At 37.0% G+C, this 72,089-nt stretch overlaps 5 protein-coding genes and 1 pseudogene across 10 annotated transcripts in view; 3 read left to right on the plus strand and 3 right to left on the minus strand.

The window, feature by feature from the left end:
* LOC131438472 (uncharacterized) overlaps positions 1-3,751 on the plus strand; it is a 378,932-nt gene extending 375,181 nt beyond the window's left edge. For all 5 annotated transcript variants that reach the window (XM_058608527.1, XM_058608528.1, XM_058608530.1 and 2 more), the window contains 5 exons: positions 556-700; positions 768-881; positions 949-1,400; positions 1,460-1,632; positions 1,696-3,751. In XM_058608527.1, coding sequence (XP_058464510.1) covers positions 556-700; positions 768-881; positions 949-1,400; positions 1,460-1,632; positions 1,696-3,327 — 2,516 coding nt within the window. In that variant the 3' untranslated portion in view covers positions 3,328-3,751. The remainder of the gene's footprint in view (positions 1-555; positions 701-767; positions 882-948; positions 1,401-1,459; positions 1,633-1,695) is intronic.
* A 5,557-nt stretch (positions 3,752-9,308) lies between these two features.
* Positions 9,309-15,057, minus strand: LOC131439370 (dosage compensation regulator). Of its 2 annotated transcripts, none has more exons than XM_058610294.1 (6): positions 14,543-15,057; positions 13,960-14,479; positions 12,640-12,813; positions 11,033-12,570; positions 10,459-10,955; positions 9,309-10,401 (listed from the first exon to the last, which is right to left on the minus strand). In XM_058610294.1, the coding sequence occupies exons 1-6, from the start codon at positions 14,625-14,627 to the stop codon at positions 9,463-9,465; spliced, it is 3,753 nt and encodes a 1,250-aa protein (XP_058466277.1). In that variant the 5' UTR covers positions 14,628-15,057; the 3' UTR covers positions 9,309-9,462. The 2 variants fall into 2 exon arrangements, with proteins under 2 accessions (XP_058466277.1, XP_058466278.1); XM_058610295.1 differs by lacking the exon at positions 14,543-15,057 and adding an exon at positions 13,443-13,526 and having other exon boundaries at positions 13,960-14,098.
* A 7,251-nt stretch (positions 15,058-22,308) lies between these two features.
* Positions 22,309-23,162, plus strand: LOC131439373 (uncharacterized protein KIAA1143 homolog). Its single transcript, XM_058610297.1, has 3 exons — positions 22,309-22,554; positions 22,633-22,762; positions 22,909-23,162. The coding sequence occupies exons 1-3, from the start codon at positions 22,450-22,452 to the stop codon at positions 23,088-23,090; spliced, it is 417 nt and encodes a 138-aa protein (XP_058466280.1). The 5' UTR covers positions 22,309-22,449; the 3' UTR covers positions 23,091-23,162.
* An 8,820-nt stretch (positions 23,163-31,982) lies between these two features.
* LOC131439372 (uncharacterized) lies at positions 31,983-45,657 on the plus strand. Its single transcript, XM_058610296.1, has 3 exons — positions 31,983-32,302; positions 32,387-33,396; positions 45,252-45,657. Exons 1-3 carry the CDS (start codon positions 32,042-32,044, stop codon positions 45,502-45,504), a joined length of 1,524 nt encoding a protein of 507 aa, XP_058466279.1. The 5' UTR covers positions 31,983-32,041; the 3' UTR covers positions 45,505-45,657.
* A 31-nt stretch (positions 45,658-45,688) lies between these two features.
* On the minus strand, positions 45,689-47,581 carry LOC131439371 (uncharacterized; annotated as a pseudogene).
* Positions 47,582-47,620: 39 nt separating this feature from the next.
* LOC131434152 (AT-rich interactive domain-containing protein 2-like) lies at positions 47,621-49,478 on the minus strand. Its single transcript, XM_058600800.1, has 3 exons — positions 49,472-49,478; positions 49,171-49,258; positions 47,621-49,111 (listed from the first exon to the last, which is right to left on the minus strand). The coding sequence occupies exons 1-3, from the start codon at positions 49,476-49,478 to the stop codon at positions 48,514-48,516; spliced, it is 693 nt and encodes a 230-aa protein (XP_058456783.1). The 3' UTR covers positions 47,621-48,513.
* Between the last annotated feature and the right edge of the window lie 22,611 nt (positions 49,479-72,089).

The following is a 72,089-nucleotide window of genomic DNA, read 5'->3' on the forward strand; positions in this document are numbered from 1 at the left end:
TTAGATTTGTGCACTTTTCGCTATGTGAAATTCACAGTAATCGAGATCAAGTGATGCCTTTTTTTCTTTTTGCGAGAAATGTGGAAAAGGGGAATGCTTGCATAATTCATACAATTGATCAACTAATTGATGTTCGGAAGTGTTAAGGAACATGTCAGTTGTTTTCGTATTCACGACATCCAGTTATGTCTCTGACATTACCCACCCGCCTTTTTTGTATCTCGATTCTGGCGAGATCTTCCCTCAGCTAGAATGCTTTTTACACCAAAAATTGCTTGATAAACTATTTCAGTTAAAAATCATTTAATGAACAATACTATCATTCAGATGGATGTAAACTGGGATTTTTTTGGTTTCGATTATAGAGGTTTTAACCTTGAGGTCATTCGCCTCTTCGGGCCAGAAAATGCGGGGACCTATGTGCGGGGATGGGAATCGAACCCAAGTGGGCTGCGTGATAGGGCATCGACTTACCCATCATCATTTTCTTTATCTTTCAGCCCTAAAGAACTTATTAAACTTAATTGTTCGGTTGTTTCTTCTTACTCTCACCAGGTGACATTGACGATTGCATCGTGACGCCAATAGTGCAAACACAGTTCACACCACTTACCGAGGCACTGTGTGATGTCATTATGGAACTAACGGCTCAAGGTCAATCGGCTACTATCGAAAATATTCGATCGCGACTCCGGACGAGGTGAAGAGAATGAATGACTGCAGTTGCAAATAATCTATCTTACCTAAAAACTTTCTATTGCTCGCAGATTTACGCACATGCAGCAACCTTCGGTGGAGATGATCTACGATACGCTTGTGCAGCTCATGCAAGAGATCAAAATTTATCAAACCTCGAAGGGATATTTTATCGTCACGCCCGAGTAAGTCCCATGAATTTTGAAAACATGTTTCAATTCCTAGACCAACTAAAACCCCGAATCCTTCTAGAAAACGACGTAGCAAATCCAAGCCGATCGATTATGGCTTTACAAGCGAAGACAGTACACCACCCCAGAAGGATTCAAAAACGCTGCTGATGAGCAGCCACGAGGCGTTACGCAGTTTGTACGGCGAGATCTCGACCGAACGCGATGGCGACCAGACGCATCAGTGCATTCAAACCAATCTGGCAGATGTTATCTGCGGTGGAAATCCGAACGATAAAATCCTATATCCACGAAGCAGCATCAGTAAGCAGCGCAGTTCCTCATTGGCTGGCAGTCACAAAACATTGGAAAGACGTCACAGCTTACGAATATTTGGCTCTTCAAAGCGACTACAGCGATCTGCATCTACTCGGAGCCTTTCGAAGAACTACGCCCAAACAATCTCGAAGGACAACAGCAACCCTCCTTTGGCAACCAGTTCCAGCTCAGACAACCAATCCAATTGTGATACAAGTAAGTGTGAAGTGAGTTTTCCTTACATTGAAAAGAGCCAATATCTTCGTTTTTTGCAGAGAAACAAGCATCTTCACAATCTCTTCTGTCCAGGATCTTCAGGCGAAGCACTCGTTCGAAGAGCAAAACCAAACAGATTGAGACGTACTCTGCGCAGTTTCCACCTCCCGAGTGGTTCAATTCTAAAACGACACATCTTCACAGTGTTGGCACGCAGACTGTGGATTACTTAGTATGAATATCTAACAATACGGTGAACATTCTTCAAATGTATAATAATCTTTCCTATACACAGGACATCCCGGTAAAATCTCGAATGATGAACTCAACATTCTACGATAGCTCTGACGTAAGTCAGCGATCGCTGTCGCTACCGAGACGACGTCATCATCGCCGTAACCTGTCCAGCGAGTCGACGTTCTTCATATCATCGCGTGACTGTTCACCGGTTCGTCGAGGAAAGTCACCTTCCTACTACTGCGGAAGTTTACCGCGTTCCATCCACTCTACGCCTGCCAGTTCTGGATATTACAAAGTGTCCCGAGGCAAGCAACTATCGTCGGCAGACAAATTACACTGCAACAGTCAGAATAAGATCGAAAACAAAACTAGTCGAGTCGGTAGTGGTCCGTCCAGTATCGACAGTGGTAAGATGACCTACATAACCTCTGGACCGTCCAGCTTCGACAGCGAAAAGCTATCCTCTACGCGAACAAGCACGCATTCCAGTCTGGAATCTCACGTCTCGGCTGCTACGGTTACCACGACAATACAGCAAACTAGTTCGAGTTTCTTCATAGCTAACGACACAAAACCTTCGTACGTTAACTCCGGTGGATCAAGAGATCCCTCATCTTCGGCTGTTACTACCACAACATCAAATGGAACAAAGAGCAACAGCAACCACCATTACAAGGGGTTTGAAACCACCTTCGGGTACAATAACCAGGCCATCCATACAAGCACAAATCACCATAGCAATAGTAGCACTAACAATAGTAACCTAGTTAAGAACTCACTGAATGCACTTTGTAATGAAGTCATTACGAACAACGGCATTTTAACAAGCACCAATAGCAGTAATCTTTTAAAGATAGAATCGGAAATATCCAATGCAAGTAACGATGGGGACTTTTGTCCTCGGAACGATCAGCTCACAGCTTTAAACGGAACCCTTTTAAACTTCAAACTGAACTCGGAAACACAACCGGACATGCCCGAGTTCAATAAATACAACAAAAACATAAACAAGCCAGACAACACTCCGATGAACAATAGCAAAGCTTTGCCATCAACGCCTCCAGTACAACCGACTAATTTTTTCTACAAAAACGTCCTCAAAAACATCCAGCACGACGCTAAAAACATCTGCGGTGATCTCGCCACCGACAAAGATCTAACCGGATCCATAGGAAGTAACCTACAGCACAACGATCATCTCTCGAACCTGCGACGTTCGAATTCGGAAATTAAGAAACTCAACTCTAATCTAGATCTGAAGAATCAATCCTGCCCGCCGGAAAAGATTAGCGGTTTGATCGTCATGAAGAAGAGTCTCTCCGTGTCTAGCGAACCGAACCTGACCAACCAGATGCAGGAAACGAACAAGATTACAATCTTGGTCAAAGATACCGACAAACCGAACAATGCCGATCGACGATTTTCCTTCCAAAACAAGGACGACCAGATGATCGAGGAAATGTACGACTTTCCCAGTCTTACCGATTTGAGCTTCAACTTTACATCGCTGGCGGCTCAGAAGATTCTGCAAGGGGACGCCAGTCTGAACAGCATCGACACGCTGGTCGAACTGAACATCAACCAGGAGAAACAACAGACAATAATGAAACTGAAGAACGATGCAAGGATTCTGGGTCAGCAGTCGCAGGACACCGGCAAGGTCGTGACTGACTTCGGAATGGTGTAATGAGGACGTGGCAACGTATGACAAATCCTCTTGAATGTACATTAAACCAAGTATAAGTGCCAATATTTTAATAAAAGAAAGAAGTATGTGACTATAAATATTTACTTAGATTTATACATGCTATTATATAGTTAAATCCGTTAATTAATTGTACCATACATATTCCATTATTCAAACATAACCAATTACTTAATATGTACTACGACAAAATTCGACGATATTTTTTGGAGGATTGAGGAATCAACTACGAAACAACGAAATATAATCAACGTAAACCTGCCACTTCGTGGTAGATGCCTGTATTCAGTATACTAGAAGACAAATAGCAGCACACATTCGAGAAATTTCGTATTCAGATTTTTTTCTATCGAAAATGCATGTAAATTGAAATACAGTGAATAAAACTATCATATTTCAAAAATAATCTGTGCCTCATGACACGATATCTTATTTACGATGACAATTGTTCATTACAACACACTTAAAGTCGATTACCGATTTCGGCTGTTCTAACCTCGATAGCTGATTTTGTGAGTAAAAATAACATTTCATCACAGCGGTACCTTAAGGTACTGCTGTCAACAAACGTTCAGTTTTGCTGATATATCAGTAGAATGAGAATGTTCGGTAGTTTGGTTTTTCTAAACTTATCAAAAGATTTAAAAAAACCGAATAAAGTTAAGTGTGCAGTATAAAGAATTTAATTCCTGAACATAGTTTCAAAATTCAGTTTCATATACAGAGGCCCGTTCTCACTTCCACTTTCACATTCACCTCACTTACATGTCACTTCACTTGATTCACCCTATTACCAGTATCACGCACAGTGAAGTAATCAGTGTAGTGATAAAAATCATTTTTCCAACAACATTTTGGTAATGTGATTTTCGTAAAAACCACAAGCTCATTTGAGTAACTACTTTTTTCCGAAGCGACTTCCGTAGTAAGGACCTACATTCACTTCAAATGATTTCTACCGTGAAGTGATACCTATAATAAGGGTCACAATCACTACACTTGGCTTTTACCGTAATAAGGGCCAGAATCAAGCATTCAGTTTAATTTCGAACGGAGAAGGAATATTCTGTTGTTCCTGCGTTGTACATTTCACGCGTTTTTTTTTTATAACGGCCAATAAGCCATCCATCAACATTCACTTTGAAGAGTAATTTCGAATAACTCGGTACTCTCTAAGAGTAAGTCATAATAGTAAACGGCAGAGAAAAGAGAGACAGGTGGCTTATTGGCCGTTATCAAAAATAACGCGTGATTTCAGGGAAATGACATCAATACTGTGAAGCATCGGAATGACTTAATTATTTGGATAGTTTTAGATTTTCCGCAATTTTTCGCAAAGAATAACTTGGTATTAGCAAATCGGCATTTTGAATATTGCCTTAGCACGCCGTTCGCAGTTCACGCTGTAATGTTGGAAATTATGAGAGGGATTTTTTTAACACAGTTCGCATTCATTTGCTGGTCGTTTGCATTGGAGCGAAATACACCAAAAAGTGAACAGCAACAGAGAATTTTTTACAAATCAGCCTATCTAAGGGCTTTAAATGTTTCCAAAAGAGCAGTAAGAATTATTCAACTGTTGAAATATGTAAATCGGAAGTAAAAATACGAGCATGCTGAAAAATTTATTTTAAATTTAAATTAGTTAAACTTTGAATTCAAATATATTTTATTTCGAATCAGCGCTTATTTTCAATTTTCTTTGATTCAAATACATTTGATATTCACTTCACAGCAAATTTTTTTTTTACCCGCAAAGAAATAAATAAAATAAGCATTAAATTAATTGCATTATATTGTGCATTGAATTCAAATATACTTCATTTCCACCTGAATTTAATTTCACTTGGAATCAAATACAATTGTTATTTGATTCAAAGTCAATTAGTTTTGTTTCTGAAATCAGGCTTTCGTGCGACTGTGTGTAGATTAAATGATGGATTTTTTTTTATCAATAAATTGTTATTGAAAAAGAATTTTTCACTAAATATTGTAAATTAATTTTTTATGTATTATTGATTGCATTTTGTGCGCTTAGCTAAGTACGGTTGCGGTATTGACCCCTCTACTTCCTTTCGTTCAATTGTGTTTGTGAAAACTGTACTTATCACGGCACTCCTATTAATCCTTCTATCCAATTATTTACCGATAATCATAACTAAAGCTATCATCTTTTACTCTGCACTGCAGAAATTACCGAAAAAAACAGGAATATTTCGCAATAATCGAAAGAGAAAGTAAACAAAGAGAAACTCTCATTGTTACATTCATCGTTTTGAACATTTTATACAAAGTTAGGGTTTCGCTTCAAACAAGAGCAATTACATCAACATTCAGCCACAGACTAACAGACAGGACACTCAAATTAGATTCTTCAATTATTTTAACGATCATTTCGAATATTCCTTTATTTGGGACAGTACTCACATGTGTCATGATGGCGCCACGTTACCCTATCAAAAACATCCTGTCTGTCATCTAGACTGTGTTCATTTTTTTCATTTACCAACAGAGTTGCCATACATACAGAATTACCTGTAATGTATTGATTTGTATACGTCCACGCGAATTTCATGCAGGATACAGATTTAATACATATTGCCAAAACTATATACATAATTGTGCCTACTTCTCATCCTCCAACGCAATACAAAATCGAACCCGTTTTGTTACAATATTTACTTGGTCTGCCGCCACTTAATTTCGGGTGAAAACTACCAAAACAATAAAAAATAGTCTAGATGAACAACGTTGAGTCAATTAAATCGATAGTCCCACGACAAAAGGGCCTAACTGTAAATGAGAGCCTCTCTTTGTTTACTTTCTCTTTTGATTATTACGGAGCCATTATTGCAAATTCTCTAAAGTTTCCAATATAAATCGAAAGCTTGTAGTTTTACCTTGAATGTTTTGCGAAGAGTAAAACGTCATATATGAAATCAGTTCGGTAAATCATGAAAGAAAAAGTAAACAGCCCTTTTGTCGTGGGACGGTCGAAATGGTTAATCGCGAAAAAGTTAAATATATTATCAACGTAATCCAATAATTTATTGTGACGATTCATTTTCAAATATTTTGATGAAATCAGGCATCCCTGCAAGCAGCTGATCGGTGTTGACAAACGAGGGGAAACCAACTAGTAAAAAAACTTTTACATAACACAAGGGGTGTACAGATAGTAAATAGTTCGCGCAGTACAATATAGGTGGAGCTAGTGCATCACGAAAAATTATTTTATATAAGAATTTATTCATACTGTCATGTCTGTTAGTCTGTGATTCTGCTGCCGTTCGTTTGCATTGAAGAAAAAAATACATCAAAAAGTAAACAGTCCTTTCAAAGGCTATAAATGTTTACAGAAGAGCTATAACAATCATTCAACTGTTGCAATATGCACATCGCAAATAGGAATAATTAATTCAGTGAACCGTTCGCAGTGCAAATTTCGTACCAAACGAGCGCAAAAAATGCATCGTTACTAGCACATACAATGACGAGCAACGCTCACACGCAATGCAGAAATTTATATGGAGTACTAAGTAAAATAAGGCATGTAACACCTAAAAATTACAAAAAGTATCGCATGTAACGTTTCATAACACATATAATCTACGAAAAAAATAACGTATGTAACAGTTCGTAACACCTTTTACTTAGAAAAAACTAACTCACATAACGCACGTAACCCCCTATTAAAAATGAAAATGTAAGGCTTCGTAACGCCTTATGTTTAAAAAAAGTTACGCATGTAACGCCTACAACTTGAAAAAAGTAACGCATGTAACGCCTATAACTTACAAAAAAGTAATGCATGTAACGCTTCGTAACGCCTATAACTTACAAAAAAGCAATGCAGGTAACGCCTATTGATTAAGAAAAATAACTAACAATAAAGAAATTCATATAACGCTTCGTAACACCTAGAACTTACAAAAAAGTAACGCTTTCTATCACCTAAAATTTACGAAAGAATAACGCATGTCACGGTTCATAACACATATAACTTACAAAAAAGTAACGCATTCAACGCCTATTAATTATGGAAAAGTAACGCATGTAACGCTTCGTAATACCTTATGCTAAAAAAATAACGCATGTAACTTCTATAACGTGAAAAAGTAACGCTTCGAAACAACTGTAACTTACTATAAAGTAACGCATGTAATGATTCGCAAAATCTATTACTTACGAAAAAGTAACGCATGTAACGGATCGTAACACCTATAACTTGAAAAAGAGTAACTCATATAACGTTTCGTAACGTCTACGATTTACGAAAAAGTAATGCATGTAACGGTTCGTAACACCTATAACTTACAAAAAAGTAATGCATGTAATGCCCTTCAATTATGAAAAGGTAACGCGTGCAACGGTTCATTACGCTTTTTTTCTTAAAACAATAACGCATGTAACGACTATAAGTAATGCATGTAAAAGTAATCGTGTTTTACTTCGCTTACCATGCAGTGCTCAAAACTTCTAATGCTGAGATCGAGGCAAAAATCACCTATACATAGATATCGATATCTCTGTTTAAAATGAAAAGATTGTAACAATCTATGGAGCTGTAACAATCTTGTTGGATACCTATTACATAACTCGTCTAACTCGAAAAGTAAACATTCGATCTCAGAAACATTCAATATAATTCAGGCCAACGAGGTGACCTTTTATTCGCGACTAATCTGATAAAAATCGGTCGTCATCTCTGTAATCTCTACCTCTTCGTTAACAATACACATACAGACAAATACACGAACATTTGTTCAGTTCGTCGAGCTGAATCGATTGAAATATAACACCCGGTCCTGCGTCTTTCGGAGAATTTTTCTAAAGTTTGAGCGAATTCTATACCTATTTATTATATTTATAAAAAACCTGTTTTAATCCACCTAGTAGTGTAATGATGCCTTTCTCATATCAATCATACTATCATATATAATACTGTAGTATTCTTCAAAATAATTTTCTTCGATTTTTAAAAGAATAACCGAAATCGGTTTGTTTGACCGTCTAGTGATAAAAAATAACAATTGGAAAAGATTTGAGGTCGATTTAGAAATTTTTTAAATGTTGTTTTGCCCATTTTCAGTGATGGTATACAATTTTTAACCCACTTTACCCTATATTTCCGGATCCGGAAGTCGGATCCGCCCGAAATTCAGGAATTACGTATGGGAGCACAGGACCTTTCATTTGAACCTAAGTTTGTGAAAATCGGTCGCGCCATCTATAAGAAAAGTTAGAACACAGATTTACTTTTCTTTTGCACATTTTACCCCATAACTCCCGAACCGGAAGTCGGATCCAAATAATATTCAGGAATTTTGTATGGGAGCTCAAGACCTTTCATTTGAATCTAAGTTTGTGCAAATCGGTTCAGCCATCTCTGAGAAAAGTTAGTGCACTTATTTTCACAATTTTTTGCACATTTTACCCCATCATTCCGGAACCGGAAGTCGGATCCAAATAATATTCAGGAATTTTGTATGGGACCACCAGACCTTTCATTTGAATCTAAGTTTGTGAAAATCGGTTCAGCCATCTCCGTGAACAGTTAGTGCAAAAAAACGTTACATACACACATACGCACATACACACACATACATTTTGCGTACTCGACGAACTGAGTCAAATGGTAAATGACACTCGGCCCTCCGGGCCTCGGTTCAAAAGTCGGTTTTCACAGTGATTGCATAACCTTTCTATATGAGAAAGGCAAAACGGGCATCTCTAGTTGATCCGAAGATTGTTTGCGTTTAGCAGCTCCCGAACATGGCGGTTTCTAGGAAAAAAATTTTAATCGGACAGTTTACAAACTTTCAGAACGGTATGGATAAGTGAATATATATTTTTTTAATTTTTTTTTTTGCTTATCTCACACAACATAGGGATCAAAGGACCAGATTAATGCTATAATTAGAAAGGTGGACTTCGAATATTAAAAAAATACAAACGACATCTCAAGCAAATTAGACATATTTTATTTTGGAATTCATACTGTCAAGTACTACATACAGCAATTGTAGATTAATTATGGTTACAATAAATTATGCGTTTACCGCTATCGTATTGATAATGATAATAAAATTATGTCACTGGTTGAGATTACATAGTTTACCAACGTCGTCCTCCGCGATTGCCACCGAAGCCTCTACCGCCATATCCACCACTATTTCCCCCATATCCACCCCGTCCACCACCACCGCTGTTGTTGAAACCACCGCCGTTGTTAAAACCGCCGCCTCGAGATCCACCTCCGAAGCGGTTGCCGCCAAAACCTCCACCACCACCTCCGCCGTTGCCGCTGCCGCCACTATTATCCGTCCTTGGGAATTTTGAGTTAGCGCGCGCCTGATCCAACGGTGATAATCCTGTTTCACGTTTGATCTCAAAATCTCCAGCATCAAACACACACAAATCCTTAACAACGTCGAGCAAATTCTGGTACTTGTCTTCCAGCTGATTCACATCTTCGGGATTTTCGGAAACTCTTATAAGTAGATCTTGTAACACAGGGCGCAATGTGACAATCAAAGCCGCCTGACGAGGATCCATTTCAAAGTTCAACCAATTGTCAACACGAACCACATTGTCAACCCATTCTACCTTCTTACAACCAAACAGAAGCAAGTGCACTGGGGCAATCATGGACATGGCTTTGCAGGCAACGGTTCTTGTACGAATTTTTTCTCCAAACACGAAGAACGGATGCGAAAATGTAACCTGAAGGTTTGAACAATTCACCGAAGTCTTATGAATGAGTGCAGCCTTCGATTCCGTAGTCAACACCTTACGCTTCTCCTTGTGGACGCATACGTTCGGATAGAGTCCGACGCAGAGCAACGAAAGAACCATATCCAATCGTGGGTCGACGTCATCGGGATTGAAACCCATCTCAATCATTGATTCCTCGGGAAAACCTGACTGGGAAAGCAACTCCAACAGCTGCCGCTTAGCTTCCGAAATAACCCGAAGAGTTGGTAGTTGCAGACCCTTCCATTCGCAAAATTGGATCTCCGCTTCTTCGCTTCGACGACGTTTCTCGTTCCACATCTGGAGAAGGAATTTGGATGAAAAATTGCCGATGCTACTTGAAATTCGCATACTCACCCTGTAACCTGTTAGCAATGCCACGTAGTCCGAGTTTCTTTTGCCGCTGAGAGCCTTTTGGTGCGTCATCAAACGGCGTTGCCCCATATCTAGTTGGAAAATTTCGGAAAACGTTCCCGAGTAAGCGGCAAGAGTAGCAATGGGATCACAAACTCCGAACAAGGTACTCAAAATCATCATTTTACCCAGTTTCGGTTCAATCGGCAAACGTGCCAAAATCCTCCCGAATGGAGTTAGCTCTTCAGCATCATTCAGACATTTCATTTCCTTCAGCATTACTTCAGCTTCAATGACAGCATCTAGTGGCGGAGGTTCGATAGCTTTAGACAAAAACTGCCCTATCGATCCGAGCCGGAGTAGTTTAATGCTCAGTGCCAGCTCATGCAGTGGCGTGCGGAACATCTCCGGAGTCATGTGTTCGTCCAGTTTCTCGAACCGAGCACGCGAACATAAGGTGAAACATTTTCCCGGTCGCACACGACCCGCACGACCCTTTCCTGAATGAATGAAAATAGAAAGAAAACAATGATTCACTTGAACATGGAATGCAAAATCTACAAGTCAAATGACTTACTCTGCTCCAAATTCGTCCTGGCGGCCCAAACAGTAGCGTAACTTGTCATGTTGTTATGTGATGTGAACAATTTCATTCTGGCTTTGCAAATATCAATCACATAGACAATATCGTCGATTGTAATCGACGTTTCGGCGATGTTGGTCGCCAGGATGACTTTCCGAACGTTGCCGTAGTGGGCAAACACTTTTCGCTGATCTTCTCTCGGGAGCTGCGAGTGCAACGGTAGAATGATGCACTTCGAGCCACTGAACTGTGGCTTTGACTGAAGGTATTTCATCAAGGCGAAGATCAAATTCCAACCGGGCAAGAATACCAACACAGCGCCCGGAACATTTTGCGCATCGATATAGGAGAGCAAACTTTCAATCAACTCAAATGACACCTCCGACTCCGACAGCCGTGCCATCGCATTTTTCGTCTGGATCGAATATCGACGTTCGTCAATGACTGTGTTGAGATTTGAATTATCCGCTTCGCCAGTGATCTTAACCGTGGCATCTTCTCCACCTTCCTCTTCATCATCCCTACCACCTCGCTTACGTTTCTTACTATCGGCAGGAGGAACAAAATTCAACATTTGTACACAATCTTCCAGGAAAAATTGCTCCACAGGGTAAGCTCTACCTTCCACTTCGATGCAGGGACAATTTCCAAAATATTCCGAAAATAATGTCGTGTCAATCGTGGCAGACATGAGAATTACCCGCAGATCGGGGTAAGTATGCAGCATGTCACGTAGAACGACCAAAATGAAATCGCTGTTCACATCGCGTTCGTGAATTTCGTCCACAATGACGTGAGATACGCCACGAAGACCAGCTTCTAACTTCCTCAGCAAAACACCAATGGTACAGAACATGATAGAGCCGTACGGTCTCGGTAGAGCAGACTCAAAACGAACCGAGTAACCGACGGCTTCTCCCAGATTTTCACATCGCTCGTTGGCAATTCGTTCCGAAACACTGATTGCACTGATTCGCCGAGGCTGTGTAACGCAGACGTTACAGTAGGCACCCTGGCCGGAATTGATGTAGTCCTCTAGAATGAACTGAGCAATTTGTGTGGTTTTACCGCACCCAGTATTACCACGAATGAGTACTACTGAATTCTCATTGATCGCTTCCATGATTTGACCGCGCACCTTGGCGATCGGTAGCTGCTGACGTTCCTGCATGCGCTCTTGCAGTTCCTTATCCTGCTGTATACGTTCCCGAGCAGCCGTCAGCAAATCATTACTCAGCTGTTCTAGTGTTGCCGTGGACAAGTAACCCTCGTCAATATTACAAGCAATCCATGGATTCCAGTTCGGCTGTGGTGGAGACCACGGAATAACGGATGCCTGTTGTTTCAAATTGATGGACTGTGGCTTGTGATGAACCTCATCTGAGGGATGCATCAAACTGACTGGTTCACTACTATCCGCATTGTTGGGCATCTGCACCGGTTCGATTTCCACATCTCGCAGGCACTCCGCAATGCGTTGCTCCAATTTCGGTGAAATGCATACCGGGAATGGTTTTAGTTGTTCTTGAGCCCTGTATAGCGGAATGATGGACGACAGTTATTAGATTGGGTTCCGATGAAGACAGAAAAAGCATACTCACTTTGCTGACTTTATATTGCCGCTGTAGGCTTCGATTACACCCAAATGGAACAACTGACGGACTAGCGACAAAGCGCACGATTTGCTGGCCGACTGTTTGTTCGAACCGGACTCACGACCGGTGATAGAACGGCGCAGCTGCTTCACGAAGATACTCATTTCGGCCATGAAACTTCTGCAAAAGGTAGAATAATTGTTTAAGTTACAGGTTCTTATTACACGGTAGAAACCCAAGTGCAATGATTGTGACCCTTATTATCGGTATCACTTCACTGTGAAAATCAAGAAGTGAATGTAGGTCCTAATTACGGAAGTCACTTTGAAGAAAAAGTAATTACTTGCATGAGCTTGATTTGTTGGAAAAAAAATGTTTCACTATACTGGGAATAGGTAAAATCAAGTGAAGTGATATGTATGTAAAGTGAAAGTGGAAGTGAGAACGGTAATAAGGGCCACAGTTTCCATACAATGTCTAAGCATATTTGTCAGCTTTCTGCACATCACGTTATTTGTTATATTTTTCTTTTGTATTTTCAACAGGAAATTTCAACCATCTTGATAAAAAGCAATAGGATTTAGATAAAAAATATATATAATTCAGACAAAGCTTGAGATTAGATTCGATTAACATAAAAACATTTTATGTCATTGAAACATTCACGTGAGAGCAGTTCGCAATATACTAAAAAATCTTTTTAATATTTTAACGACCTTCAACGATTTATTTATTTCAACATTATTCTTAATCTAACCTCCTCACACGTTTACAACTTAAAAAAAGGAATGCCGATTTCATCTACTTACCACTACAACTCGCACGAATAAAGTGTTCAGCGGCTCCTCACGAGTGCAGCTTTCAAAAATGCATCTCCACTCCGAATAGACATCCTTTACCACCCACCCGGAAAAAGAAGAGATCGTTTCAAATGATTGCCTTTCAAACATTCAATGCAACTCGTATAGTGGAAAGCTAGAATAAGTTTAAAATCGATACAGAAATATCCTAGCGAAAAAGAATATTCCTCACGATATTAAACAAATGTTTTTGTTTACTAATTGACAGACCGAACCATTTGACACAATCTCTTCCGGGTGATGCAATTGGATTGTTGCTTTCACAGCTGCACTCGTGAGAATTCCAACAATTGAACCAAGAACCAAGAATTGGAAAATTCTACGAGTTCTCCAATGAGAACAGTAAAATTTTTACACATAAAAGAAATAGGGAACAGTTCATTTCTCAAAATTTCAAACACACAGAAATAATGAGAAATTTGTCTAGCCACAATTACCGTGTCAACAAAGGAATAAATACACTTACCTAGCGTGATCAGGTCCGACGGCAGTATACTTATACTCCGGACTTAACTTGTTCAGTTGTAACCAATGGTTCAATTTGGCCTTGGCATTCTCGATAGTCCAGTTGCCGTGAATGGAAGCATTCACGTCCAACGCTTCGGCAGACTCCATGTTAGCTTCCTGTTCGGCCAATTCTTCCTTCGAGGGAATATACTCGTTATTCTCCCTGACGTAAGGACGATAAGCCTGACCAAGATCGGATGGTCCAAGTCCTCCTTGGAACACAGCTGGGTTGATGCTCAACAATGAAGGCGGACCGCCGGAAGAGGGCGCTCCGTTACCAGAACCGCTAACAGCTGCTTCATTGCATGTATCGGCAGGAACATCAGAGGCAGCGACTTTGCCAACTCGAACAAGGTAGTTGATAAAATCTTTGGCAGCGTTACGCTCCGCATCCTTTTTGTTGGTCGAATTTCCAGCTCCCACATACGATTCTGATGGAACACGAACTTCACACAGGAAACGTTGCCGTTGCTTGGGTCCTACAAAAATTCAAAATTCCCTATTCATTCTTGCACATTACATTGTTAATCAATTCGACTTACCGGTTGGCCGACACTCAAACGCAGGATTCGTATTATTTTTCTGACACCATTCGTAGAAAAACGATTTAATGTCTTTAGCCGCCATGTTGAGGGTGATAGCCGGTTTCGAGAAAAATCGATTTCCCTATTGAACTAGTTCGGTATTATACTGGCTTTTTTCCAAAAGCAATTCAACTTAAAACTGTCAATAAACTCTTTGCTCAATTATTGTAAATTTTGCTTCACTTCAAAATTGACTTTTCACCAGAAATATCAAATATTCCACACCTGCACCACTCGACCAGCACACGAAAGAAGCTACTAATTCGTAATGGCGGAGTTGAGGTTTCTATGCCCGGTGAAAAATGAACGGTGGCCCTACTGAAAAATGGGTGGCCAACACGTTTCATGATGAAAACAAAACAATATGTAAAAGCGATTCACACGCAGCATCAAGCGACTATCACCTGAATGGAACGATTACGGAACAACAACATTAATTGTAAGCAATTCATATCAAAGGACACTACGTCAAGTTCACGGAACTTTTTAACGTCGGATACGCGAACAATATTCGGCTAAAAAAAATAATAAATTAATCTGAACGTCGACCGAAGTAGATTGATCGTCTGAATTATGTTTAATGCATTCGTTTCCTGATGAAAACAAACCATTCTAATTTGCATTTGTGGTTGTAAGTGAGCTGTCAGAGAGCCCAATGTTCTGCCCAGAGATGCCACACTGAAATGAAAATCTTACTTATATTCATTAGATTTGTCATATGAATCGTATGCAGAATATAATTTATAGAGGTTATATGAAAACTTATAATCTTTATTTAAAGTGTACGTTAAATCTAAATAGACGTTACCATAATGAAAGTTATAAGAATATTCTATATAATGTATATTGAAGTCCGATGGAACCTAACTCGTTACATAATTTATATTCATTGGATGTGTCTCATGAATCGTACGCAGATGGTATTTCACAAAAGACATATGACAACTTATGACCTTTAATGAAACTCTACATAAAATCTAAATGATGTTCAATAAATTTTATATCTTCATAATCTTTATGATATTGATAATCCATATACAAGTTATGCGAAAAGTCGATAAAACTTGAGCCGAAATAATTTTAATATTCATTACATTACATTACATTTTAATCGCATGCTGATTAAGTTTATTAAAAGTCATGTGAAAACTTGTAATTTTCATTGGAACCGTCCATCAAATCTGCAACAAGGAAGAAAACGAGACTGCTGAAGAAAATAACAACAAATGGAGTTTGTTTTTACAAAAGAATAGTTGTGAATCGCACTGCTTGAAGCTGAAGAAAGAGTTGTGTCCTCGATATTCATCGACTGCTCCAGACAATTTTTTATGAAGTTCTGTTACTTGAAATCGCTGACAAGACAGCTCATTAAAATTCTTTCAAGGATATGGCCCTGAAATTAATATCCGGTACGTTTCATTTTTCTGTCTGTCTAGTATGAGGATTTAAATTTTTCATTTATAGTTTCTGGATCCCACGTCTCCTTCGCAAATATCAGGAGGTGCTCCTTTACGGAACTGATGACTAGTATATCTTGAATCCTCGAAAAAAGGAGTAGTTTCCAATTATCAGCTTTTCGGAGTGCATCTGCTTCGTCTAGTGACAGTAAATATCCGATGAAATCAGCCAGTCCCAAAGAAGTAAGTGTAGTTGAAATATTAAAATAATATTTTATTATGAAACACTTTATATACGAAATATATAACAATAAGTTCTTGATAAAACAATTTTTTTATTGTTGTTTTTGATTCCCTTAAGCACATAATCCCAGTATTTTTTTTTTATCAATTTGAATCTTATATGTATCACTTATTCAATCAAATAGCAATCATTTGATCTATATATAACTGCTATATCGAACTGGGTCTATAAAACTAGTCATATGGTATAGATAAACCTATCTATATTAATTCGAAATGAATATAATATGCGCTTCATAAATTGTTTCAATGCATGTTGTGTGGATATCTAGTAATGGTTATAGGGCGTGTCAATAAATTTGACTCAGACTGGAAATTTCATTCGTTATATGAAAATCTTGTAAAAATAACGTTACGAAGAGTTTTATGTTTCATAAGATTATCTTATATTTTTGACATGAGGTTTAATAAACTTTGTAGCTATCATTGGATATGCTTATAGTGAAAAATCATTAGAATGTCATATAATGTGAAAATGAAAATTTAGCTCAGTGCAGGTAAACATTTAAAATATCTTCATGCAGGGTTGAAAAAGTACATAAATTTGAAAAAGAAGTCAGCGGACTCAAGTTCGCTGAAAACAATAATGCACAAAATAATGGCGTTTTCGTTTTTAATTTGCACTACACCGGTGCAGTGCTACACTGAGGCATGAATAAACGAACAAAAATGACGAAAACATAAACAGTAACCATTGACTACAATACACGATTCCATTGCACAGAGCTACACCAAACTTTTGATGAGTGCTACACCAGTGGTATCGGTGCAGAAAAAGTGTAGCACTGGTGTAGTGCAATTGGTAAAAACGAACGGTTTCAGTGCAGCTTTCGCTACACCAGTGTAGTGCAATTTAAAAACGAAAACGACATAAGTTTAGCTAGCAAAAAACAGACCGCGATGATTTTAACTGTTTGTTAATATTAACGAATGTCAAACATGCCTGTAGCTTATTCGTTATTCTCGGCCTCCTGTCACGACGCCATCTTGATGAGATCTCAATCGGAACCAAGGGGGACGACACTTAAAAACTTCATTTTAGATTCAAAAGAATTAATCGTCTTTTACGGTTTTTCATATTCTTGTACCCACTTGTTCGTCTTTAATGATCATAGTAACAGATGGTTATGGATCGATTGTCTTTTGTCGGTTTTTCCTGGTTAGATATATTACCACGGTGACTACATTGTTGACAATAATATTTTCGTGTGTAAACACAGTAGAAAAGCTGTCACCATAAAAAATCATTGCTGGGTTAAACACAAGGTTTGATCGTAAACCTATTATTATTATTATATATTTTAGAGGATCCATATTCCAATCAGTTCCTTGTCTAAAGTAGAAAGCAATATCTCAACGTGGGGTTCAAGACGGCGATATTGTTCGGTGATTATAAATGCAGAGCTCATCTGAAGTATTTGCTCTAGATTATCAATAAACCGAAAAATCATTGCGATATTATGGTTAAGATATCAGAGAAGCGATACTCAGTTTTAAATACTTCCGAGATTACCTGTCGAAACTTCTTTTCAGTGAAGAAGGCGCCAAATCGAATTTAAGTTCCATCCATTCAGATAACGTGAAGTGTCCACCGGGAAACAGTTCAATACTCTCTGAACGAAAATCTTTGGTAACTGGGTTATCGACGAAATAATATATACAGGAACCTACAGCAAAAAATCTAGTATTTGTGGACAATACTCCATACGGGTCACGTGGAGCCATTGAGCTTTCGTGCAGTCCTTATATCGCTATTAGTAAAATTATAGTTATTATATTCAATAAAATATATTTTTGTGTAGAACTAGGGTTCTTTTATGTCTCAATATTCATCGCAACAGTTATTTACGGAAAGTTGCTTATGTTGGGCTTTACAGCTATTTAGAAAGACATACTTCATGCAAGAACATTAGTCCTGAAATCTCTATTTATATTAAGCTGCAATAGAGAAGATGCTCAATTTCTCTAAATCTCGGAAAATTTCGCGCTGAGAAACTAAAGTTGAGGTCTAAATTTCTCGAGACATTTTGGGTGGAGGAAGTTCACTATTCACGTATTCACTAACACAAAACCAATATCAATTCGTGTATCTGGCGCTCATTAGAATAATGTGGGTAAACAGATCGATATTTTTAACTGTAACTTCTGCAAATCAGAATCATATTTCAGATTTTGAACAAGAAAACTATAGCCATTACCCAAGTTTGCAAAATAGGTTCTTGCTCATTTTTACAATCCCGAGTTTATGTTTCTAGTTCTTAACAAACCACATTGCAAAAAACACGAAATTTCATTGAACTGAGAAACTTTTAAGCAGAACCTCATTTTCCTGGTTGATTGTGTTATGTTTACAATCCGTTAAATGTCATGAATGAGAATAAAAAAAAACCTTCGAAAAGATCGCATGTGCTTCGACTTTCCTATCAGCGGTTGGATGCGCTTTTGAACGGTTAGGTATATTTATGAGGATAAATGAAATTTGATTAGTTTTTAATGACTTTTTGAGTTTTATTGAAATTATCCGGATGTGTCGTCCCCCTCGATCGGAACTTTAAAATCAGCTGATTACAACGTAAATAAATAATAGCGGCCCTTACACGAGTCATTAAAAATGTCATTACTAAAAAATAATATCATTTTAATGAACGTGTAATGGTGCACTAATGACGAGATTTCTAACAAATTTTAAATACATCAATACTTAGTCATCATTTAAAATGACATTTTCAATGCTCGTGTAAGGGCCGCTAATCAGTAATGCAATTCAGCTGTTTTTCAAAGAGGGACGAATCTTACAAAAGTAAACAAATCGAGTTTCTCTCTCCTACCAATTAATCCTACAATTTTGCCTAAAAAATTGGATTCTACAAAAATCTCAATCTTAGTAATACAAAGAACTATAAAGGGCGAAACTGTCATTCCATTTGTTTACGTAAGTTTCGCCCTGTGTGTTTTTGCAAACAAACAGGGCGATACTTCAATTACTAGTAACGATACTTGTTACGATTTTTACTTACTTTTAGCCTGCCGCCACTTTATTTCGGGTGAAAATTACCAACACAATCAAAAATAGCCTAAATGACTACAAGTTCATTTTACATCGGCCCCAATAATCAACTTTTCAAACATTTCGAGCGAAAAACTAACGAAACAGAATAAATATTACAGCTATGAATATACCACAAACCAATAATCATTTTCACGTGCATGAGAAATCATTTTCTGAATAACGATGAGAAAAATAAATTGTTTCCTTCAAACATTGCTAAAAACGTATAATTTATTGCGACGATTCATTTTCAACTATTCTACAAAGCATGATAAAATCATGCATCTCTGCAAGCAACTGATCTGTGTTGACAAACGGGGAGAAACAACTAGTAAACGAATTTATATAACACAAGAGGTGCACCGATAGTAATTGGTTGGCGTAGTTCAATATAGGTGGAAATAACATATGGATCAATAAGTCCCGAGACTAAAGCAGAGATGGCGCTCGTAGTAAACCAGTAACCATGTCTTTCTAGAGTACTAACCTTTGCTTTAAACGGGTAAAAGTTTTAAGTCGATCCGACCAGAAACAGCTGAGTTATCGAGGTTGGAGTAAAGTCGTTTTGTAGTATGTTTAAAAATTGGAAAAAAACGAGTTTCGTGTTTTGATAAAACATTGTTGTTTATTGGGTAAAAACACCGTGCAAGCGAAACAATGGATTGTAAAATGTTATCCGGACTCTTGTCCATCAAAAGCAACGATTTGTCGGTGGTCCGCCGAGTTTAAACGTGGTCGTACCGACACAAATGACGCGGAACGCTCGGGTAGACCTGTGGAAGCCGTTACACCGGAAAATGTGAGTGAAGTGACAAAAATTATAATGAAAAATCGTAAAGTGAAGCTACGTGAGATTGCTGAGATGACACAGATATCATATGGAAGTGTATTTACTATCCTTCATGAAAAATTGAGCATGAAAAAAGTTTTTTCCAAGTGGGTGCCGCGATTGCTTTCGATGGAACAAAAACAGCAACGAGTCGATGAATGCTGTTTTTGTTCCATCCATGGCGAAATTGAACGAATTGGGCTTTGATCTGCTTCCCCACCCCCCATACTCGCCAGATTTAGCCCCCAGTGACTACTGGCTCTTTGCTGATCTTAAAAAAATGTTCCAGGGAAAAATCGGCATTGAATATCAATTTCCATTATTGGCGAGAAGCTGATAATATTTTTTATTAATCGATGGTTTGTATTTCAATTACGTTCATATAGAAAGGTTATAAAATCACAGTGAAAAACGATGTTTGAACCGACGCCCGGAGAGCCTAGTATCATATACCATTCGACTCAGTTCGTCGAACCGATTTTTATAAACTCTGATTCATATGAAAGCTCTTGTAGCTCAATGCAAAGTAAATACCACAGTATTATATATGAGAATATGTTTGCTATGAGAAAGGCATCATTAAACCACTAGATAGATATTGTCATTACATCCGAAAATTTCCTGGTTAATATACACCTTCGTTACCCTAGGACAGGACCAGACAACTGGCTTCTTTTTCCAGAAAAATATTTCTCTTCTTATTCCGGTTGCTCCCTGCTGTAAATAATAAATGCCTCGGGATCACTGTTGCCAGTAGAGATAATTATTCATTCTGAAAACTTTCTCCCCTTATAACATGCAATTATTTATCATTTGAAAACATTTAGACAAATGTTATATCGGTCAAAAATATAGCTCTGGATTCATTTTGATCAGAAGTTTGTTTTGAAGAAAACGTTTAGTTGAAACAGTTTAGTTGAAATAAAATTTTTCCAAAACACTCAATTTTGGGTAATTAATTTTTGCAGCTTTATTAACTAAAGTAGGTATTCAACATATTCTATTTGAGAAAAATAATAACATACAGAAGTATCCAAAGATTCGGTGCTATTCTCAACCAACATAATCAATATTCTCGTCAATATCACACTTCGTGATTTCAGGCTTTCTCTTTGTATCATCCAGTGATTGTTAAATGTACTCGTATACTTTCCGCATTGACAGGACTTAAAAACAAATTGAACTTAAATCCTATTTTAATTTATGATTTTGAAAAGATGACCCGAAAAATAAAATATCCAATATCAACCTACATTGTTACTGACGATACTGACAACACTTTTTCTACCACCCTGCAGTAATATTGATTTCAACAACTTGTACTTGCTTATGTCAATTTCAACCAATCATGAGCTGGTCCGAAATTGGTCCTAAAAGTGGATTAACAATTGTCAGGTCTTGTCCTAGGGTTAATCGCGCAAATTTGCTGAGTTAATGTTACTCTCAAGTGAGTAATTTGTACTCACTTTTGCTTATTTAGTTTAAATGTCAAAAAGTGAGTAATATTGATTTAGAAGCGTGAGTAACTTCGACTCAGTTTCTAAATCGACAACAAGTTTTACTCACAGAGGTTTGAAAACGTTGTGTAAAAATTTACATTCACTGAACTTTTCCCTTTGTCGAAGGCGGAACTTTTCCCTTTGTCGGAAGCGGTACCATATTATAAGGGCACATTAACACAATGCTGCAATTCGCACAGGTTGAAGACGACAAGAAAGTGTTCAGTCATATAGCAAGTATTTTATTTATCTATATAAGAATAAATCAAAGCATTTCTACGAATGCTGTACAAAATGCCAGTACGTGGGCAACGTAGGAATGCAGACGGATCCTTTCTAATGACCGATGAACAGGTAGCGGCTTCGTTGGACAGAAGTAAGTCAGTATTTGTTTAAAGCAAAGAATTCCTTATTCGAATCCCTTATTCAATTCGAATGATATTGAGTCATATTTACTCACTAGAGCTAATTTTACCATTTGTAGCACTGAGTAAATGTTACTCAGAATTTGACAAATACCATATTTACTCAAAAGTGAGTAAATAGGCTTTACTCACTATAGAGTAGTTCCACTTTTAACGAAAGTGAATGAGATTGTACTCACTTTAGAGTAACATTAAACGAGCGTGTATTGTATTGTATGACATTGGTGTCGTTTCCCGCAGCAGCAAATAAAGAAAAAGAAGCAGAAGTGTTTGTTTACCAGCAAAACTGAACAGTGCTTCCTCCCAACATTGTAGTTTTAGGACGATTTATATCAGTACAAAATAAATGCAAGAGTCAGATCAATGGCAAAGCGAAATATTGCATATATAAAACCAGAGGAACCTGATTTCCTCAAACGAATGAAAGCACAAATTGGATATCGTGAAGGACCTACGGTCGACACCAAGGTATATTTGGTTTACTGTTTTAATGCTTATAATGTTAACAACCGAATATTTACGCCAATTCTTAACGACTATTTCTAGCGACAACATATACAGAATCTTGAAGATTCCGAGGATGAGGATAGAGAAGAACGGGAAGATGAAAAACCTCAGGTAGTGGTTTTAAAGAATGGCGACTTAACGGCCGAAGAAGCCGCCAAAATCGAAAAAGGTATGGCTATTCAAAAATGAAACTTGTACCAACTTAAGACAGTTGATTTTTCATTATCGTACAAAACGAGTAATCCATCTAAACAAATAAAACTTCATTCATGTTGAGCATTCGGAAAGCCGCATTTGACAGTTTTTCCTTTTCAGAGGAATCTGAAAAACCCGCTGATCTAAATCAAAGGGTCGTGTTTAAATCGAAAAAATCTAAGGCTGGTGGCAGCGTAGACGACGAGCAGGTACTGGATCGCAAATCGAAAAAGAATAAACAACAAGAAGCCAAAAGCAAGCTTTCTTTTGGCGATGACGATGAAAATGAGGACGATGTGTAGTACGTATGATAAGAAAACTTAAAATCTATTTTACAATAAAAAAATAAAAATGAATAAAAAGTTAAAAACTTACATCGTTGAGAGTTCATATTGATGGGGGAAATGTCTACTGTATGTACTACTGGAACTAATTTTATTAATTGAATTGAAAGATTTCTTCTAGATCATCACAATTATCGCACAAAGTATCCTAAACAATTAGTATTTCTTAGTTTATATCATCTGAGACATCCATTCCGATATTGCGCTTTGCGTAAAAGTTTCTTGTGATATTTCTAACTTTACGTGTGTTCAGCGGTTTATGCTATCAATTACCACATTTTTTCATTACGACCAGAATTTGAACTGCTCTGCACTGATGCAACGTAAACGTAGATAGCGGCCCTTATTACCGTTCTCACTTCCACTTTCACATTCACTTCACTTACATGTCACTTCACTTGATTTTCCCTATTACCAGTATCACGCATAGTGAAGTGATCACTGTAGTGGAAAAAACTCATTTTTTCAACGAAATGTTTGTGGCGTAATGTTCTTAATGACATCTAGTTCATCCAAATAATTACTTTTGTCTTTTGTGAAGCGACTTTCGTGCTAAGGACCTAAATTCACTTCACTCGATTTTCACCGTGAAGTGATACCGATAATAAGGGTCACAATCACTTCACTTGGTTTTCACCGTGTAGTGATACCCGTAATAAGGGCCAGCAATAATGTACCAATAGATCTACATTTATTATTTATGCTTATGAAAACGGAAGAATTCTGATCCCGTTTATAATTCAACATTCGACGTAGATACTAATAATAAACTATTGGTAAATTAAGTATTAGTTTTAACAACATTTCATAGTAAACAATTTCTAAATTAACTCGCCAATAGAATGGGCTCACCAGTTTTCGAATTCTACCAAACTGTGCATCAGTTTCATGTTACGTGAGCGTTACCATAAATTCCATTACCTTACATTCTGATTAACTTGTATTAGATTTGTTAGTGGCTTTCTCGGATGATATCAATATTCTTTGAGTTAACAAGAACTGAACAGTTTTCATTACACAATGTACAATAAACGCCCTACACAACCTGTCCTAATCGTAGAATTGAAAGAAATTCCCGAGACTTGTTAGTTTCAACGAACGTTGTCAGTGAAAATGAAAACGACTTCGACGAGTTAATACTGGGCTCAAGGATTTACCAACACTATTCGAGAAATTTCGATGGATAGAATAATGAAAAAGAGATATTTTCAGATCAACTGCTTATACATCCTTTCTAAAGCTCAATGACTATTACAATTATTATTTAACTTATTTTATTCATATTGGGTTTAACCTTTTGAAGCTTCATTGTGTGGGACGATTCAAAGTAAACAAGGCTCTTCGTTTCTTACACTTAAATTATTTTCTTATCATTATTTTCATTCATTTTTCGTTCATCGTTTCGATGGGTCTACCTTCATCTTCAGGGCCAAACGACTAGAAATATTTACCGTCAAAAAACATTTAAAACAGTTGGTTAAAAAACAACTATTCGAAAATAGAACCTTCTCACTCACATCGACTTCGATTGAGCCATTATTTGACTTGAAACAACATTAATTAGTCGCACCCGCATCAAACAAATAGAGTTAAAACCTTATTTCAACAGAAATCGATACAATGTTCCATTTAATCGATTCATTATTTATTTGATTGGTAAGCTAATTTTTCTTACAACACTTACTTCTTACTACTTCTCCTTCGTTCTTTTGTTCTTTTGTTCTTTTGTTCTTTTGTTCTTTTGTTCTTTTGTTCTTTTGTTCTTTTGTTCTTTTGTTCTTTTGTTCTTTTGTTCTTTTGTTCTTTTGTTCTTTTGTTCTTTTGTTCTTTTGTTCTTTTGTTCTTTTGTTCTTTTGTTCTTTTGTTCTTTTGTTCTTTTGTTCTTTTGTTCTTTTGTTCTTTTGTTCTTTTGTTCTTTTGTTCTTTTGTTCTTTTGTTCTTTTGTTCTTTTGTTCTTTTGTTCTTTTGTTCTTTTGTTCTTTTGTTCTTTTGTTCTTTTGTTCTTTTGTTCTTTTGTTCTTTTGTTCTTTTGTTCTTTTGTTCTTTTGTTCTTTTGTTCTTTTGTTCTTTTGTTCTTTTGTTCTTTTGTTCTTTTGTTCTTTTGTTCTTTTGTTCTTTTGTTCTTTTGTTCTTTTGTTCTTTTGTTCTTTTGTTCTTTTGTTCTTTTGTTCTTTTGTTCTTTTGTTCTTTTGTTCTTTTGTTCTTTTGTTCTTTTGTTCTTTTGTTCTTTTGTTCTTTTGTTCTTTTGTTCTTTTGTTCTTTTGTTCTTTTGTTCTTTTGTTCTTTTGTTCTTTTGTTCTTTTGTTCTTTTGTTCTTTTGTTCTTTTGTTCTTTTGTTCTTTTGTTCTTTTGTTCTTTTGTTCTTTTGTTCTTTTGTTCTTTTGTTCTTTTGTTCTTTTGTTCTTTTGTTCTTTTGTTCTTTTGTTCTTTTGTTCTTTTGTTCTTTTGTTCTTTTGTTCTTTTGTTCTTTTGTTCTTTTGTTCTTTTGTTCTTTTGTTCTTTTGTTCTTTTGTTCTTTTGTTCTTTTGTTCTTTTGTTCTTTTGTTCTTTTGTTCTTTTGTTCTTTTGTTCTTTTGTTCTTTTGTTCTTTTGTTCTTTTGTTCTTTTGTTTTTTTGTTCTTTTGTTCTTTTGTTCTTTTGTTCTTTTGTTCTTTTGTTCTTTTGTTCTTTTGTTCTTTTGTTCTTTTGTTCTTTTGTTCTTTTGTTCTTTTGTTCTTTTGTTCTTTTGTTCTTTTGTTCTTTTGTTCTTTTGTTCTTTTGTTCTTTTGTTCTTTTGTTCTTTTGTTCTTTTGTTCTTTTGTTCTTTTGTTCTTTTGTTCTTTTGTTCTTTTGTTCTTTTGTTCTTTTGTTCTTTTGTTCTTTTGTTCTTTTGTTCTTTTGTTCTTTTGTTCTTTTGTTCTTTTGTTCTTTTGTTCTTTTGTTCTTTTGTTCTTTTGTTCTTTTGTTCTTTTGTTCTTTTGTTCTTTTGTTCTTTTGTTCTTTTGTTCTTTTGTTCTTTTGTTCTTTTGTTCTTTTGTTCTTTTGTTCTTTTGTTCTTTTGTTCTTTTGTTCTTTTGCTCTTTTGTTCTTTTATTCTTTTGTTCTTTTGTTCTTTTGTTCTTTTGTTCTTTTGTTCTTTTGTTCTTTTGTTCTTTTGTTCTTTTGTTCTTTTGTTCTTTTGTTCTTTTGTTCTTTTGTTCTTTTGTTCTTTTGTTCTTTTGTTCTTTTGTTCTTTTGTTCTTTTGTTCTTTTGTTCTTTTGTTCTTTTGTTCTTTTGTTCTTTTGTTCTTTTGTTCTTTTGTTCTTTTGTTCTTTTGTTCTTTTGTTCTTTTGTTCTTTTGTTCTTTTGTTCTTTTGTTCTTTTGTTCTTTTGTTCTTTTGTTCTTTTGTTCTTTTGTTCTTTTGTTCTTTTGTTCTTTTGTTCTTTTGTTCTTTTGTTCTTTTGTTCTTTTGTTCTTTTGTTCTTTTGTTCTTTTGTTCTTTTGTTCTTTTGTTCTTTTGTTCTTTTGTTCTTTTGTTCTTTTGTTCTTTTGTTCTTTTGTTCTTTTGTTCTTTTGTTCTTTTGTTCTTTTGTTCTTTTGTTCTTTTGTTCTTTTGTTCTTTTGTTCTTTTGTTCTTTTGTTCTTTTGTTCTTTTGTTCTTTTGTTCTTTTGTTCTTTTGTTCTTTTGTTCTTTTGTTCTTTTGTTCTTTTGTTCTTTTGTTCTTTTGTTCTTTTGTTCTTTTGTTCTTTTGTTCTTTTGTTCTTTTGTTCTTTTGTTCTTTTGTTCTTTTGTTCTTTTGTTCTTTTGTTCTTTTGTTCTTTTGTTCTTTTGTTCTTTTGTTCTTTTGTTCTTTTGTTCTTTTGTTCTTTTGTTCTTTTGTTCTTTTGTTCTTTTGTTCTTTTGTTCTTTTGTTCTTTTGTTCTTTTGTTCTTTTGTTCTTTTGTTCTTTTGTTCTTTTGTTCTTTTGTTCTTTTGTTCTTTTGTTCTTTTGTTCTTTTGTTCTTTTGTTCTTTTGTTCTTTTGTTCTTTTGTTCTTTTGTTCTTTTGTTCTTTTGTTCTTTTGTTCTTTTGTTCTTTTGTTCTTTTGTTCTTTTGTTCTTTTGTTCTTTTGTTCTTTTGTTCTTTTGTTCTTTTGTTCTTTTGTTCTTTTGTTCTTTTGTTCTTTTGTTCTTTTGTTCTTTTGTTCTTTTGTTCTTTTGTTCTTTTGTTCTTTTGTTCTTTTGTTCTTTTGTTCTTTTGTTCTTTTGTTCTTTTGTTCTTTTGTTCTTTTGTTCTTTTGTTCTTTTGTTCTTTTGTTCTTTTGTTCTTTTGTTCTTTTGTTCTTTTGTTCTTTTGTTCTTTTGTTCTTTTGTTCTTTTGTTCTTTTGTTCTTTTGTTCTTTTGTTCTTTTGTTCTTTTGTTCTTTTGTTCTTTTGTTCTTTTGTTCTTTTGTTCTTTTGTTCTTTTGTTCTTTTGTTCTTTTGTTCTTTTGTTCTTTTGTTCTTTTGTTCTTTTGTTCTTTTGTTCTTTTGTTCTTTTGTTCTTTTGTTCTTTTGTTCTTTTGTTCTTTTGTTCTTTTGTTCTTTTGTTCTTTTGTTCTTTTGTTCTTTTGTTCTTTTGTTCTTTTGTTCTTTTGTTCTTTTGTTCTTTTATTCTTTTGTTCTTTTCGGCTAAAATTTTATAGGTAATATAATTAATTTGCTGGATAAGTGATGACTTTGATTATCATAATTTATCAAATGAAAAAAAAATACTATTAACTCAATTAAATTCCTTTGCACTAGTCGTGATTCAATAACGGAATTATTTGTTCCAACTTAAATCAGCACAGTTTGACACAAGTGACATGACACTTCCTTAAGAATGTTTTTTCCTGGTTGACGGTTAAATGCGTACTTGTAAGCCAGTTGTCGTATGTTCAACCCTCACCGAGAGAAATTTCAGTGTCAGTTCGATCGTAGCACTAAATATGCAAACCGATGGTTATTCTAACCTTTATGAAAAGCCTGATAAACCGTTTCAAACCATTCATATCGATCACTTGGGCCGTTTGGAGAAAACTAAGGGAAATAATCTACATATATTAGCTGTTTTTGACGGTTGTACAAAATTCTTAAAACTGTACGCAGTGAGAACAACAACGACTGAAGACGTAATAAAGTGTCTCAAATTATATTTCTTTTCATACTCGGTTCCAAAGGTTGTGGTAACCGATCGTGGCTCAGCATTCACTTCCGAAGCATTTGAATCGTTCTCACACGATCACAGATTCCATCATGTCCAAGTAGGCACAGGGTGTCCAAAGGCTAATGGACAAACAGAAAGGTATAATCATACCTTAATTCCGCTATTGGCAAAAATTCAGTTGAAGACTAATTTGAAATGGGACAATATTCTGTACAAAGCTGAATATCTGTTGAATAACACCTATAATCGTTCGATAGCCGATATACCGTCTCGGGGTTTATTTGGCGTTACGCAAAGACTATCAGTAGACCGCAACTTACTAGAGCATGTAGAAGATATCAGAGTAAGGGCATCAGAAAATGTTAAACGCCAGCAGGAGTACAATAAACGGTACTATGATCGTAAAGTCACGGTGAACTCAGTATACAGGGTCGGGGATTTGGTCTTGAATCGCAACGTCGTGTCTGTGGGAGAAAATCATAAACTGAAACCCAAATAGAAAGGCCCATATATAGTTAGCAGAGTTTTAGATTACAATCGATATGTTATAACTGATATCGACAAATATCAAGTATCCAGTCGACCATTCACTGGTATTTTCTATCCAACCAATATGAAATTGTATCAAAAATCAGACTCGAATACCGATACTAAGGACGGTGTAATCTCAAAACAGTGAATCACTTTGCGTCTTTGTTACATGCTGAAATCTAATGGGCTTAATCATCCAAACTTTCCAGTATTTAACAAAAGAACTAATAGTATTGTTGTTGTACCGTTGAATTCCACTATGTCACGTCATTACACTCTCACAAAGTCACTATTTTCACAGTCACTTTTTTACGAAAGTGTATTAAACGTTATAATACAGATACGTATTTCGGAATGCTATTTACATGCTTCTTCAGTGTATCGGTTTTATAAGTTTATTCTATAAACTCTCTTCCAACCAAGAATAGACTGCTCCGAGCTCTTACAGCTTTTACAAATAGATATCCATCGCCGTAAGCTTAGAAACTATTCTTCCCCTATGCTAGAACTAATTATGGGTATAACGAACTTTTTGCCAGCATGTGCCGAATATTCAACAACTGTTCCAATTCATTCGACTTTAATCTATCACGAAACGTTGTCAAGAAATTGTGCCTAGGGTTACAATCTCATTAGTTTTAGTTTTAGTTAGTTTAGAAATACTATGTTTAAGTGAAATGTATCATTTGGATGATTGTAATTTGTTGATGCTAAAGATGAGGAGGTTTTATGCCTGTTGGAGAGCAAGTTTGACAGAAACTAACTCCACCGGGCTTTTACCTGCTCCAAATAAACAAATAAACAAATGATCATAGTAGTATACATGCAGTGTTCTGTACGCTAAGATTCGGCTGCGATGTCTGTTGAAACAGAATAGTCAAATTCCACAAAAGAAGTGTAATGCCAAGACTTTGCTTTCCTTTACTTTGCCTAACTAGATTGTTTCTGCTAAAGCTTCTCGGTGCTTATGATTCGTGATGTGGATGGCAAAGCACTTTACTGATGTTTATTGCCTTAAATGTCCCTATATTGTTCAGTAGTTTAAAACCCTCTTCACTGTGGCGTGCTTCAATGATAGCAGATATTTTCAACGGAAGAATTGACTGTCCCTGTTTTGCTTCGTGAATTTAATATGAAAGCTCAACCTTGTATTCTCCGTAACAACACCTTTCTTTGACTACTTCTATGCCGCACTATCTATGTAATTAGTGGATCCGTTATCGGTGTACAAAGATCGTTAGAACGATTATCATCTGGTTTCAGCTTCAACCTTCTGCATAATACAATACAAATTTTTAACCTTTTCAAGAAGTATTAGAACCAAGGATGGCTTTTATCGTATCAAAGAACGCTCACTCGCAACTCTTTACACGATTCAATAAGTGCCATCAAAGAGAGACGGATATCATCGCAGCAACAAAAAACCGACATGGTTCATTTAACATACAATAGACACCAGTGCGAGAGCGAATTTCTCTCGATGACCTGTCTGAGAATCAAAGGTTAGCTCGCTGCTGTGGGGATTCTATCTGAAGCAACTAACGGTCGCTTATTCTCGATTCGCGATCCGATTCTGTATGGGCAGTGAATAATTTCGATAGAATCATTTTACTATTGCCGCTTATTCTAACTATGTGCATATAACCTTTGTATAAGTTGTGTCTATGAAAATCTATGTGAATGCTTCACACAGGGGTTTTGAAATATTGCAACCTAGTATGAGAATCATCAAGTCGAATCATCGATTCGATTTTCTGCGATAATTGTCAACTTGCGATTCTCTCTTGGTAAATTCCACACAGCACCAATCATTGTCAAACTGTAATTTTTTTAAGGGCCGTGAAATACTCAGAGTATGAAGTGGAGTGAAGAAATGTAGAAAAATTCTCTCGCGGTTCATGCATTGAGAGACTCGAGATTGTAAGATTTTATCTTCGGCCATTAGTATTAGCTTATCAAATAACCGGATAGTGGCTTTCAAACGAGTCTAAGTTTTTCGAAATCGACTCTTCCATCTCCAAGAAATTTTGGTTCATTAAAAAAATTTCAGTTACGTCACATATAAGATTACATCTCTCGAACCACAAATGCTCGCCATAACCCTTCCAAATAGGATAAACAATACCGGCATACAAATAAGGCTAAGTTCATCATCTTCGGGAAAATTCAACCGATGAAAAATGTGCGGTTATTCGGTTACGTCACTTATACTATTCTATCTTCGGAACCGGAGGAGACAACCATTTGATTTTCGAACTCCATTAAAAAATCAATAGAAACTTTCAAAAGAAACTACACATGTAGAAATCGGCTAAGCCATCGCTGAGAGAATTGAGCAGTAAAATAAACAATGCGTTTTGTCGGTTATGTCACTTATATCATTATATCTTCGGAACCAGAAATGGCAGCTATATGATTTTCAAATTTGATTCATGGTCTGAAAGTAACTTTCAAACCTAGCTAGTAAAAATTGGCTCAGCCATCTCCAAGAAAACTGAGCAGTTAAAAAAATCTTTGAAAATTACACGTATATATACACAGACATTTTCCGATCTTGTCAAGCTGAGTCGAATGCAGTGGCGTACCGAGGAAATTTGACGCACTGGGCAAAATAAGAGTTTTGCCGCCCCCATCGTTGGATTAGTGAGCAAAAATCTAAAATCCGGAAATCCGCAAAGATCTTCAACGAGCAAAAAAAAAGGTCCCAAAGATAAAAGATTTCATCGCTGGAATAATGATAAAGCAATATATATGTATATAAGAATGCATATAAAAAGCATTAGTAATTTATACTATTGATTATTAAAACACTGCTTAGTAGAAAAACCTAATTAAGCCCATTAAAGTAAAATGCCGAAAAAAAGCTATTCATATACAAAACTTTGACACATCAAACTAGATAAACTCACCGGTAAGTAATTTTTGTGCTGAAATCATTAAATGTGATAGCTTTTGACAATATTCTATATGACACAGTCATTCCAAATACAAATTATTTATATTTGTTCATTCCATTCCACCCCAAGAAACAAGATTTGGTTTTGCATCAAGTAATAAAGACAATGATAACAAAAACATTATTTACAACTCAACAACATAGAGGTGAAAACATTACAGGATATTACATCTCAAAAATACAACTATACTCAGTAGGCCAAATTTATTGTGAATATTCGGCAAATCATTCTTTTAGTAAACCCTTCCGGTACCAAACGAGATCAAGTTTTTGTAACAATTTTATTTTGTACAAAATGAGTTCTGAATTTAGTGACATTATTTCACCAAGAAAAGATGGGCCAAATTTTTACCCAACTAGCGAAAGTAATACGCCATACCCAAATCCTAGTTTATCAAGAAATGTACAGTCTTCAAAAGGACTTCGACCACCGAGTGGAATTCGACCTCCAAGTGGAGGACTCCGACCACCGACCGGCAGTGGATTTGGCCACCCATCATTTGGCAAACCAGCTCCTCACTACACGAGATTTCTGCGTCAACCCACTGGATTTCAGGTACAACCGATGAGAGTTTCTGGAACTGAAATATCACAACCACATCCAGCATTATCGAATTCAAATGAACAATCTCCCTTTAAGCAACCAAAATCCGCTATTTGTGTTCCGGACAAAAGCTTGCAAAAATTAATACCTCTTCCTGGAGCACCTCAGAAACTAGCAATGATACCGAAACCAATTAGAATTCAAGGTCCAGATTTTACCAAGTTACCATCTAAAACACCTACGCAGTTTGCTGCTCAAATCAGCTCAGATCTAACAAGACTCAAACAAATAGGAACGGATAGGCAAGAATTGAAAGGGAGGAAGTCGTCTGACTTAGAGAGTATAAAGAAAATGTACGCCGCAGAAGGCCGCACCGAGAAGGAATCAGCTGTGTTAGAAATGGAGGGCTTTAGGGAGAAATATGGTATAACACAGAGTCCAAAGATGCGTCAATTGCTAGAAGTGACCGGTGAATGGAATCGAGAAATTTTAGAAAACCAACAGTTCCAAGAAAGGTTAGCTCAAGCAACTCCAATCACTCCAAAAGATAGAGTAAAAGTGGTCCCGTCTTTAGACTACATGATAGAGTCTCCCGAAGCACACCAGGATGTGATGCAACGTTCTAGAATAGAACTTGTTCGACGAGAAAAAATTGACGACTACAGGCAACGGATGGAAGTTCACAAAGAATATCGTAAGCTGTTGGAGGACCGAAAGAAAAATACTATAAGCCGCAGACCACTAACGAAGCAGGAACGCGACGATATTCGAAAACTTTACCAGGACGCCCAAGAGATGCGTTATACTACTCCAACGGAAGAGGAACTCGACAACGCCTTACGATTATCAGAGATGATGAAACTTGAAGAAGCACGCGTGTCTATGAAGGATTCTCCAGACAGGATTGTGGAAGTATTACTGCCGGAAACGTGTCCGACAGTGGATATAACCGGTGCAGTCGGAGATGTTTTGATTCCCGTGGAAATCCCGATCGAAGAAATGGTGACCATTAACAGTTTGGATCGTAGTACGGCTAAAGTAGCATTGAAAGCGTCTTTGATACCAGCGCCTACCGATGATGCGGCCACAAAACTGTTGGAATCAGGGTAACTATATTTTTATTAGTATTATTATCACACCTGCTTTATTTCGTCTTGGTTGAAGGGAAACTACAATAATACTAATAATTGAAACTGGCATAATCGAGCAATTGACGCGAAGGTAACAAATTTTAAAAATACATTTGAAAGAATTGTGTGTAAAAAAGTTGAAAACATTTGAATATTTTTGATTTAAAAACAGATGTATAAACTGTGAAATTTTGAAAAATGGAAATCACAGTTCATGTTATCTTTGTCACTTTAGTAAATGGATTTATATAATACTTTTTATTTAAATTGACACTCTGCTAAACAAAGGAATTTATGCAGAAACCGGCTTTAAAGTTTTTACTACAGACTATTTAATTGTAGGGGTTGGGGTTCACTAGAAGATTGATAGTACCTATTAGCTCCCTCCGGACAGCACCAGCCTAGATGCCGTGTGGAATCCGGCGGAAGAAAATGAACCAAGAAAAGATCCACTGGATTCCTGCTTCCATGTAGTAAAAGGCGACAATTGCAGGAGTTTTTTTTTCCTTTCAGTTATTAGAAATTTTCAATATCTAACTGATTGAAATAATTCACTTCTGATTACTCTATTTTACTAAATTATCTCTTCATTTAAGCTATTTCCGTCTAGCTTCGGAGAAAAGTTTTATTTGGAATGTTTTCTTCTTTCATGTTATTGATTGTCTTTCAGGATTGTAAATTGAATGATAAAAATCAACTAATGCGCAAATTCGTTAATATTACAAAGTTTTTTTTTTTTTTTCATAAATACGTTTATTTCATAGGCAATATACATAAGTTTTTCTTCGCCGTGGGATCCACAATACATAGTAGTTTAAACCTAATACATTTCGAATATCATGTTAGTATGTTGGTACTCATTAGTTAATCTAAACACTGTTTTTATCAAGCGAGTTGCTATTTTAAATTACATTAAATAAAATACATTTATTTTGTACATGATCTTATAACTATTTCAGGATTGTTTGTATCAGTTCACCACTTATATTCAATATCCTATAGTTGGCTATTGGTTGAACTCATGGAAGAGAAAACAGTTTAACATAAAATAAAATTTAAATTGGAACTCCAATGGATTTAATGAAATGATAAAGAAGTTTCATGTATGGAAGGTCACGACAAGCAAGAATGTCGCGAACTGGGACATTGGATAGTCTACCTTGGGTACGCAAGGAATTTATTAGTTGAGATCTGACATCACGAAACTCCACGCATGTCCAAACAACATGGTCAATATCGCGGTAACCTTCGCCGCAAGCACAATGATTAGTCTCGGAAAGTCCAATTCGAAGGAGATGTGCATCTAACGTGTAGTGATTGGACATGAGTCTGGACATCACACGAATGAAATCTCTACTCACATCCAGTCCCCTGAACCATGCCTTTGTCGATATTTTAGGAATAATTGAGTGCATCCACCGACCCAGATCATCTTTATCCCAAGAAGCTTGCCAGCTGGCAAGTGTTCTTTGGCGAGACGCGCTATAGAATTCGTTGAAAGCAATCGGTCTGTCATAAATTTCACCCTCAATAGCACCACGTTTGGCTAAAATATCGGCTCTTTCATTGCCTGGAATGGAGCAATGAGCCGGAACCCAAACTATTGTGATTAGATAATTATTATTCAATATGTCGTTCAGACACTGTTTTATTTTACCCAAGAAAAACGGTTCATTTTTGCCAGCAGCCTTTGAGCGAATGGCTTCAATTGCACTCAGACTATCTGTGAAGAGGAAATAATGGTTTGGAGATAATGTGACGATTACATTCAAGCTATAATGAACTGCTGCTAACTCTGCTATATAAACAGATGCAGGTTCTTGAAGCTTGAATGAGGCCGAAACATTATTGTTGAACATACCAAACCCTGTCGCTTCTTCCATTCGCGATCCGTCCGTGTAAAACATTTTCTCAGAGTTAATATGCCTGAACTTACTTGAAAATATTTTTGGGATTTCCATAGAGCGTAGGTGGTCCGGGATTCCACGCACTTCGCGCTGCATGGATGTGTCGAAAAATAAAGTTGAGTCAGGTACATTTAGGAGGCTGACACGGATAGGAATATATCTTGAAGGGTTGATTTCCTGTGACATATGGTTAAAATATACTGTCATGAATTTTGTTTGAGATCGAAGCTCGACTAGTCGTTCGAAATTATTAATTACCATGGGATTCAGCACATCACATCTTATTAGCAGGCGTGATGAAAGCTCCCAAAATCGATCTTTTAATGGAAGAACTCCCGCCAGAACTTCAAGACTCATTGTATGTGTCGAATGCATGCAGCCTAAAGCAATTCGCAAACAACGGTACTGAATTCGCTCAAGTTTGATAATATGAGAATTTGCAGCGGAACGAAAACAAACGCATCCATATTCCATCACTGAAAGTATCGTTGTCTGATACAATTTTATTAGATCTTGCGGATGAGCACCCCACCAAGACCCTGTTATTGTTCGAAGAAAATTTACTCTTTGTTGGCATTTCGTTATCAGATACCTAATGTGTCCTCCCCACGTGCATTTGGAATCAAACCACACCCCGAGGTATTTGAAAGTCAAAACCTGTTCGATTATTCTTCCCATCATATGAAGCTGAAGTTGCGCGGGATCATGCTTTTTTGAAAAGACGACCAGCTCTGTTTTCTCCGCAGAGAATTCGATACCAAGATGAACAGCCCAAACGGACAATTTATCTAAGGTATCTTGCAATGGTTTTTGCAGATCAATAGCTTTGGATCCAGTAACTGAAACCACGCCATCATCTGCCAATTGTCTTAGTGTACATGGGGTTACTAGACAGCTGTCAATGTCATTCACGTAAAAATTATAGAGGAGCGGACTGAGGCATGAGCCTTGCGGGAGACCCATGTAGCTAATTCTGGTTGTTGCCAAATCGCCATGTGAAAAATGCATGCGTTTCTCTGACAAAAGGTTGTGCAAATAATTATTTATAACCGCTGGGAGTCCATGTTGGTGGAGCTTGTCTGAAAGAACATCAATGGAAACTGAATCAAATGCTCCTTTAATGTCTGAAAATACAGATGCCATTTGTTGCTTTTGAGCGAAGGCAATTTGGATGTCAGACGAAAGTAATGCAAGGCAATCATTCGTCCCTTTATTTCTACGGAAGCCAAACTGAGTATCTGACAACAAACCGTTCGTCTCGACCCAAGTGTCGAGACGTCGTAGAATAATTTTTTCGAACAATTTTCTGATGCAGGACAACATCGCAATGGGTCTATATGAGTTGTGATTGGAAGCTGGTTTCCCCGGCTTTTGAATGGCGATAACTTTCACTTGTCTCCAGTCAGGTGGAACAATATTTTGCTCAAGAAACTTGTTGAACAATTCCAACAAACGTCTTTTTGCGAGGTCGGGCAGATTCTTCACCAAGTTGAATTTAATTCTGTCCAATCCAGGAGCGTTATTGTTACAAGACATGAGTGCTATGGAAAATTCCATCATTGAAAAGGGGCTATCAATGGAATCATCATTTGAAGAAGACTCCCTAACAATGCTATGCGTAGGAACGGAATCTGGACAAACTTTCCTCGCAAAATCAAATATCCATCGATTCGAGTACTCCTCACTCTCATTTCCTACGTTACGATTCCTCATTCGTCTGGCCGTATTCCAAAGAGTGCTCATTGAGGTTTCTCTTGACAAACCTTCCACAAAATGTCTCCAATAGCTGCATTTCTTAACCCGAAGTATGTTCTTGTACTTGGTTTCTAAAACCAAGAATTTTTCAAAATTCTGAGGAGTTCCTCCTCCTCGTTTTAAAAACGTCTTGAAAGCATTTTGTTTCGCGTGTTTAGCATCTGAGCACTCTTTGTCCCACCAAGGATTTGGAGGTCTTCTGTTAGACGATGGACCAAGAAATCGTTTGGTTTGGGCTTGTTCTGCGGCCTCCAGAATCGAACAAACGAGGAAGTCATATTCTTCAAGTGGGGGAAGCTCTTCCATTGAAGTTAAGACACTTGAAATATTACTTTGGTATTTAATCCAGTCAATATTTTTTGTCAAATCATATGGAATATTAACTGAATTAGCAATGCCTTTGTTACTGCTAATTGAGATGATGATTGGTAAATGATCGCTACCATGTAAATCAGGAAATACTTTCCAGGTGCAATCTAGTCGAATTGAAGTCGAACAAAGAGATAAATCTAATGCACTTGGACGTGCAGGAGGTCTTGGGATCCGTGTCATGCTACCCATATTTAGTACCGTCATGCTAAAATTGTCGCAAATATTATATATTAGAGATGATCTGCTATCATTGTAAACGGAACCCCACATCATTCCGTGCGAATTGAAATCTCCTAAAATCAAACGTGGAGCAGGAAGGGCTTCGACAATTTCATTAAGCTGTCGTTGTCCAACTTGAGCTCTTGGAGGAATATATACCGAAGCAATGCAAATGTCCTTTCCTTTAATGTTTATTTGACAAGCAACAACTTCTATACTAGAAGTCGAAGGAATGTTTAATCTATAAAAGGAATAACATTTCTTAATTCCTAAAAGCACTCCACCATACGGGGAGTCTCTGTCGAGACGTATAATGTTAAAGTCATTAAAATTTAAGGCTATGTTTGATGTAAGCCATGTTTCGCACAAAGCAAATACATCACATTTTTGACTATGCAACAAAACTTTAAATGAATCAAGTTTTGGCATGATGCTTCGACAATTCCACTGCAGGACAGTGATTGAATCATTTGCGGCGGATGATAAATTATCCATCAAATGATACAAAACCTGAAAGAGCTGGCCATTGAGCTGATAACTGTTTCAAAAAAGTTCTAGCTATTGGAAGGAATGCTGTTATGATGGTCTTTAGAGGTTCAGAAATATTGAATGCAGCGAAAATCCATTCTACAATTTCCGAAAATTTCAGTAATCCTGTTGGTGAATGTGAAATGGAGCCCACTGGATTATTGTCTTTTCTTGAGCTAGTTCCTGGATTGGTTTGTGAATTTGACAAACCAGGAGGCACAGTTTTTGGTTTTAAATTTGGCTTTTTAGCTTTAACACGGGGATCTTTTTTTGAAGGTATAATTTTAGGTGTCTTTTTTGGTATTTTGTGGTTTGTTAATCTCCTCTTAACAGACCCTTGAGGAGTGACAAACGAGGTATCTTCACTATTTCCGTCAGAGTCAGATTCCTCTGGCTCCGCAAGATTTGAAAAACCGTTTTCGGTTTCCAAAGGGGAGACATGTATGACCGTTTTGAGCATTTCTGCATATGTGCGCTTAGACCGTGCTTTTAAAGAAAGCTTCATTTTGTCTTTACGCAGCTTAAATGCAGCGCACACTGAAAGATCATCATGAGGGCTTTCCCCACAATAAACACATTTTTCAACATCTTTATCGCAAAGATTATCCTTATGAGGCCCTTGACATTTGATACATTTGGACTTATTACTACAGTAAGTAGCTGTATGTCCGAATTTTTTACAGTTCGTGCAATTCATAACATGCGGTACGAAAAGCCGAACAGGAAGACGAATTTTATCGATATAGACATGGCTAGGCAATGCAGATCCGGCAAATGTTACGCGAAACGAATCTGAGGGACGATAAGACTTTTTTCCATCGACAATAGATGCTGAGTACAATTGTTTGCACTCGAGTATCTTAACTCCCTCAAGCATGGAGTTTTTAAAACGGCCAACTCCATTTTTAAGTAAATCATCTGCTGTCAGACTTGCTTCAGTCACAACACCGTCAATTTCTACCTCCTTCGATGGAATGTAAACTCGATATTCAATAGCAAATAATTTACAGGTTACAATATCGTTTGCCTGTTTCAAGTCGTTAACTACAACTCGAATTTTATCTCTATTAACCTTACAGATTTCTTTAACTTCAGAGAAATGTGATGTCAAATCCTTTGTAATTTGCATCAAGTTTAAAATCTTTTCTTTTTTTCGAAGATAGACTATCCATGGCCCAGTGGTACCCTGTGGATAATGTTTAGCCCTCGGAGTATTTAAACTTTTACTAGTATCCGGAATCGGATTCGGATGATCTTCCATGAGATCATCCATTACATTAAATTTTTTTTGTAAATTAATAATACCAAAATAAAAACTTATGTTTAGTAAAATTTCAGATATAAGAAATAAAAAATAAATTAAATTAAATCTACCTTGTAGCTGATGTCTCTGTTCCTTTATCGTGAAGAACGACGTGAAGCTCTTCCAACGATTTCCAATTGGCAGTCTTTTGCTGTTTCCAATTGGCAGTCTTCTGTCGTTTACTGCTATCTCAGTTGCTCTGCCGTCGTTGTGAACACCACTGCACTTGCTGTACCTGACCCCAGGTACAGTGCTTTTGCTCTTGGTGGCGATCAAATGCGATGCTTGCAGTGTAGCACCTCGCGATATATGCCGTCTCTTTTGATCCTACGCAGCGTACAAATTCTGGTACCTGGTAGATCAGCACTGGGTTGCTTTAGCACCTCTGTGCCTTTGCACCCCTTCGTCTTCGCACCTTTATGCGATGGCACCTCTGTGACTCGTCACTTCTATGCTCTCGCACCTCTGTGTCTCTACACCTCTGTGCGTATGAACAGGATGGCCTTCGTTGCTAGCTTTCCAGTCGGGAAACGCCCCGAATATTGCGTTTGCTATGGGCAGTTTAACTACCTGAAGCTTAGAATTGTCTCGGTAGCAGCCGTTAACTCACGAGCCAGTACAATCGAAACACAACCTCTTCGCTTGAATGGTTTTTACTGAATGAAAATGAATATTACAAAGTTAATAACAGAGATAACATATATCAATATATTGAATACATAGTAAAAATACACTTGATATTAATATTTCAAACAAAAAAATATTTTTCTCGGTAGCCGACTGCCAGATCAACCAATATAACCAATTAATAATTTTATTAAATAATTAAAATAATAAAGTGGAAATAATAAAGGATCGGGACGCGCGTGAGGTCTGTTGACCTCTATTTGGTGATTTAAAATGATTTTACAGCAACTGCTTAGAATATGTCAATGCAATGAATCAACTGTTTTGTCTAAATCCTATTCACTCGTTTATTTTGTAATTTCATTTATAAAAAATAGGGAAGTTTTTATTCTTTACGCGATAGTATTGCAAATTTTTCTTCAGTTTCCTCGAATAAAAGCTGTGAATCAAGACTTCCCGGGACTTCAGTATCGGATATTGTTAAAACGTTCACTCGGGAAGTCATTGAGTTTACTGGTGCATCCGAACATCTTGAAACCGGAACATACTAGGTCGCGCGTGAATACTACCATTACTGAAATTTATACTACCAAATATCCTTCTCCTGTGACACTTGTGGAGTGCGCAGTAGTATATACGGCCTCTAGTAACAACAAGTGTTGGACTAACATCTCATTCCTTAGACGAACTACATTCGGGCCTGGCCGGCGCCAGTACTGATCAATGAATTCTGGGGTTACCAGAAGATGTAAATTGAAGGATGATTTGCCAATTTCAGATCGAATCATCTAGAAATTCTGTACAATTTCAGCTAATCCCGATCAGTAACGGAGTGGCAACCAGGGGTGGTCGCTCAAGCTCAAGCTATCCTTGGAAAAGTGACAATTTTTTTTTATCTAGATCATTTTTAGAAAACCAAATAAAATTTGAGAGCGTGCTGCTAATTCCGAATACACCCAGTAAATTCGAACATCGGACGCATCGTGCACGAAAGCTTTTGATTGCGTTTCGAACACGATTAAGGCTTACATTGTGTATCGCTAGAACAAAAGAGTGACTAGATACCAAAGGAAGAAACACAACGGCGGGAAGGGGTATAGCGCAGGTTGGATTCTCAACCCCTAACATAGGGCCAGAGTTTTTCTTGTCCTAAAAGGCGAATGGCCTTAAAGTTAAAGCTTTCATTATTGAATCAAAATCAATGTCAGATACTCTTCATCACCCTATCGGGGAGACGTCAACCCAAAAAAAATGCCTTGTTTGCTACCTCTTCGTTCTTGTACGTTAAGTGATACATAATAAAAGCGTATAGCTTCTTCAGGATGACGCGGTTGATGCAAATTGTGCAGAATTGTCCGATGACGGCCCGATTGAAGCGCTACGATCGGACCACAAATCCACCAGGCGAATCCTATACTGAAAAACTACAAGTGTTGCCTAACATACTAGGCTAACGCACCCACCTTCAGTCCCACCATCTTGGCGACAACCGTAGAAATAGCAACCCTGTGCTGTACGAGCATAGGCAGATGAGAAAAGCTAATCTGTCACATCGGATGAGTTAAAGGTAAACAAGAAAAAGATAAAAGTAGAAAAATAACAACGAACGTGCGCAGAGTAGCTATTACTAAAATCATTTATAAGATTAGGGAATCAGCTTTAATCAGTATTTCGTTAACCTAAACTTCATAGTAAAAAAAAACATACTGGTAAGAATTGAATTCACAGCTTATTATGAATTAAATGCTAAACAAATTTAAATACTAGGTAACCTGAACAACTTAGTCGCAGCTTATTAAAAGTGCATTCTACGCTACCCTGCTTATGAACTACAAATTGAACTAAATTATATTTAGGGAACTAAACGTGAGTAATCCAGAAATCAATTCGTATCCTATTCACTATTACAAATATTCAGAACATATTCTATAACTTAATCTAAAACCTATGTACAGTGAACTAAACAAACTCACTGAAATCAAATATTGAAATTGTTTATAGGAAAATTATATTCTCTCTGCATAACTGGATCAAGCGTCTTTCATTCGTTTCCGGACGAGAATCATAATTTCGGAAATATCCCGTTGAATTAAATTCAACAACAAGGATCAGCCTCATAAAGTTGTTCGAGCCATTGATGTGGAACAAGGCAACCAAAATTTTCTAATGATAGACATTTTCAATCAATCGTCACACTTTTGAATCCGCAAATGCACGAGAGTCTGCTTAAATTGATCTTCATTAAAAACCAACTCCGAGCACGCGAACTCAGAATATACGCCCTTATTCTGAATAACGTCGTATCGATTTTACGATCGTATTTCATTTGTATTCCTAATAACGCTAGCAAAATCAAAGGTAGCTAGGATCAATACGTCGTTATTCAGAATAAGAATGATAGACTCTGTTTGTCGTCATTTGTATTTGTTTTGTAGCCGACGAAATCACATCAATAGCCCAAATGTATGCAATTATATCTTTGTACATGCTTACGATACGGATATCGATATTTAAGCTACTCCCCTCTCAGCAGGCCGTTCAATTTTGTTGATTTTTGAGCGCTTGTTGAACGATATATTGCACGAAATATTCGTTCAATTTGCTGGAACGGTTTGTTGTTGTTTTTTCTCCTGCAAAAATAGTGTGAAAATTAAGTGTTACCTTTACATAGAAAGAAAATTTGTTATTATTCTACGTGAAGTAGAAGTATTGTACATGTATTGTTAGTTTAAACAAATGAGTGGAGAAAACTTCAGAAATTCTGCAGTAAAACTAGTCCAACGGGGCTCCAACTCCTCATGTTAAAAATGGCTCAACAATGGACCTCTGTCTGCCGGGTTTGTTGAACGAAAAAAATGGCATTCGGTTCAACGGTCTGTTTCAAAATCGGCAAACGAAGGACCCGTGTTGGCCTCCCGTTGAACGATTGATTGGACTTTCATTGGACTAATGATCCAACGTATTGGACCAATGAAGGACCACCGTTGAACGTTTTTTGTCGTGAATACGACTTACTTTACTATGGGGCGCCTTTTCAAAATTTACCCTCTGAGAGAGTGATAAGTTTTTGATCGTGAATATCTCCTATTATATCTAATGAATCAACATAATTCTTGCCACATGCCATCGGAAATATGATCACAATTTTATGATAAAACTTTCAGTTCTGTGACATATTCTCAAATAGTTCAAAATTTAACTTTTCTGAAATGTTTGGTATAAACGAGTATCAAAGAAGATAATTCATAAGGCGCGTTTGCCTTTCTCATATTTTGAAAGCTCATAGCTCAGCGATCTGTAGAAGGATTTATATAATCTAACTACCAATAGAATCGAAAATTTTCAACTTGAACGTGTATTACAACAATATTGAAGTTTTTCAATAGTACACTATTGAAAAACCTGTTTGATTTAACCCATGACAGCACCAGCCAATCAGAACGCGAGATGTCTGCATCTATACAAGAGCATCCATATATAAGTTGAGTGGTTCATTTTTCCTACCATTTGCTGAGCAACTCTTCCCGAAACAAGACACACATCGAGGACCTGTCGTCTCACTGTTTCCCGATATGAATGCACGAGACACGTCAGCACATTGACACCGAAAATCGGTAGAAAGGTAGCCAAAAAGGCCAGTAAGGCCCATTGCCGAAACAAGACACACGAGAACATCTCAGTTCTCAATATTTCCTACCAAAAGATTCATCAAGATGGGAGTTAAAATAATTTGCACCGTCACTAACACATTCAAGTACGAACGGCAATGCGAAAGCGAATGTTGAACACATCTTTATAGTAGTATGGGGTCGTGTGAAAATATGCCATGCGAAACAGGGTTTCCATATATACAGGTTAATCTGTATTATTATTACTACTACTATCATTATTATTATTAGAATCACTCTTGCATACCGAAGATCGTAGATACATTTCAGACCAGGCCATTGCAATTGTCTCGTACTGAAATTTCGAGAAGAATCAGATATCTTTGAACTTCATAGCTTCAATAAAAATAAACTACAAATTTGTCGTACCTATCCTCCTATATTAGCAAATTAAAAAGGAATTGTTTCAAGCTTGGAATATATAGTTGAAGAATAGTAGCTGTTTAATGTAACTAATCTGTACTTTAATGTAGGTGTATCGCTTCAAATTCTATTAGTGAAAAAGAGGAAAGCTTGCACAATTCATACAATCAATCAACTAACTGATATTCGGAAAAGTGATGGGAGCGTGCCAGTTTTTTCGTATTCACGAGATCCAGTTATGTCTCTGACATTACTCACCCGCCTTTTTCTAGGTGGGTCTTCACCAAGCTTGTGTTCAAGTTTTGTATGCAAGCAGTTATTTTTATAGCGATTCTCTTCCATTACTACCATTCTGCGATTTTGGTTGAAGCGAAAAACTTTTTCTCATTATCATATTACATGTTTAGCTAAGAAAACATATTTTCATCATGCAATCACCCTTATTCTGAATACCGACGTATCGTTTTTTCGATCGTATTTCATTCGTATTCCAAATAACGCTAGCAAAATCAAAGGTAGCTAGGATTCGACCGAACCATATTCGATCGAAAAATCAATACGTCGTTATTCAGAATAAGGTGATAATATCACAAAATTCACTGAATGAACATCATTTGACAGCTAACGGTGGTTTGTTTACGCATTCATTCTAACTTGAATACGTGTTATTAGAAATGTAAACACATCTGTACATGTCAAACATAAACTTTATTCATCCCGAGTTCATTTGTGATGTTATCTTGCAAATCCTAATTTGCTTGCTTCGGAGACAGCAAATGTATGACATTCGGGGCAGACTCGCATGAGGCTGTTTTTTGGGGGGTTCAATCTTACACTGAGGGAAAACATTTAAGACTTTCATAATCATGCACTGAACCAAGTAAAAATCAGTTCCAAAACGTGTTAGAAATTTTCATAAACAGTTTCATGATTTTCTCAACTACACTAGCTAAACAAGAGCGGAACAAGTAACTTCGGAATAAAAAAAATCTGGTCCGTATATCCGTAGATCCTTTACACAATTCAAAGCGTCGAAAATAGAGATCATCCCTTGAGTTTTACTAAAACGCAACATATTTTCTTTCGCAGTATTGAAGAAATTACCAACACATCCATTCAACCAATACCTCAAACTGTGGATTCAATGTACGAGATCGATTTGAAACTGGACCGACCAAAACGACAAAACCTTATACAATTACAGGGAACGTCGCGTCCTTCCTGGTTCCCCGGATTCTATACAGTTTTTCCTGGCCCACCCGGTTTAGTGCAAGCTACAAAATCGCCCAGTTCGACCCTGTTAACTGCACGGAGAAAAATTCAGCCATTCGCTGTAGTTTAGTTGGCTAAAATTGCAAGTATTGACAAAGTTTGCGATGATCTACAACAACACAATTTTGTAGTTTGGTATTTCTTCTGGTAGTGCTCGCGAACTTCCACTCAACATTTAAATAGTAATTAATCATTAAAAAGCGAGCGATTAATATCCACACAATTTAGTTTACGGAATTTAATAGAAATATCACTTACCATTGCTGCACCTTTCTGCAGAGCACCGCAGATAACGAGGATGGCTTTGGTCTGAGTTTGATACCTTCGTAGTACAAGTTACAGGTTTCAACCCCGTTATGTTCGGTTTTAACCTGCGTCGGTCCAACAGTGCCTCCAAAAACGGTTCGCATGCAACGTGGAAAATGCGCTTGCGGCCGATTTTTGCATTCGCTGCCAAATACTGCCGATATACTTCATTCTGTTCGATTTTACTCGCCAAGATCGATGTAGTTTCAAAGGTTGCTTTCAACCAAGCATATGCAAATTGTTCATTCTCCTGGGACTGTTGTTGCTGAGCGTGTTTGGCCGCTACCGTCACCGGACCTGATACTGAACTTTGTGACGAGATTGTAGCTGCTACTTGAGTAACAGGAAGTTTTGGCGGGGTTGCGTCACCACGGCTTATAATATTAACAGGTATTTGAGGAGATTGAGAAGCTGCTGGACGAGTTACGCTGGTTACTTGAATGCCCGTTGTATTCACGGGCGAAGCTGTACTCGTAGTAGTTGTGTTCATTTGACCAATTGCGGTTGAAGCCGCCATTTTACTTGATACTGTGTTCTTGGGAACCTCCGGTAGCGCAGGAATAGTTGGAGTCGGAATTGAAGGTTGTTCTTTCTGTTGTACCGTTAGTTGAGCCATGCTTGGTGCTTGTGATTGCATAGTGGAGCTAGGATTTTGATTAGGATTGCCAGAATGATAACCGGATATAATCCCAGGGATGGTTTCCACTACTCGCATTAGTATACAAGCATCAGGACCATAACTTTGTGCTTCCATCGTTACCAGCGAAACCAACGTGTCAATTATACCAGTTACATGCATCATCGAGGTACAAGGTTTTTCGCCCATTGACGTTAACGAATAGATACATTCCAGTGTGTACTACAGCAACATTATGTCACTCAACGAAAGAAACAAACAAATTTGATCATATATCGTTTGATTCAAACATCTGGTAAGATTTTCCTCGTTACTTTCTTTCTGAGCTATTTTACTCAGTATTTCCAAACAACTAATGATGACTCCTGGATCTGCTCCCTCTAACCCTTCCGAAATTGTGGAAAGTAAGCATCTTGTGACCTCATCCGCTTGGGGATCGCTGATGTCAATTTCAATCGCAACATTACCCAACATATCAAATCCCATATGATGCAGATTATTCCATCGGGCGTTAGCACACATGATTAAAAATCTTAAAAACGACCGGTTAGCTCCCAATACAATAATATTTTCTTCGTTGAAGCTTAGGTTTCTAAATATTGACGCAATCTGTTGCACTCGTTGCCCAATATAGTCATTGGTTCCTAAACCAGATCCCAAACTAAGGAATCCTCTTAACGTCGCCATGTTCAATTGTCCACAATTTTCTTCATCTGCGGTCTTGTGGTCTTCTTCATATATACTTTTGATGAGTTCGGTAGGATCTCGTTCAAGCTTCTGAAAGCAATCTTCGTAAGATAATTCCAGCACTTGAGGTTTTTCCAGAAGACTATCTTTCCAAAACCGTTGCAATGAGTTATTTCTTATATTTGCATAGTAAACATTGAACATGTCTCGAAGAGTGTAATCGACGACACGACCAGGCAGTCCGAAGAAAAACTGACAAGGAAATTGTCCGTTAACGATTCACCGCCAGTTACCGCAAATATAGCGACCCCTTGATAATGATGAAAATAATTTTCTCGAGCAACACTGTTTAAGTTTTCCAGGATCTAGTTACCAAGGATCCCCAGAGTAAATAAACAAACAATTTCTAAACGCAAAAAATACGAGAAAGCATTTTTCACAGATTTTGTTAAAATATAGTAAAAAATATCTGCGTGTATTTCAAGAATAGAATCAGTGACTTCTACATGAAAATTTAATGAAGGGTAACTTTCCAGTTTATGCAATTCAAATGCTAACCAGTCAACATGTTCTAGTTTCAGGCGTCTCAAAGACGGGAGTTGCAAATGGTTTTGTAAGAAACACAATTCATGGTCAAGCATTAAAAATAATGCATTTATCGTGAGTTTTGAAATGTTCTGACGATTACGATGTAGGATACGGTTACAAGAATCAAACAATAAAAAAGTAGGTAGTAGCTCAATTTGTTTCAAGTTGTCAAACAATCTAGTTTATAATTCTTGTTGATTTTTTCATTAAATGGCCTTAACAATAAGTAACAATTTCTTTTGTTTGCTGTCTTTTATTTCAATTACTCAACCATTTCCATGTTTTGTATCATCGTACGTAGGATGCCCGATCATTTAGACTACTAAGTACATGCCGTACTTAAAAGTTTCCTTCACGAGCAAAACCTCAGCTAATGTTCCCAGTTTGACTACGTTAACGCACAAAATCTGCTTCATTTGCCCGTTCTACTCGATAATCAGCTGGCGTGACTCGTGATCGATCACGACATTTCGAGTGAGGCATTTCCGCATATAGTTTTTTTTTTTGGTTTTCTCGGCAAACGAGATAAGACTAAGCACTATGTACATCTTGTCGAACAGTTGCTCTATGCTCTACAGTTTCTGCTTTTTGGGGGGTGCTAAACGAAGCCAAGTGCCAAGCAGATCCTAGGGATAATGTAACCAACCGTCCGTATTTCTTCCGGCTCGCAAAAACCTCAAAATTCGTTTTGAGATTATTTATATAGCATATTTCAAATAAACAACATACGTAGCCATGGTTCTGGTAATTGTTATTAAAAATCAACAGTTTTCGATTTTTGTTGCCAGTTTCAATAATTTTTCAATCAATTTCGTTTTGACATTACCAGTTACTGAGGGGTAGTTAAATTTACGATACAGTTTAGATAGACGAGTGGCAGGTCGTGTCGTCGGTGTAATGGTTAAAGACTCCCCCGTGAGCCAACAGACCCTCAACTAATTTTGGGCATTTATCAACTTTCAGAGTATGTTTACTTTCATTAGACATCAGTGTACACACGTTTATAGCAAAATCCTGCTCATTCGGCAGCGGAGACAAAAGAGATAACATTAACTTGTACTCGGTAGGTTTATACAAATCACATGACAAATTCAGCGAAGCTCTCATCGCTTCTGGTATGTTATGTTGTGCATGGTTATACACTGCCGGTATAGAATGTAGCATTCGGGCCGACCATCTTCGGATGCGTCTTTTCTCCTCGTCTTCCTCATCTGCGGGATCTTTTTCTTCCCCGTGGAAATTAACCCGTTCGTATCTGTCCAAAAATCGAATATATATTTGCTTGATAGCAAGCTCATTATTAACACAGTGTTTCGGAAGTTTCATTTCATCTATCACTTCATCCCAGTCCTCGCGGGCATTAACTTTCAACCAACCACCCCGACCAATAACGATTGAGTAAAGCTTATGCAAATCCACATCGCGTCCACATATTTTCGGCAAACGCACGAAAGGTGTACTAAAATAATAAAGAATTATCAAAACAGATTGAAATACTTCATAACTCAATTCACTCACCCGTTTTTCTCATGAAATTGAAACAAGTCCTGCAAGAAACTAGCTTTACCCTTTTCAACAAACAGCTTTTTTTTTGTTTGTGTTGTCGCTTCCCAGTACCCGGTGGATTTTGTCGACCCGCATCGGTCCGATCATCGGCCCGATTATCGGACCTATTGAGCACGATATGGGGCCGATCGTAGCGCTTCGATCGGCCCGCCATCGGACAATTCTGCACCATTTGCATCAACCGCGTCGACCTAAAAAAGTTTTATGTTTATATTATGTATCGCTATAGGAACAGAGTGAAGGAACATCAAACAAGGCATTTTCGAGCCGACGTCTCCCGGATAGGGTGTGAAATACATTCTTTTGTTTCGATCATAGAGACTTTAACCTTAAGGTCATTCGCCTCTTAGGGCCAGAAAAACTCTAACCCTATGTTCGGAGTTGGAAATCCAACCCCGATATATCCCATCCCCTGAGAATCAGCATTTTTTTTTTTTGCATAAATATCTGTTTATTATTCTTATTTTTGTGTATTACATCAACATTTTACAGTACAAGTGTTTTGACCCTTTGGCCTTTCATCTTTGTTGTTCATACGATTCGTTATTAATATTAGGTGTTTTAGTTACTTTTGTTTTACATACTAATGTTTAATCATAATATTTATTTTAATTATTTATAAAATGTCTACCTACTTATAACTATCCTTAACCTAATACGTACAAATTTTGAATTATTTGTATTTCAGAGATTGAGCACCTCTCTTCAAATTTCGTGCAGTATTGTTCGAATTTTTGTTCTACACTGAGCCAAAATCGCCCATTGGTTTTATGTGAAAAATCACATGCTTATTGAAAAATGCCTATCACATTATATTCATATGCAGCATGTAACATTTATAAGTTCATTTATAATTCTTAATTTGAATCTCGATCACTTTTAAGTATACAGCACTTGCACCTTATGTGTGAAGCACGTAAGCAGATTTCATTTCATGTGTAAATCACATATAAATTACGTGATTGTAAGCTGTGAAAAAATGTTCGAATTGAAAATGGTGGCAAGTAACATAGACGAGAGTGCTCGCAGATTTAGAATTGCAAGTTGTTTGCTTGAGTTTTTGTGCGTAAGTTTATACGAGTTATCGAAGAACATAATGAAAATAATATACTCAACATTTTTTAGAATGCGAAATAGGCTCAACTGTGAACAGGACGGTCGGACAACAGCGACATTTTCGCTTCATATATGCAACGGAACGCAATATGGACGCAACAGTGTGTAAGGAATAATAACTTTTAATTTTGCTTAGATATTTGTTATTATAAAAATAAGTAAAACGCACTCAATTATATATCTCACACAAAGAAAACGTGAAATAATTTCATATAATAAATACCAGCCGCACTGAAAATAAGTCAAAAGATTAGCGTTTGATTACCATTAGAAAAACACATGGAAGTTGAATGAAATTCATATAATCAATACATTAATTTCAAATAAGACACATGTGATATTCCAATAATAGGTAAGTGAAATTCACATAAAACATACGTGTTATCAACAATGATTTTTATTATGTGGCACATATGACTTTTATATATAGAAAAAGTAACTTTTACGTGCAAAGTATTATGGAAAATAATCATATGTTTTTGCATTTGAATACTAAGTGATTTTTATTTTGAGTGTAGTATATCCAGTGAGGCCATCTCATGTACTTCACTAGTTCTTGTCCAAGGGGGTAGATTTAGAATCATCTTTAAGATCTTACTTTGAATGCGCTGAAGCCTAAGTTTGTGTGTTCGTGCACAGCCCCGCCAAACAGGGACTGCGTATTCAATTGCGGGGTAGATGATTTGTTTATAGACAGCCATCTGATTCTTCAGGCATAGTTTAGATGTTCTACAAATCAGCGGATACAGAGACCTAATGAGTATGCTGCATTTTTGAACGATTTTGTCAACATGTGACCTGAATATCAGATGTCTGTCAAAGGTGAGTCCTAGATAGATAACTTCATCGGACCATTGAATGACCTCATCACCGAATCGTATTCTGCATTCGTCTGATGGAACAAGTTTTGGAGATCTTGAATGTGGAAACAAGATGACCTGAGTTTTTGCTGCATTGATCACAATTTTCCAGCTTGTAAAATATTCCGTTAAAGCGTCCAGACCTGCCTGTAGTTTATTTTTCAGAGCATTAATGACACGACCTTTGTAAAGAATGGCAGTATCATCATCAAATTGTGACAGAACACCACCACCTGGAAGAGGTGGGATGTCTGATGTGAAAATGTTGTATAGAATGGGACCTAGGATACTTCCCTGGGGTACACCAGCAGGAATAGTAAATCTTTCTGAAAGTGCATTATTCAGAGAAACCTGGAATGCTCTATCTGCAAGATAATTTTTGATAATTTTAATAAGATACATGGGAAAATTATACCGATGCAGTTTGAACACCAGTCCATCGTGCCACACATTATCGAATGCCTTTTCAATATCCAATATTGCCATGGCAGTCGTTTTGGACACTGATTTGTTTTGCTGGATGACGTTGTTAACCCTTGTGAGTTGGTGGATGGTGGATCTTCCTTTCCGGAACCCAAACTGTTCTTCCAGAAATATATCCTGTTCATCTGCGAAAGCAAGAATTCGCCTTTGTATTGACTTTTCAAACAGCTTGGATAGGGCAGAGAGTAAGCTGATGGGCCGATAGCTCTTGGAAAAGGAAGGATCTTTCCCCGGTTTCAAAACTGGGATAACTTTAGCTAATTTCCACATTGAAGGGAAGTAACCAAGCTCCCAGCACCTGTTAAAAATTTTAGCTAAGAAGACAAATGAGCGAATACTCAAATGTTTCAGCTCAATGTTGAATGTGTTGTCGAAACCGGGGGCCTTCATATTTTTGGATTTTTTCACAAAAGCCATCAGCTCATTCGCAGTGACTCTACTTTCCTCAGGAACCAAGCTGTCTGATTGGTCAACCTCAGCTACGCTATCAGCAACGGCTCTTTCATATGGACTAACAATGTTAAGTCCTAAATTGTGAGAACACACAAACTGCTGGCCTAGCGCATTTGCCTTCTCTACTGGTGTGATTAAAGGTATTCCTTCAGCTGCGTCCTGGGGTGACATCAGAGGAGGAATAGGCTTCGGTTTTTTCTTAAGCACCTTCGTTAAGGACCAGAAGGGCTTTGAATGTGGGAGAATTTCTCGAAGCTTTTGCTGGAAGTTCCTGTTGCGAAGCTCAGATATCCGTTCCTGGATTATCCTAGTTACGTTGTTATAAGTAGTCTTCCTATCTAGGATGCCAGTTCGTTGATACTGCCTCCGGTAGATATTCCGAAGTCGGATGAGTTTCTTGGTGACACTGTCGATTTGAAGAGAGGAACTCGGCATATGTTGTACTGGAACCGTCCTATCACGAGCGACTGTGATTGAATGCTGGAAGGAAGATAGCGCTGCATCGATTTCCATCGGGGAATCAAGTGGCAAATCGATATTAATAAGTTGGTCGGCGATATGTTGAAATTGGACCCAATCGGTGCGATAATAGTTCCTCCGAGGTTGAATAGGCACTGTTTCTGGTGAAGATCCCAACGTCAATATTACTGGAAAGTGGTCGGAAGAGAGCTCGTTGAAAACAACCGGAGAGCTGTCTATAGCGATGTTGCTGATGAATATATCCAAAATGGAATGAACTCCCGATCTGGAAAGTCGCGTTGGTTGATCCGGAGCGAAGATGTTGTATTGTCCAGCTTCGTAATCTTCGGCAAGTACGAATCCGTTTCGATTCTGTCTTCTGTTTCCCCACAGCTCATGCCGTGCGTTCAGGTCCCCAGCAATGATGAATTTGTTCTGTCGTCGAGTGAGCATAGCCAGATCTCGCTTCAATGATGCACACGTACCATCTCGAAGATTGGTTTGTTTGGGGCAGTACGCTGCAATGATGATGATGGGTCCCATCGTCGTTGTAATCTCAATTCCGATGGCTTCTATGAGTTGCAATTTAAAGGCTGACAGAAGCCTGTGCTGAATGGATCGTTTAACGGCAATGGCAACTCCCCCTCCTCTGGTAGTTGTCCTGTCGAGCCTGTGAATCCTGTAATTGGAAATAAAAATAGAAATTTCAGGTTTAAGATGAGTTTCAGTTAAAATAGCAATATCGGCATTCTTCTCTTGAAGAAAGTCGGACAATTCAGCAGTTTTGCTCCTGAGTGAGCAAGCATTCCAATTTACTATAACCAACTCATTATATTGCATATTCGATGATGAATTTGCCTAAGGCGTTGATTTGATCTAACCGCGTTCTGCAGTTTCGTAGTTTTGTTGTCATTGTTTCAAAAATGACGATCAGTTGTTCAGCAGAGAATAAATCATAAGAGTCATCCTTTGCTTGTGGTTGATTATTGCCCCATCCAGGAGGGATTCTTGAGGAAGATTCTTTTTGAGATCCAGCGGCTGAAGTCTTTGGATTGCTGCGAGGAAGTGGCGGCAAATTCGGAATATCCCTCTTCGGTGGGAGCCGTGGGAAATTAACTTCATCCTTCTGTGGAACATTTTTGCGCGTTGATTGTTTACGGGACGCCTGTTGTCGAATTTTTGTGAACTCAGCACGTTTGGGACACGATTTGCTAGTAGATGGATGGTCGCCATCACAGTTCACACATTTTACAGCGATGTCATCTAGTAGGCAATCGTTGGTATTGTGTGGTTCGGCACATTTCCCGCACCGACTTTTCATGTGGCAATTCCTCGCTCCATGGCCGTAGTTCAAACAGTTCGTGCACTGTGTGACATCCCGATGTACCGGTTTATACTTTTGCCATTCGATGATTATGTGAAATAACGATTTAATCGTTTTCAGTTGACTCATGGTGATGGAGCCCTTCTCCAGATGAATCAGGTACAGTTGATCTCTGAACTTTTTGTCCGTATTATGTCGCTTCATTTTAAATACCATCAAAGGCTTTAGTCCAGCCTCCGACAGTGCCTGCTTTAGTTCGGCTTCCATCATGTCGGGTAGTCCTCGAAGTACAACCTTCATAGGTTTGTTGGCGGCAATATCGTGTGTGAAGTATTCCGCTTTTGTCTGCTTCAGATAGCATTCCACTCCTTTGTAGTGGTTCAAAGCCGGAACAGTTATTTTGTAGCCTTCAGTACATAAACGGATTGTTGCCTGTAGTCCTTTGCTGATCAGTGTGTTGAAATCCGAGCGTAGAGTTGGTGGGAAGCCCTTCAGGTAGAAAGGCGGCATTTTTTCCTTCTTCTGCAGTTCCTCTTCGACATCTACTGGCAGATCAGCATATTGGTTTTTACTCAGCAAACGGTCGTTTACCTGTACATCACTTGGCTTCAGACGCTAAGCATCCTTTGGATCCTTCTCGGATCTATGGCGGTTTTTACCCATAGCTTGGGTAGGTAGACAACTGCGAATAAAAAATAAAACAAAATCGAAATTAGTCGTAGTAGGTTATTCGTCTATCCACATCGAGTGTTAGATGACGAATTTTCCCCTGAGAATCAGACATCCGCTCTCTGCTTTGGTATATCTTCATTCTTTTGTTCTACCAATGCACTATGTAAGCTCGAAACGCAATCAAAAGCTTTCGTGCACGATTTATAAATTCGAACATCGGACGCATCGTGCACGAAAGCTTTTGATTGCGTTTCGAGCTTACATAGTGCATCGGTAGAACAAAAGAATGAAGATATACCAAAGCAGAGAGCGGATGTCTGATACTCGGGGGATGGAATATATCGGGGTTGGATTTCAAACCCCGAATTTAGGGCCAGAGTTTTTCTGGGCCTAACAGGCGAATTACCTTGAGGTTAAAGCCTCTATGATCGATACAAATGTTTAACAATCTTTCTCACCCTATCGGGAAGACGTCGGCTCGAAAATGTCTTGTTTGATATTCCTTCGCTCTGTTTCTCTAGCGATACATAATGTAAACATAAAGCTTTTTTAGGTCAGCGCGGTTGATGCAAATGGTGCAGAATTGTCCGATGACGGGCCGATCGAAGCGCTACGATCGGCCCTATATCGTGCTCAATCGGTCCGATAATCGGACCGATGATCGGACTTATGCGGGTCTACAAATTTCACTGGGTTGACTGGCTAAGACCACAGTTGATCCATCTCGCCTTTTGTTGTTTGGTGGTTTATGCTGTGTTCGACGCGTTTACTAGACCGTTATGTTTGCTTCTTTCATGAAAAGTGTAATTTGCTTCATACTTTCTTCGCATTTGTCTTTGAGGATTTGTTCTAATGGTTTGATATATTCCAGTACATTATATTTGGTTCTGATGTTATTATACATTGGGCAGAAGTAGAGGACGTGTTTTAGATCTTCAACTTCTTCACATGTTGAACATAGTTCATTGGTTTCTAGTCCCCATTGAGCTTTTTTTTCTTTTGTTAAACAGTGTCCACTCCTTATCCTGCTGAGTGTTTTGACTTGTTCGGGATTCAGTGCTAGATTTTTCGACCATAGTGTTTTGCAAGGTGATTCGCATATGGTGTAATGCCATTTGCCTTTTTCTTGAGATTCCGCTTTGTATTTTCTATCCCAATCAGCCCAGATTTCGTCTCTACTTAGCAGTATAGCATCGTTCATAACGATGCCATTAAATAGTGATTGTTTGCCTTGGGTTCGTGCAAACGCTGCTCTGTCTGCGATTTCATTCTCTTGGATATTTTGATGGCTGGGAATCCATTGGATTTTAACCCATGATCTGTTCATGTTCTGAAGCTCTTTGTAAATTTCCCCGGCTATGTAGTTTTCGTATAGGGCTCTTTCCTTAGCTATGATTTGGCAAGCACTTCTCGAATCGCTCAATATGACTGATTTTCGATAACCTTTTTTGCGGCTCATTTCTATCGCGTACTGGATTGCTAGAATCTCAGCGTTCGTTATGGTGAAATTTCCGTTTATCTTTTCTGATATCGTTTCTCTATCTGTTTCATCGTATACAGCAAAGGCTGTACCGGAGGGGTTCCTGGAGGCGTCTGTATAGATTCTGTTAAATCCTTTGTATTCCTTTTCCATCATCTCTTTGAACAGCTTTTTCCACTCTGCGCTCCCTAAATTGCTTTTTTTGTAGTTAGTTTCCCCCAAATGCATGTTTATCATTGATGCAATGTTTATCATTCCGAAAAACTGCATTCGTCTTCGCCACTGCATGTTTCTATCCGAAGGGTGTACTTGATATAGTAAATCGGCATGTTTATCCGCGATCTCCGTGAAATATGATCCATTTGGGATCTCTCGGGAAAGCGTTGTGCAGACGAACTTCTGGTTTGGGGTTTTGAAGTAGATGGTTCTGATGAGTTCCTTTTTTGTGAGTAACTCGATTCTCTGACTCATCGGTAGCTGACCTGATTCCGCTAGCAGCACGTTTATTGGGGTACTCCGCAGATAGCCCACTGCGAATCGCAGGTATGCATTTTGCAAAACTTGCAGCTTTTGTACGTTCGATGATGCTGCATTTCCAAAGACTGTTGCTCCATATTCCATTCTACTTCTGATTAATGCGTTTCCAACTTTTATGAGTGTTTCAGGGTTGGCGCTACCAGTTGTTCGTCCCAACAGCTTAAGTAATGGTAGTTTCTCCCCCGCCGACTTACGGATGGCCTCAATGTGTTTGCGATGTCGCAAGCTTCTGTCCAGTATGAATCCCAGGTATCGGTGTACGTTTACTATTTCCAAATTTTGTCCTTTTGCTCGCACTCGAATATGGTCGACATTTTTGTTTGTGAACGGAATGACCGCTGATTTCGATGCGTTAAGGTTTAAATTGAGCTTCTCTAGGCGTTGTATTAGTTTCGGTAAGAATGCGTTTAATTTTGATGCGGCTTCTTCTATTGTTTCGCCTTTGGCTATCACCGCGAAATCATCCGCGAATTGGACTATTTCGCAGTCATCGTCGGAAAGATCGTGTAGGCTCGCCGTGTACAAATTAAATAATATTGGTGACAGAGGGCAACTCTGTGGTAGGCCTTCACTCACCTGAAGTTGTACTTTTCCTTCTTGTGTTTTTAAGATCATGTATCGGCGTTTTAAATATTGATGTAACCAAGAGGTGATCTTTTGGGGAATGCCTTTTTCTGCTAATGTTCTCAGTAAGAGGTTGGTGTTAACCGAGTCGTACGCCATTTTTAGGTCAAGAAAAGCTACTGCACATTCTCTTTTCTTCTCCTTTTCGTCATGTATTGTGTTTACTACATAATTTATTGCTGTCATGGCAGAGACGTTTCGCCTGAAACCGAAGGACAGTTTTGGGATGAGAGTTTTTATTTCCGCTACATCTGAAATCCGATTTTTGACTGCGGCATTGATCAATTTCAGTTCCACGTTCATTAACGCTATCGGTATGATCTGGTGGCGCATTTTTTTTCGGTATTGGCCGAACGTTTGTAATACGCCATCTCTCCGGGATTTTTTCGCTGACGAAGACGCGGCTAAGCATCTCGCATATCTTAGCCTGCATTCCCGGGTTTAGCTGTTTCAATATGTCGTACGACATTCTACTCTCTCCCGGCGCCGAGTTTTTTTTTCCTACTTTTTAAAACTTTAAATAATTCTCCGTCCGTTAATGCCATTTCATATCCTTCCATTTCCGGGTCTGTGCTACCGGTTGGTGGGTGCGTTTTCTGCAACTTGTCCTTGAAGTAATGGTTCATGAACTCCATTCCTTTTTCTATTGACAGTTCGCTCCGTTTTAGACCATCTCCGAAAAGCGACGTGTCTATTCCTTTGACGATGTTCCAAAGGTGTCGCGTGTTTGTTGACTCATCAATTTTCTCCGTTAGCTCTTGCACGTATTTCCTTTTTACCTTTCTAACTTCTTTTTTAAACACTGCTCTCGCTCTCTGTAGGTTGATATAGTTCGTCTGGGTTTTACAATTGTTGTAAGCACGGAGCACAGCCCGCTTTTTGTGTACAACTCTCCGATCTCGTCTGACCACCAAGTTTTCAAGTAGTTGGCTTTTTTATTTTTTATTACGAACGACGCTCCTCTTATTGCTTCATCGAAAATATCCACCATTTCTTCTGGAGGGTAAATGAATTGTGGCCTGATGCTGTTTAGCTTTTCAATCACTTTGTTTTTGTTTACTCTCATACAAAGCTTTTGTACCTTCGGTATGTTCGTTGACAGTTCTATCCAGATACATAGGTGTGCGCCACCGAATTCTTCGTTTTGTACTTTCCATTCCATTTTGCTGGCAAGTCCGGCGGTAGCTAGCGTCAGGTCGATTGCTGATTCGTTTGTCTCCGGGCCTCCAATCATCGTTCTGGTTCCGTCATTTTGTAGAATAAACTTTGAGTTTTCTATTAGTCCGTTTACGTGTCTACCCCTAGCACATTCTGGATATTCAGGACTCCATGTTATGTGGTGTGCGTTAAAATCGCCTCCAACAATTGATTCACCACCGAGGTTGTCCAAAAATGCGAAGAAATCATGTAGTGCTTTCCTGACTTCTGGGGTATTTCTTCCTGGCGGTAAGTAAAAGGATAGCAGATTCAATGAATTCAATTGCAACCCTGTGCAATTTTTGATTTTTATTCCCACTGTTTCCAGTGGCTTCATGTCCGGTATTGTTATTTCCTCGTATGAAATCTCTTTTTTGAGAAGGATTCCAACGCCCCCGTAACCTCCTTCTCTTCTCTTGCTGATGAGTTTGTAATTTTTCAATGCGAAGAGTTCCTTCTCCTTCAACCAAATTTCTTGAAGTAGGGCTATGCAGATATCGTTTTTTGTTAGGCTGGTGTACAACTCTTCTCGCTTTTCCATCGGTCGTATGCTGTCGTAAGATTCTGTTTAGTTCGGAGAGTGTTTCAATCAGGATAAGATCCGTTTCAATTTCGGTCCTTGGAGCTTGAATTTTTGCTTGCAGTTTATCGCGTAGTTTTATTACTGGTAGCATCGAAGGTGGAGCTTGGAAATGGATCAAGAAATCTTTTCTGAGTTGGGCAATCAGTCGCTCGAAATCAGTTGCCTTGTGGTAATTATTTTGGATTGTTGAGTTTTTATCCTCTCCTCTTGTTTCTGTGCTATTTCCTTTGTTCTGTTTAAAGTTTACTTCGATGGCATCTGTTTTATTTTTATTTTGCCTAGGACGTGCAATTTGACCCGATCGCGTTCTTGGGGCGCCCTTTGATGTTGATTCGGTTGTGAGGAGTGGGTAGTCTTCTTCCTCGTTTAGCAGTTCAAAGGGATTAGGAGTTTCGAATAGGCTCCTTTCTGCTTCTGCGTAGGTGATTCTGTCTGTTGCCATCTTTTTTAATATTTTGCTCCTTTTCTCTCTTTTTGGGCATGTTCTGCAAGCCGCGTCATGTTGTTCTCCACAGTTGGCACAACGTGTATCTTTTTCGCACCCTTCGGATGAGTGCTCTTCACCACAATTTCGACACTTTGGTTTAGATCTGCACACGCTCCTTTTGTGACCGAACTTCCAGCACGCTGTACACTGCTTCACCGGGTATATGTAGAGCTGCGGCTTGAAGCCACAGCCGAACACGGAACGACCGAGATTAGCTCTCCGCCTAATTCGTATTACTGTTTTTGAATTAGTTGATTTTAACAACAAAATTTCTAAAACAACTATAAAATTAGTTAAAATTGAGAATTTATTTGCTGAAAAAAACTCTTATTTTTAGAGAATGTGCTTAGTTGGCGAATATTCTGGACACAAACCAGCAATATCTCAATCCAACACGAAATTCTCATTGACAACTAATTTTGTTTTTGAAATCAGAAAATATGTTTCTTTTTATCTATCACCATTTTATTAGTACAAAATTCATGAGAAGTGTCAAAACAAAACAATCCAATAAAAAGCTAAAAGGGACAGTCTTGTCGAAACTGCTTGCAAATTGTTTAGATGTTTTATGCATGTGTTACGATACATCCATATATAAATTTCTAAACCGGTATGTAAAAATGACGTAAACTGTTAGTGGAAGTGTATTTATTCAGAATTTGTGCGCATTTGAAGTGATTGTGCGTAATAATGTTTTTACGCGGAACAGTGAATTGAGTATCGAATGTTGCACTCTAATTGTACATGTCAAATGATGTTTTTTGTATCTTCCAACCTTCCGGGCCACGCCGTTCGATGTACTACTCGTATTCGGTATTTATTTTCCAGATGCTCAAAGTTTTCAGTGAGAGAGTCGATTTCGCGAAGTAGAATGAAGAAAACAGCGATTTAGAAGAAAAATGTTCAAAAAGAAGTTTATGTTTCGCTTATGTGTTTTTCTCCAATACAACATCGTATTTATACCTGCCAATATAGAAAAGACAACCGCGACTGAAATTTTTTTTTCGGTAGTAGTGTGCCATCTAGTGGCTAGTAGTCATTACGGTGCGTTATTTCGGCGACAGAGCGCCATATAGCTGCAAATTGCAGGAACCAATTCAACCATTTATGTTGGTTGGAAACAACGTTTTATTTCTCTAACTCAACTAAAAAATTAGTTGAATGGATATGAAATGTGCCTTAGCTAAGAAATGACAATTGGTGAATTCAACTAAAAAAATAGCCATTTCAATAAATATTTTATTATTATCAAGGAAATTAGAATTAAAAAATCTAAATTACAAAAGTAAGATTTTTTTAGTTGTCTCAAAAAATAACTAACTAAAATCAGAAAATCAACTAATTTTTTCGCCAAAATGCTGATATCGGTCGTTCCGTGAAGATTCTGATCATTCTCGGTACTTCTTTCCCTTGCACTGTTATTTTCAAGTTTTTTGTTCCGATAAGCTTCTCCTGACTGTCTTTTTTTTAATTCGCTCGACCTTCATAATTGTGACCTCAGCAGTTGTATTCGTTTTTAGTTCTTCTTCACCAAATTCCAGAGGCACGTTTGGGACGAAACATATAGTTTCCTTGTGTGATGTTGGGAGAAAGACTTTCAAATTGCTCGGCTCCAAATCTAAATTTTTTAGTACTTCAAATTCGCTCCCGTTTTCTAAATCCAGTTTGAAGCGGAACTTTCCGATTTTTGTGATTTCCTTATATTTTTTGAATCCTGCTGAGTGGAGTAATTTTCCTAAATCCAGGGGATGTTTTCTCCTTGTACTTGTTTGTTTCCTGTCATGATGCTTTGTGACCGCGTGACTCGCGGTACTTTGTATCTTTCAGCTCTAATCATACTGCTTTTAGATTTTTCTCTATTTATATTTACCATTTCGTTCCCACCTATTGGGCTTTTTACATTAGAACTGCCCCGTTTCGGCACTTATTTTCGTATCGTCAACAACTAAAACCTTCACTGACTCTCCTCGTGTATAATGTTATTGGAATTCATAGCTTTATTTCGGTAAAACAAATTCGAACAGCTTTTAATTCACACACGCTTTTGTTTACGATTCGAAATCAAATTTTCAAATTTCCTTTCTTTGTTTCAACTATTTCGGTATGATAATATATATCGGTGGTTTTTCAATTAATTTTAGAAAATAAGGAATACAATCCGATTCCCGCTGTGCTTGTTTACATGCTTCTGTTCCGTATTTCAAACGTAAAGACGACACTTATTTTCGTATCGTCAACAACTAAAACCTTCACTGACTCTCCTCGTGTATAATGCTATATGCATTTTGCGATTCTTATTTGTTCAAAATTTTGTTTTTAATGCAAATCGTTCAGAAACTGAGACACATCCTTCGACCGAACACTAGAAGTAATAAAACCAATCTTAAATTGATTGTTTACTTCAAATAAAATGTGTGTTGTGTTGTGACTTCAAATCTCATTCAAAAATTTACTTGTTTTTAGCTAGGACAGGACCTGACAATTGAACAAACAGCTTTATTTTAGTTCGAGCTCTTCCACCGCTTTCTTTAGCCGGAGTGCTGCTACTGTTTTGGTTCATGAAGATATCATCTTCGTCCTGGCTGCGACGCTCTGTTTTGATTTTATTTTCACTATCAGTCGTCATACTTGAGAGCAATATTGTAATGTCGTTGTTTTATTGCTCTTAATGATTTGTTTCGCAGAATAATACCAACAAATTAAACATTTTCCTAATAGCGTACCATTTCCATCCACCGCCGTTTGCGTCGGAAAAGTAAAACAGTAACTGTCATCGGATACACACTTTTCATAAAACACTCAAACGTTGCACAAACGACCTGGAATGATTCGTTGTGCCAGTAGAATCGTAGCACCAGCCATGCAATGGTTCTGTACACTCGGAATCGGCTGCGAAGTCTGTTGAAACAGAAGGTCAAATTCCACTACAGGTATGTAATACTAAGGCTTTGCTTCATATTCGTTGAATTATTAAAATTGCGCGTGCAGATTTTGTTATAGGATACATGCATGTAAAAGTACCAATCGATCAGCGTAATAATGGTTGAAATTGGGAAGTGTTCAATTATAATCGTATAATTTTTGAATACCAAATAAAAGAAAAATATTTCTCCCTGGTTTTCCTTATAATAAATCCACAATATAATTGACACCACAATCTACTTTTTGATAAACTGCATTTATCTCTTAGATATGAGTAGTAAATGAGAACCATTTTCTTATACTGTTTTTTCCGGGTATATTTTGAATCAATACAGATTGACATCAGGAAACACTAACAGTGGATAATGTCAAAAACAATAGTGCAGGATAGACGTACACAATGGTTTGTGTCTAGGACAGAAAACGAACAACTGGCTTCTTTTTCCAAAAAAATGTTTCTCTTCTCATTCCGGTTGCTCCCTACTGTAAATAATCGCCCTTATTCTGAATAACGACGTATTGGTTTTTCGATCGTATATTGTTCGGTCGAATCCTAGCTACATTTGATTTTGCTAGCGTTATTAGGAATATGAATGAAATACGATCGAAAAAACGATACGTCGTTATTCAGAATAAGGGTGAATACGTGCCTTGCTATCACTGTTACCAGTAGATATGATTATTCATTCCGAAAAGTTTCTCCCCTTATAACATGCGATTATTTATCATATGAAAACACTTAGACAAATGTTATATCAGTCAAAAATATAGCTCTGGATTCATTTTGATCAGATGTTTGTTTAAAAGAAAACGTTTAGTTAAAACCAGTTTAATAAAAATGTTCTAAAACACTTAATTTTGAGTAATTCGTTTTTTCAGCTTCATTAACTAAAGTATTCAACTTATTCTATTTGTGGTAAATACTAACATACAGAAGTATCCTAAGATTCGGTGCTATTCTCAGCCAACATAATCAATATTCTCGTCCAAATCACACTTCGTGATTTCAGGCTTTCTCTTTGTATCATCCAGTGATTGTAAAATGTACTCGTATTCTTTCCACATTGACAGGACTAAAACAAATTGAACTTAAATTCAATGAAAATTAATATTTTTTAAACGATGATCCGAAAAACAGAATATGCAATATCAAGCTACATTGCTACCGACGATACTGACAACACTTTTTCTACCATCCTGCAGTAATATTAATTTCAACAACTTGTACTTGTTTATGTCCCTACACTCAGAAAAATATTATGGTAACAGTTACTATATAGAGGGCCAACCTGACCATGCGAGTATAGTGGTTTTCAGCCGACTATTAAATCAGATGATTTCAACAATTGTCAAGTTCATGTTTACTATAAATGGTATCGGCTCTCGAATAGTAATATTGAACAGTATATTGTATGAATAACTAATACGATTGAGAAGGTTAGGCTAACCATGACCGAATCTTTATTTACATTGTGGTTTTCTGGTTTTCGCTATAACCAGAGCCATGGTATTTTTGACATTTCACTTCTAGTTATTTCGAAACTGAAGGCAGTGGTTGATTCAACAATGCTGAAGATCAGCAAAACATGAGCTAATGTTAAAAAGTTTCATGAATTTGAATTCTAGAACAAGAACAACAAAATAGTTTCATTGAATTCTATTTTATTTTTGCATCAAATCAAATGATGATGTGCCTGGTGAAATATTGATTATCGACGTAGACACGGAGCAGCATTGCTTGGTTGCAACTGTTGATCCCAGGCTCTGTTCGGTGAAGTTTCTCCTGAAGAAGAAATGGAAGAAATTAATAGCCAAGTCCAGAAGCAAACCTCAATGCCCACCTGCCATATATTGTTATTTTTTTCATCGGATTCGAGCGATTTGAATCCGGGAATCGGATGATGTTCGTCGTTTTTAATCAATCGCTTGATGTTGTTTCTACAGCGACCGATAACGAATAATAAAAATTATACAGGACGTCGATTTCATTAGAAAACAGCCGTTACCGGCAAAATTGTTGAAAAATTTAATTTCAACGACGGAAACTAGTAAGGCTACAAAATTTACTCACCTGCAAGACCTTCCAAATTGCACAATATAAGTCACAATATACATTTTTTTTTCAAATCATTCACTGATGTGTTACGAATCTGTCTGCTGTATTGTAACTTTATTTGACAATAACAAAGTACATCCGTTTATTGACAATTTGTATAGTCAGCACAAATGAAAAACTTAGTCGGTTAAAAAACACTATAGGATAATGTGCTTAATACATAAATTCTGTTGATATGAAATACATGAATAGTGTTTTCAAACTTAATCATTTCTTTTAAACCATGTATCTATTTATGGTAACATTATTATACTGTGGACATATTTACATGGTAGCGATAACTATTTAACTCCTCATATATATCAAGGCTCGAGAGCAATTTAACCTTACTAGAAATTGTGATTTTAACTATTTGTTCTTATATTTGAGAAGACTACCATTGTCAGGATGACCATGTCAGAAAAGTCATAAATACAAATAGTTTAGTCCAGTCGTAGTCTTTGTTGTCTAGTAATTTATACAATACAGATGGTGAATAGTCATATATCATGATTGTTGCTACTATGTAAGCGTATAGTTGAAATGACAATGGAAAACAAGCTACGGTTACTATGGTAATTTGCTCAGTGTAGGCTTTGGCGTACCCCCGCTTGGCGGATGGGGATGAGAATCAATTTATACTTCGTATTGACAAAGTCGGACCACACCAAGATCGATCGCTCGCTTTTAAATGTAAAAAATGAAAATTTATTATATTATCTGAATCAATCACGGAGTGGGCAGGAAAAATACTACTTGAAAGTGACAATAGGTCATTAGGTGGTTTCGAGAATTCTTATGCCTGAAATTGGTCACCAATTTGAATTATCTTGATCTAGTTGGGATGAATGTTAATATATCTCGGTTGATTTTTCATTAGGGCGTATAAGCACAGACTAACAGACATGACAGTATGAGTAAATTCTTATAAAAATAATTTTTCGTAATGCACTAGTTCCACCTATATTGTACTGCGCGAACTATTTACTATCGGTACACCCCTTGTATTACGTAAAAGTTTTTTTTACTAGTTGGTTTCCCCTCGTTTGTCAACACCGATCAGCTGCTTGCAGGGATGCCTGATTTCATCAAAATTTTTGAAAATGAATCGTCACAATAAATTATTGGATTACGTTGATAATATATTTAACTTTTTCGCGATGTTGGAAGGTAACCATTTATTTGACTCAACGTTGTTCATCTAGACTATTTTTTAATGTGTTGGTAGTTTTCACCCGAAATTAAGTGGCGGCAGACCAGAAGCAAGTGAATATTGTAACAAAACGGGTTCGATTTTGTATTGCGTTGGAGGATAAGAAGTAGGCATAATTCTGTATATAGTTTTGGCAATATGTATTAAATCTGTATCCTGCATGAAATTCGCATGGACGTATACAAATCAATACATTACAGGTAATTCTGCATGAATGGCAACTCTGTTGGTAAATGAAAAAAATAAACACAGTATAGATGACAGACAGGATGTTTTTGATAGGGTAACGTGGCGCCATCATGACACATGTGAGTACTGTCCCAAATAAAGGAATATTCGAAATGACCGTTAAAATGATTGAAGAATCTAATTTGAGTATCCTGTCTGTTAGTCTGTGGTATAAGCAAGGGACAGTTTCTCTTTAATCACTCTCTCTTTCGATTATTGTGATGTGATTAAAAATTTCTTTGATATCACTATTCTGTTTTAAAGTCAAAAGTTTCGGGTATCATTTCATGCATAGAGTTGAGTGATAAACGTGGAAACCGCTTGGTAATTAATAGAAGAGAAAGTAAACAAAGAGAAACTGTCACTTGCTTATACACCCTTTTGAAAAATTAACCGAGATATAACATTCGTCCTGAATTGGTGGTACTCAAAACGAAACAGAATAATAGATTTTCACGAATAGCCAACATTTCGGAATTTCGAATTTCTATCATTCTAATAGTTTCTGTTGAATAATTTGAAAATATTTTCAATTTCCACAATAATTTCAGAAATAAAAGATGTTTTTTGAAAATGTAAAAAGTACACCCAAAGACAGTAAATGCACAAGAACGCAGGCTTTTTTCCAAAAAATAATCTCCTCTATTAGATTTTTTTCATTCGACTTTTTCGATCTATGTTTCCAGACAGTCATTGCAAAAACTGAACTTAGTGATGACGAGCCTACGTCAAACACACTGAAAATTGATAAATCATTGTTTTTGGAACTCATAAATTGATAGTTATAACTAAATTGGTTTTAAACTAATGAAATAGAACTTTAAACAGAATTATACAAGTTTATTTGTCACTGCACTGTTTGTCAAAGTCAAAATCGATTAGGTTTGTATTTTCTGCAGGTGATTACTTCAGTCTATGAGAAGGAAAATGTTTAGTAACATTAAAATGTCATTATTGTTTCAAATATCTCAGGGTTTGGAATAAAATGGGCTATTCTCAATATTCTTGGAAAATAGTAATTTTCAATATCAAATCCATTTGTTTTAAAATGAGTTTAGAATCCCTCGATCAGGCCATTTTAGTGTATCTTAAAATCACGCATATTTCCTCAAATCTTCTTACGTTATCATAGGTGAAACACCGTTACCACAGTAATTGTATATCTTTATATATAAAAGTGTATAAAAACCATATACGCCTGTACCAAATTTGATTACATAAGAACAAAGTGAAAAAGAGAAGAAATGTGTGATGACGCGCCAAGACATCAAGCCAAGAACGAACATAATCAGAAAAGTATCGTGCTCGCTTTATTTGTTCTACAGTCAGTCCTTTCAATTAGGAGTTCGTATGTGCCTTTCCTGAATTTCGCATTAGCAAGAGTTGTCTTTGACGAGTAAGCGTTATTTCCGTTTCAGTTTAGCTGAAACACGAACGATGTTTAGCGCTAAATATTTGAAAGTGGCATGAATAAAGTTGAAGCCAAACAGCTTCTTGATGTTATATGATAAATCTCGAGATAATCGGTAATAAACTGTTTAGATCGCATAGTAAAACATTCTGTGATATCAGCCTAATTCAAAGTCGAAATAATGTTTTTTTTATTTACTTTACATTCATTTATTCGTCAAACAAATGTAGACTGCACATAATTCACAATGTTTACTTATATACAAGATTTTTTTTGTAAGGTTTATCTGTAACTTTATTGTATTTTTGACATACTTAATTAAATTATATCGCAATTTTGATTGTAACAACGCATATTTCGGTTGATTGGACCATTTTTGCGTAATCTGTTCTAAAAAACTTTTCCAAAAATAAATTAAAATTTCTTAAAAGATGCATAAAAAATCATTGGTGAAAATAATGTTGCAGATTGAATACGTTGCGAAATAATGTCGGTACAGAATTTCGCAGAATTCGGTATGTAAAATTTGCTCAATCAGCATGATGTAACCACGATCGACACGAGGTGCCACCACTATTTGGGTGCCGCTTTCACTTGAGACACAACTTTGGGTGCAACATTCACTTCTCGCTAGATATTTGTTTAGCTGTTTCTTAAAATGACAAGTTTATTTTTGTTTTATTCTGATCGAATTCTCGTGTAATTTATGCGACATGGAAATAAAATTGTCTTTAACACTTAGGGAAATCGTTTGATAAGTGGTAAAATTGTTGTAGTTGGAATATTTCTACAACAGGCAGGAGGATTTTGTTATCGTTCCGGAACGTAGTGGAACGTTTTGAAAGATCGTGGCGAACAGTCGAGTAGGTGGCAATAGTGTTTTCAACGTATAGCAAATTTAAAATTTACACAGGATTTTGAAAAATTTTGTTCGAGCCTGTATATCTGTTATCTGTGAACTAACGTAAACTGTAAACCAAATGGATCTAACGAATGGTTCGGTAATTTTTTGCGTTTGTTTACTTTTGGTTAAATTCTGAATTTAAATAGATTTTCGGATTTCATCAAACAACATACATTTAAGCTTACGATAAGGTTTTTCGGATTTGGATATTTTTCTTAGAAACGAGTGAAGAAAGTTCGAACCAGTCGTGCACTATATATCCACGAAAAAATATAAAAATGTCTACACACTAAGATTCGATTCCGTTGTTCGGAAATTTTTTTGACGAAAACATTCGGTAATCAATAGAAATTACCGATATTTTGGTACATGAACTTCATTTTACAACAATTATGCAAATTTATACCGGACGATCAGTTTTACGCAAGTTTTCATTACAGAATTCTGTAAATAGATATACAATTCATACGGTAAATCTGAATAGTCACCGAGTACGGTAAAAACCATACCATCCGTATAGTAAAATTATCTTCCAATAACCGAACTTTCGTGAAAATTGATTGTCGTGAAACTAACTGTCAAACAGTTATTAAAATTTTCAGTGTCTTTTTATTAACCAAACGAAAAAAATTTTGAAGAGTTCATCGAATGGATTGAGATACAGGTGCTAAAATTTTTAAAACATTTGAACCACTAAAAGCTTTTTGTTCACTATAGGAAAAAAATATATATCACTTGTCCACTTGCTGCCTACACAAATTGTTCGAGGGTAATTTCTGGTGGACTCGACGGATTGTGCAGTGTTTTGGATGGCGCTCATAATTCCGGTCAGCCGGAACATTTGATTTTTTTTTTCGTGGAATAAAACCATAGCCACAACAGGTTGGAATTTCCTTCATTCGTTTTTGTGAATTTGTGTTGTTTTTTTAAAATCCGAAAATCCAGACTTTCAACCAAAGGAAAACAAAGAAACAAAAAATTACCGAACAATCAATTAGATTCATTTGGTTTACAGTTTACGGTAGTTGTTTGACAGTTCAGCAATTACCGAACGATCGGTAATCAATTTAATTTCCGAACTGATTACCGAACGTTCAGTTGTTGAAAATTCAGTAAAAAATTACCGAATTCTGCGAAATTTTCTAAGTGTGTAAAAAAAAATGTAACTTTACTTCCCGGTTGACCGGAAGCATTGCACAACCTGTCAAGTCCACCAGAAATAACTCTAACGAAATGTATTGGTAGTAAGTGGACATAGTTATATGAAATTATTATCTGCCTTTAAGCAAACAAAAAGCTTTAAGTAATATTTTAAAAACTTATGCACTTGTACCTCATTCCACTCAGTATTTACAGAAGTTCAGTTATTGGAAGATTAATTTACCATACGGACGGTATGGTTTTTAACGTACTCGACGACTATTCAGATTTACCGTATGAATTGTATATCTATTTACAGAATTCTGTAATGAAAACTTGCGTAAAACTGATCGTCCGGTAAAAATTTGCATAATTTTTGTAAAATGAAGTTCATGTACCGAAATATCGGTAATTTCTACTCATTACCGAAAGATTTCGTCAAAAAAATTACCGAACAACGGAATTGAATCTTAGTGTGTACACACTTAATTTTCTTTGCCGAACTCAGTAATATTTTTACCGACTTTTACTCAATTGAACGAACCGCAATCAGTTCAGTAATTTATTTATTGACGAACGTTCCGTAGAACTAAAGTTTGTTCGAACTGTCATTTTTCACTATACTGATCAGTAATTTGTGATGAGGGTTCGGTAATATTATACTGTTTTGTCAGCACAGGAAGATAACCGAACGTGTTCTCAAAAACAACCAATTAGTTCTGTTATTCGTACAATTCAGTACAGTATGAAACCAATATTGAATATTTACTTTAATGTTTGAAATTTCGGAAAACACACACCAAAACAATTGAAATTCAAATGCATTTTGTTATTTATTTAATATATAAACATTTTTATATAAAATTAAATCCAAACTTTGTCGATAACATTCCTCAGTTGTTGTAATCGTTCCGATTCCAAACAGTTTATCTGCAAGGTGGCTTTTACAGTGATCGCACCAACAAATAGCTTCACCATCAGTTTTATAAATTACATTTGAAAATCTGGATTTATTTCGGGAAACAGGTCATCAACCTGAAATAACACAGATGTAATATAAATTTAAATATAATTTATATTTATATTAATAGTGATTGCGGATACCGAAAACTGACAATTTACTCACTTTGCTAAAATTCAACTAAAATACAAAATGGCGTGCTAGGTGTTTCCGTATATCAGAGTTCCATTCAGTAAATTTTACCAAACGATTCGTTAAAAGTTGATAAACTGCTGATCGTTCCGTACTGTTTTTGTCAAATTTACCGAATTATTTCAAAGTGCAACCTGTTCGGTACAAAATTACCAAGTTTTCGGTACATGTATTTTAGACTAGCGAATTTCGGGAAAAAATTATGCGGAATACGTCAATTTTTATAAGAATAGCGGACAATCCGGTTCTTTAGATCAAAGTGATGATTTTTTCCGCAAAAACATTACCGAACTGAAAATCCGAAAATAAGTGTGTAGCATGAATTCTACACCACACTAAAACATTCCAAAATTGGCCTAATGTATTTAATTGTATATGAACGAATGAATAGTGTAAGGGTTTTAAGAATTATTGCCGAAACGTTTTATGCTATTGTAGTGTTCGATGACTGTTTCAGATTTGTTTACTAGTTTTCATAAATACGTTTTCTCCATTAGGCAATATACACACTTAAAACCGATTCTCGAGCTCAGCATAATGAGATGCCGAATTAGATTGGCAACACGAAATTTTACTGATTGTTCAGTGATTCACAAGCTCATTGCCGAAATTCGTTATTGTAAAGTTCTGATATCTCGATAAAGCGCATTTTATTGCCAAAGTTTGGCATAATATGTTGCTGAACTTTTCCGTAAACAGAATTCGAACAGTGTGTTAGCTTTTACTGAAATTCGGCACGACACTTGTCATATAATGTCAACTATCGATTTTGTACAGCACCGGACGTCGCCATTTCTCGTGGAGCTGGAAAATATTTACGAATTTGGCGAATAAAGGGATTTCCGTATTACGTGAAAAGCTACTGTGCAAATCTTGGCAATTATTTCACCGAGATTCAGCAATGAAATTTAATGTCGTTTTCGCTTGATGCCAAACCTAACCCAGTTTCCACTCTAACTACTGTCAAACCGATTGTTTGAAGCCAGCTTCGAACCTAGTTTCAACGTTGTTGAACTGAAAATCGAGTCAGTTTCGAACCCGGTTTTTATGCTTAAACCCTCGTTGCTAAGTGCGAAATCAAAACAGTTTCGTGAAAAGTGTTTGATTGATGAAACTACCCTAGGTCAGATTCAGTTATCTCAAGCGAAAACTACATAAGTGTGTACATTAGTTTTTATTTAATAAAACATATTGCTACTAGTTTCCTTATATATCATATTAGAATGTTGGTATTCATTAGTTAATCTGAACATTTCAATTTTTATCAAACGCTATTATAAATTACATTAAAAAAAAAAACATTTATTTTGTACATGATCTTATATCTATTTCATGTTTATTTGTATCAGTTCATAACTTTGATTCAATGGGAGACAGCTGGCTATTGGTTGAGCTCATGGAAGCGGAATTAGTCTAACATAAAATAAAAATTAAACAGTTAATGAAGTAACAAAGAAGTTCCATCTAAGGAAGGTCACGACAAGCAAGAATGTCACGAACTGGGACATTGGATAGTCCACCTTGGGTACG

Source organism: Malaya genurostris, chromosome 3 (genome assembly GCF_030247185.1).
Source record: "Malaya genurostris strain Urasoe2022 chromosome 3, Malgen_1.1, whole genome shotgun sequence".
NCBI classification, from domain to species: Eukaryota; Metazoa; Arthropoda; class Insecta; order Diptera; family Culicidae; genus Malaya; species Malaya genurostris.

Bases quoted from the DNA above. Each gene is read 5' to 3' on its own strand.
- LOC131439370 (XM_058610294.1), bottom strand. From the start codon at position 14,627: ATGGCGGCTAAAGACATTAAATCGTTTTTCTACGAATGGTGTCAGAAA. The intron at 12,571-12,639 runs GTGAGTATGCTT...TCCGCTATACAG, and splicing joins GGCAATATAAAGTCAGCAAA to GGCTCAAGAACAACTAAAAC. The intron at 10,402-10,458 runs GTGAGTATGCGA...TTCCTTCTCCAG, and splicing joins CATTGCTAACAGGTTACAGG to ATGTGGAACGAGAAACGTCG.
- LOC131439373 (XM_058610297.1), top strand. From the start codon at position 22,450: ATGGCAAAGCGAAATATTGCATATATAAAACCAGAGGAACCTGATTTC. The intron at 22,555-22,632 runs GTATATTTGGTT...GACTATTTCTAG, and splicing joins GACCTACGGTCGACACCAAG to CGACAACATATACAGAATCT. The intron at 22,763-22,908 runs GTATGGCTATTC...TTTCCTTTTCAG, and splicing joins AGCCGCCAAAATCGAAAAAG to AGGAATCTGAAAAACCCGCT.
- LOC131439372 (XM_058610296.1), top strand. From the start codon at position 32,042: ATGAGTTCTGAATTTAGTGACATTATTTCACCAAGAAAAGATGGGCCA. The intron at 32,303-32,386 runs GTACAACCGATG...TCTCCCTTTAAG, and splicing joins GTCAACCCACTGGATTTCAG to CAACCAAAATCCGCTATTTG. The intron at 33,397-45,251 runs GTAACTATATTT...TTTCTTTCGCAG, and splicing joins ACAAAACTGTTGGAATCAGG to TATTGAAGAAATTACCAACA.
- LOC131434152 (XM_058600800.1), bottom strand. The intron at 49,112-49,170 runs GTGAGTGAATTG...TTATTATTTTAG, and splicing joins CAATTTCATGAGAAAAACGG to TACACCTTTCGTGCGTTTGC.